This window comes from Helianthus annuus, chromosome 16 (genome assembly GCF_002127325.2).
Source record: "Helianthus annuus cultivar XRQ/B chromosome 16, HanXRQr2.0-SUNRISE, whole genome shotgun sequence".
Classification (NCBI taxonomy): Eukaryota; Viridiplantae; Streptophyta; class Magnoliopsida; order Asterales; family Asteraceae; genus Helianthus; species Helianthus annuus.
Window position 1 is genome coordinate 81,160,734 of NC_035448.2, and position 72,089 is coordinate 81,232,822.

General features: G+C 39.6%; 1 protein-coding gene across 1 annotated transcript; it reads left to right on the plus strand.

Moving 5' to 3' along the window:
- The first annotated feature begins 23,609 nt into the window (after positions 1-23,609).
- LOC110935539 lies at positions 23,610-24,399 on the plus strand. The gene has a single exon (XM_022177922.2). The coding sequence runs from the start codon at positions 23,613-23,615 to the stop codon at positions 24,342-24,344; it is 732 nt and encodes a 243-aa protein (XP_022033614.2). The 5' UTR covers positions 23,610-23,612; the 3' UTR covers positions 24,345-24,399.
- The last annotated feature ends 47,690 nt before the right edge of the window (positions 24,400-72,089 follow it).

The following is a 72,089-nucleotide window of genomic DNA, read 5'->3' on the forward strand; positions in this document are numbered from 1 at the left end:
AAGTAAGGCATTTGGATACGTATAAGGCAATGTCTTTCTTCATACCAGGCCACCAATACTGAATACGAAGATCCTTATACATCTTATCTGAGCCAGGATGAATGGAATAACGAGACTTATGGGCTTCATCCATAAGCAAGGTACGAAGATCATCTTGGCTTGGGACCCACAAACGGTCCATGAAATAGTACGATCCATTGTCTTTCAGTTCAAGAGCAGGTGTTATGTGATAAGGAAATTCCTTATCCATCAAACCTTGTGAAACACAAGATTGTTGAGCCTGAGAAATACGGGCTTGGATATCGGTTTGAATAACAGATTGGACACGTACACAATGAAGCTTAGTACGTTCCTTGCGACTCAATGCATCGGCTACGACATTCGCCTTACCAGGATGGTAGCGAATCTCGCAGTCGTAGTCGTTTAGAAGTTCAACCCAACGCCGTTGTCTCATGTTGAGCTCTTTTTGATTGAAGATATGCTGAAGACTTTTGTGGTCTGTGAAAACCACACATTTTGTACCATACAAGTAGTGTCTCCAGATTTTGAGAGCGAAGACAACTGCACCCAACTCAAGATCATGAGTGGTGTAGTTCTTCTCATGTATCTTCAACTGCCTTGATGCGTATGCTATGACTTTGTTTCTTTGCATTAGGACGCAACCGAGACCTAATTTAGATGCGTCACAATAAACGACGAAATCATCATTGCCCTCAGGCAATGTTAGGACAGGTGCGTCGCAAAGCTTTTGTTTCAAAGTCTGAAACGCTTCCTCTTGTTTGACTCCCCAATCAAATGGCTTGTTCTTCTGAGTTAGAGCAGTTAGAGGAACTGCAATCTTTGAGAAGTTTTCAATGAAGCGGCGGTAATAACCCGCTAGACCAAGGAAAGAACGAACTTCAGTAGGAGTAGTAGGTGTATCCCAATCCTTAATCGCGCTGATCTTGGAGGGATCTACATGAATACCTTGTTCGTTGACAATATGTCCTAAGAATTGAACCTCTTTAAGCCAGAATTCACACTTGGAGAATTTGGCGAAAAGTTGCTCTTTCTTTAGGAGTTCCAACGTAAGACGAAGATGTTCTTCATGGTCGGCTTGCGTCTTAGAATATATCAAAATGTCGTCAATGAAAACGATGATGAACTTATCTAAATAAGGCTTGCAGACCCTATTCATTAAGTCCATGAAAACAGCAGGAGCATTAGTCAACCCGAATGGCATGACTGTGAACTCATAATGTCCATAACGAGTACGGAACGCTGTCTTGGGAATGTCTTCTTCATGTACACGAAGCTGATGATATCCAGATCGTAGATCAATCTTTGAAAAGTAAGATGCGCCTTGTAATTGATCGAAGAGATCATCAATGCGAGGTAGGGGATATCGATTTTTGATGGTGAGCTTGTTAAGCTCACGATAATCGATACACATCCTAAAAGATCCATCCTTCTTCTTTACAAAGAGAACGGGAGCACCCCAAGGTGAAAAGCTAGGACGGATAAAACCTTTGTCGGAGAGTTCCTGCAGCTGTTTAGACAACTCTTGCATCTCGGACGGTGCAAGACGATATGGAGCTCTGGCAACGGGATTTGCACCAGGTACGAGATCAATACGGAACTCGACTTGGCATGCTGGAGGTAGACCAGGTAAGTCTTCAGGGAATACTTCGGAATAATCCCGAACGACAGGAATATCTGAAATAGACTTACCCTTGCCTTTATCTGCTGTAACATGTGCTAAGAAAGCCACATAGTGCTTTCGCAGATACTTCCGTGCTTTAAAACAAGACATGAGTTTGAGACCACCGGCAGGCTTCTCACCACGAACTTGTAGGATCTCGCCTGTCGACAGCGGTATACGAACAATCTTCTCAGAACATACTATCTCTGCGCGATGCTTAGATAACCAATCCATTCCCACAATAACATCGAAGCTTCCAAGTTGCATTGGCGTGAGGTCAATAGGAAAAATATGGTCGTTAAGATTCAACTGGCAGTTGCGTAGAATAGAATTTAGAACAATGGGTTCACCACTGGCAACCTCTACTGTCAAAGGTTTACCTAGTTTTGTTCTAGACACGCGAAGCATTGTCTCAAAAGACAATGACACAAAGCTCTTGTCGGCACCCGAATCAAAAAGAACAGATGCTGGCTGATTATTAATAAAGAACGTACCGTTCACCACCTCGTTGTCTGCTTGTGCTTCTTGTGCATTCATGTTAAAGACTCGACCTCGAGCCGGTGCCGGATTCTGGTTTGCATTCTGGTTCTGGTTGACTAGTCTTGGACACCTATTTCTGTAGTGGGTCAGATCCCCACAATTATAACATGCACCTGGTGGGTAGTTTGGTCATGCAGCCTGACCCTGTTGTTGAGCAATCTGTTGAGCAGGGTTCTGGACTGCGTGATTCTGAGCAAACCGACAAACATCGGCAAGATGACCCGACTTCCCACAGTTAGTACAGAAACGGCACTGATATTGTGGTTGGTGGTGACTGTTGCATCGATTGCACAAAGGTGCATTTCCTGAATAGGGTTTCTTGGCTGGAGGCTGTGCGGCTTGGTTGGGAGCTGCCTGGTTAGCTTGGGCAGTCACAGCAAAATTTTGGGAAGCCTTACGCTTCCTTGACCCCCTTGAGGAACCAGAGTCCTTTCCCTTCTTGTTCTGACCTTTCTTACTGTCCTCCTTGTCTACCGACTACTTCTTGCCCTTGTCACCCTTCCTGTGTAGTTTATTCTTTCGGATCTGCGACTCAGTCAACGTCGCTAATAACTCGATTGCCTGACGGAGTGTGGTAGGGTTGCTACCAGTAAGGATATCTTGTACTGAGTCAGGTAGGCCGTCGATGTATCTTTCGATGGCCTTATCGAGTGGGGTAACCATAGTCGGGCAAAGAAGACTCAGCTCCTCAAACCTATCTGTATAAGCCCTGTGCTCGCCACTATCTTGCTTCAACACATCAAATTCTTTCTCCAACGCTCGTTGCTCATGACGAGGACAAAACTCCCTCATCATAAGAGCTCTCAGTTCAGCCCATGTTTGAGCTAGAGCAACTTCTGCACCTTGATCTCTCATAACCCCATTCCACCATGTAAGAGCCCTCTTCTGAAACACGCTTGAAGAAAACTCGACTTTGCGATTGTCAGGACACTACACATGACGGAAAGTGTTCTCGATGCTCTCGAACCACTGAAGAAGCCCAGTTGCTCCCTCAGAACCACTAAACTTGAGTGGCTTAGCCGAGCTAAAATCCTTGTATTTGCATGTACCATTGTTGTTGTTGGCCTGGTTCCATTGAGCAAAGAGATTCGGAAATTGAGCAGCCATCTGCTGCGCAATAATCTCCGCCAGCTCGGAAGTGGCTATCTGGTTGTCGCGTCGAGGAGGCATTCTAGAAGAGAAAAACATGAAATGAAACGAGTGAGATGATTGGATGAAGAGAATGAGATGAAGCAAAATCAACAAAAGCAAAGATGGCGGTTATGCATCGCAAAGCAAATAAGCGACATGAAATGTTTAGTCAAAGTAAATGGGTCAGGATTAGTGTATCGCGAAGACATGCTCGCCTATAAGTGAACACTCACCCCAAGAGTTCCCAGGTAAGAGTGACTGGTCCGATTATGTGGATTTGTACGAACACTCTAGCCTTAGACAGAAAACTCAGGGTACAGGCATTCACTCTTCCAGTTCGCACGTGTTCACACTATTAACCCAAAACTTTGACGGGATTTTTGAAATCCAAAGAGGTTCAAAACCATATAACAGAGGGTTCAAAACCTTATAACAGAGGGTTCAAAACCTAGTAATCAATCATCCTAGAACAGATGATTAATTTTCAAAGCGGATTCGGAACCGAAGTTCCCGTTGTGGTTATCACCTAAGGATAGGTGATGTGCATGTTTTAAACTCTAAACACAAGATAACTTGTGTTAGGGTCCTAAAGTTATAGTCTAGGTCAAAGCATTACTAATAACCTAATTCCCTATAACCAATGGCTCTGATACCAACTCTTCTGTCACACCCCGGCCGCGTATAACATGCAACCGCGGCGGAAACGCCAGGGAGTGTCGTGGACAGAATTAAATTGTTTCATAACCATGGCATACAAGTTGTATTTTATTTATAAACAAAGGTGTTACATTGTCTTGGAAAGAGAGTACGGAAATCAAAACATAATTAAGCTAGTTCAAACTTCATTTTTAGGCTCTAAGGCACAGGTCCGCCCTAGAATCATGATCATCGTCCTATGGAATAGCTCCTGAAAACACATGTGAAAGTAGGTACGTCAGCATAAAAATGCCTGTGAGATACATAGTTTTTGTGAAAATGGGATTCATGACTTGAGCTTAAAGAAATGTTTAATAACAGTCAGTCATGAACCTTGTAATTTGTTTTGTTTTGTAAACCATTTGAAAAACGATAACATCAAACGATATGTATAGATAAGTGCAAGGTTAAACGAATAACCAAGTAAAATGAGTTGAATAAGATAAGTTGTTTGTGAAAATAATGTTTTGTGAAGAATATGTTATTTATGTAAAATGTAATGTGTCTAAACTGAAATGACTTGGATAACGCCACGATATGTAATATTATACAAACATTTATATATAGGAAGTACCAGCGGCGTATCCACCATGTTTGTATCATATTACATACGCCACGTTACTTAAATCATTTACCCGAACCAATCCACCATGTAAGTTGTTCATGTGTAAACCAAATGTCAAGTGTTATTGTGTAAACCATGTCAAATGTTTATGTTCAAATGTAAACCACCAATGTGTATGTCAATGTCAACGTGTTTATGTTCAATGTAAATCATGTAATGTGTATCCCCAAAATGAATCATGTATGGTAAGCGAAATGTATCAACTTAAACCATATGTAAACTGCACGAAACAAGTCGTTGAAGTAACACGTGGTTTAAATCAACGTTATGTTCTGCGGAAAAATGCATGCTCTATTGATATTAACATTTATGCGGTTTTGTAAACTATGCATACATCCAAGCCTTGAGACTGCGGCGATAAACCCTTAAACAAATTAAAGGTTTATCTAAGTTATGTATATCGAATTCAGTCATTCCTTCCAGTCCTATCAAACCCAGGACTTCAGAAACGGGAGTTGTCAATTCCTATGGTACCACTACCTACTAACGAACGGCGTAGCTAGTGTTAATGAATGTATTGTCCCATGTTAAACAAACCAAATGTCATAACAAAATGAAGGCATGTGATGTAAACAATTGTACTAAGTATGCTAAGTAAACATACGAAGCAGAAATGTTTATGTAAATCAATGTGCCCATATGCTGAGTAAACATATGCAGCAGAAATGTTCATGTAAAACAATGTGTCCATATGCTGGGTAAACATATGCAACAGAAATGTTCATGTAAATCAATGTGTCCATATGCTGAGTAAACATATGCAACAGAAATGTTTATGTAAATCAATGTATTAAGTACGCACACAATGAGCATACATAGCATGAAATGTAATGAAATCGTGTACTATAATGTACTAACAACATAGCAGGCATATGATGTGAAAACATGGAAAGCATGAATGTAACAGATAGGCACATGTGTTTCACCCCAAAACAGTTTGGAAACAGTAAAAGATGGGGTTCTATGTACTCACCTGAGATTGCTTTGAGTTCCTTGTATAGTAACCAAATAGTGCTAAAGATCACGGAATATCAACGGCACCTAATAGGTAGCTTATGTTAATATACCGGACGAATCGGAAGGATCGGACAGTACGCGGGTTCGAAAACCAAACGAGTATGGAGACTCGTGTAGTATGGTTTAACAAAGCCTACATACTAAAATGAAACTTAACCTAAGTGCTTACGGTCCATCACGACCCGTTGAGGTAGCTTATGCCACCCTAACGCGTCGTTCGCGTAGAACGCGTCTGGAACGCCTAACATCGTGACCACAAGGTATAACCTCGGAAGGTTATAGCTATGGTCACCTAATGTGTTTGGTCAGGTCCTAATGACCGACAAAATGGGTCGGGTTCGAAAGCATAAGCGATGGTTTAGATCACTCACCTTACGACCCTATATAAGCACTAAACTAAAAGTGACGAGCTAAGCATGTTAGAACATGCTTAACTAAGTTTGAAAACAGGTTTGACATCAAAACAAACGGCTTTGATGCTCACGAGTAGTTTGGTTACAAAATATGCAAGAATGCATATTTTGGCCGAAACTACGACTCGTCACTGAGCCTAGATAACGTGGTGATCAGTAGGTATGGTCACTATGGACCATAACCATCGTGATCACGCTCACGTTATGAAGTTCCATGAACTTCGCATCGACCATAAGCTGGTCAATGCAGAAAGTCAACAAAACGTTGACTTTCGGACTCGAAAAGCGAATAAAAGAGCGAAAGAAGACTTACGGAGGGTCCCCGAGTGCAAATCAAGATCAAACAGCTCAGGTATGAAACAATGGTTTCAACTTAGAGCTTTAGATCTGATTTTGTGATTTTTACACTAAAGGGGTGGGGTATTTATAGGAAAAGTGGAACCGTTAGGATCGTTTTATCCAATATCGTGCCTTGATCTCGTGCGTACATGTGTCCAGGGGTTAAATACACTGAACTTGGCCCTTGGCCCTTCATTTGGGTGAAAAGGCATCGCCCTTTGATCGAACGAAAGGCCAGATTCTGCATTAAATGCAAAATCTTTCTGTCAGACATCCCCACGCGGCCCGCCTCATATTTGGGCAAAACTCACGCGGGCCGCCTGGCCCTCTCTGATCTGCACCACTTGCAGAATTTACACATTTGGTCCCTGTTGCGTGTTTAAGCTATTTCCAGCCCTTCTAAGACCTGTAAAGCCATCTTTAAGGCCCTAAAATGATGCCTAAACATTGTGGACATGAAACATGCCCAAAAATATGTCGGATGTCGGTTCGTTTGGCCGTACGATCGCGATGTTCGCTTAATTACGACGGAATGCGCATAAGCGTGAAAGACGACCCAAATGACGCGACAAATGGATTTTTCTCATGTCAAACACTAAGGCATAATATAAGGATGCTTACATAAATTTTTGGATGTCCGGATGTATTCAGAACATAAGTTATGCGCGAAAGTGCAAACTTATGCACTTTTCGACACTTTTAGTCCCTGAATGATCCAAAAGTGTGTTTTAGCATACCAAACCTCTCAAAGCCTATTTCTAAGCTATGTAAAGGATATTTATGGTATGTTTAACTTATGGACATGTTCCGGAATGTTCGTTACAGTTCAAGTTGGCATACTTTTACAGTTTGTCAAGTTTAGTCCCTGTAAGCGAATTAACTTGTTTTTGCTATACCAAAGCCTTCAAAACTTATTTCTAAGTTATGTAAAGGTTATTTAAGGTATGTTGAGTATATGTTGATGTTCCGGAGTATTTGTCGCATTAAACTGAGTACGTTTACGCACCAGTTTGCGTATAATTCTCTAGAAAGCGATGTAGAGTTTGAATTTGAACAAAAGTCAAAACATGAAAAATGCAAAACACAACCAAACAAACATTGGGATCAAATAACATTATTTTATTGATAATTGAACTGTTCATGATGATTACAGGCACAAATGTTACACGTTGGAACTCCCGTCGTGGCCAAGAGTATACCTGGGAACGAGAAGATCAAATGGAACTCAAGTATCCCCAGTTATTCGAAAACCGTGCAACCACTACTGAGGCTGAAGCTACTACTACAGAATTTCGGGACGAAATTCCAAATCAACGGCGGGATGATGTGACACCCCAGGAAAACCAGTAAACGATACAACTTACTTAGCTTCCTCAGTAACTACATACTAAATTTCGGGACGAAATTTCTTTCAACTTGGGGATGATGTGACAACCCGTAACTTCGAGGTATAAACCATTCATTTCGCTCTTACAATTAAATATATACTTATCTATTTTCGACAAATTAAATTTGTACTCATTTAGTTATAGTGTGGTTCGTGTAGTCGAAACCAAGTCCATTTGGTGATGAACCGACCTGAGCCGTTTGAACCATGACATGACCGGCATAACCCGAAACTCTTGAGGTTCGAATCATGACATAAGCACTATACATTAGTGATTGTATTGTTATTAATAATTGTGAGCAATTAAGAATGCATGCTTTACTTTTAAAAAAAATATATGTATATAACAATACTATTATAACATACAAATGAGTGGTGTGTGGCCCAAGCTAGAAGCAGGTCCCCACAAATCAACCCATCATGAAACTGTGATATTGATTCTCGGCCCATGCAGCTCCACCGCCCTCGCCTCCAATTTATTAGGTTACGTAACACGTATGTTCACATACTAATTTCCCCCTCCACCGCAAACCCTACGACTTTTGGCAGCAGTTCCTCCACCATCACGTACACCACCTCTCGTCCCTCTCCCTCCCTCGGCAACCGGAGAACATCACCACTCCTCCATCACCAATCGCCGGGCGTGATTGATCAATTGTGAAGAGCGAAGTAAATGATCTGCCGAGCAAACAAAGGTGAGTTCACACTCTTTACCAAGGCATAGGATTCCCGGGGTTGGGAATGGGGTTGAAGGAATAGATTTGTACTTACACTGTTACTAGACTACCTACCATCGTCCTCGGTTGTGCAGGACACATACGTAAAACCTACGTATACTTGTTCTCATCACTGTCCTCAGGTTGCGAAGGACACTCACGTAAAACCTACGTGAACTTATACTCACTACTGCCTCGGTTGTGTCAGGCACTTACGTAAAACCTACGTAAACCCCCGCGTACCCTGTCCTCGGTTGTGAAGGGCACTTACGTAAAACCTACGTAAACTTTGTACGTATTACTGTTCTCAGGTTAAGAAGAACGCTTATGGTTACAAATAGTCTAGTGGATATACAACATGGGAAGCCCCCACCAATAGAATATACTATCGGCCCAGTAGAGCCACATGTTACAAACGAACTTACTATTACGCATTTACTATCTGTGAACTCGCTCAACTAGTTGTTGATCCTCTGTTACATGCCTTGTAGGTCGTTAGGTACTTGGAGCTTGCACAGGGAGGAGCTGGTCGTTGTGGACACGGATCGTGAATGTTTCGCTAAACACTTTATGACATTTCATACTTTATTATCTTGGGTTTTATTTATACGCTTCCGCTAAACAGTGATAACATACTTATGTTTTGGAACACCTTTCATATGGATTGGTTTGGTTTGAATACAATTACTTTTACTATATACATTGTTCTATATGATTGGTGGCTTGATCCTGGTCAGTCACGGTCCCAAGCAGTGATACTCCGCAGGTGGATTTTGGGGGTGTGACAGATGATGTGACACCCCAGGAAAACCAGTAAACGATACAACTTACTTAGCTTCCTCAGTAACTACATGCTAAATTTCGGGACGAAATTTCTTTCAACTTGCGGATGATGTGACAACCCGTAACTTCGAGGTATAAACCATTCGTTTCGCTCTTACAATTAAATATATACTTATCTATTTTCGACAAATTAAATTTGTACTCATTTAGTTATAGTGTGCACACGTGTAGTCGAAACCAAGTCCATTTGGTGATGAACCGACCTGAACCGTTTGAACCATGACATGACCGGCATAACCCGAAACTCTTGAGGTTCGAATCATGACATAAACACTATACATTAGTGATTGTATTGTTATTAATAATTGTTAGCAATTAAGAATGCATGCTTTACTTTTAAAAAAAATATATATGTATATAACAATACTATTATAACATACAAATGAGTGGTGTGTGGCCCAAGCTAGAAGCAGGTCCCCACAAATCAACCCATCATGAAACTGTGACATTGGTTCTCGGCCCATGCAGCTCCACCGCCCTCGCCTCCAATTTATTAGGTTACGTAACATGTATGTTCACATACTAATTTCCCCCTCCACCGCAAACCCTACGACTTTTGGCAGCAGTTCCTCCACCATCACGTACACCACCTCTCGTCCCTCTCCCTCCCTCGGCAACCGGAGAACATCACCACTCCTCCGTCACCAATCGCCGGGCGTGATTGATCAATTGTGAAGAGCGAAGTAAACAATCTGCCGAGCAAACAAAGGTGAGTTCACACTCTTTACCAAGGCATAGGATTCCCGGGGTTGGGAATGGGGTTTAAGGAATAGATTTGTACTTACACTGTTATTAGACTACCTACCATCGTCCTCGGTTGTGCAGGACACATACGTAAAACCTACGTATACTTGTTCTCATCACTGTCCTCAGGTTGCGAAGGACACTCACGTAAAACCTACGTGAACTTATACTCAAAACTGCCTCGGTTGCGTCAGGCACTTACGTAAAACCTACGTAAACCCCCGCGTACCCTGTCCTCGGTTGTGAAGGGCACTTACGTAAAACCTACGTAAACTTTGTACGTATTACTGTTCTCAGATTAAGAAGAATACTTATGGTTACAAATAGTCTAGTGGATATACAACATGGGAAGCCCCCACCAATAGAACATACTATCGGCCCAGTAGAGCCACATGTTACAAACGAACTTACTATTACGCATTTACTATCTGTGAACTCGCTCAACTAGTTGTTGATCCTCTGTTACATGCCTTGTAGGTCGTTAGGTACTTGGAGCTTGCACAGGGAGGAGCTGGTCGTTGTGGACACGGATCGTGAATGTTTCGATAAACACTTTATGACATTTCATACTTTATTATCTTGGGTTTTATTTATACGCTTCCGCTAAACAGTGATAACATACTTATGTTTTGGAACACCTTTCATATGGATTGGTTTGGTTTGAATACAATTACTTTTACTATATACATTGTTCTATATGATTGGTGGCTTGATCCTGGTCAGTCACAGTCCCAAGCGGTGATACTCCGCAGGTGGATTTTGGGGGTGTGACACCTGACCTCGTGACGAGGACAGCATTCCTTCATCATCAGTGCTCGAAGTTCGTCCCATGTTTGAGCCAGTGCCACCTCGGCACCCCTATCTCTCTTCACACCTTTCCACCATGTCAAAGCTCGTTTCTCAAAGACACTTGATGCAAAATCTACCTTTTGCTCGTTTGGACATTGAACATGTCTGAAAGTGCTCTCTAAACTCTCAAACCATTGTAGAAGTGTAGTCGCTCCTTGAGACCCAGAAAACTTTGATGGCTTAGCCGAGTTGAACGTGTTGAAGCTGCAGGGGGCATTATTGTTGTTGAGGGCTTGGTTACATTGGGCAACGATGTTCGGGATTGCAGCAGTTATTTGCTGTGTAATGAAAGCTGCCAGATCTTCAATAGATACCGGATTTTGACGTCGTGGAGGCATTCTAAAAAGGGGAAACAAGAGAGGAAACAAATGAAATGGCATGGGGTAAGAATAGGACGTTGCAATTACCAACCAAAAATCATGGGTGATGGTCATTTGTTTGAACCACGAAGCAAACAAATGACACACAAAGGCTGAATCAAAGCAAATAGATCCTCATAATGCATCACGAAGACATGCTCGCCTATAAGTGGACACTCACCCCAAGAGTTCCCATGTAAGAGTGACTGGTCCGATTATGTGGATTTGTACGAACACTCTAGCCTTAGACAGAAAACTCAGGGTACAGGCATTCACTCTTCCAGTTTGCACGTGTTCACACTATTTAGGACCAAAAACTTTGACGAGAGTTTTGAAAACTCAAAGGGGTTCAAAACCTTATAACAGAGGGTTCAAAACCTTACAACAGAGGGTTCAAAACCTAGTAATCAATCATCCTAGAACAGATGATTAGTTTTCAAAGCGGTTTTGAAATTTATGTTCTTGTTGTGGTCGTCGCCTAAGGATAGGTGACGCTATTGTTTTATGACTAAACGCAAGTAAACTCGCGTTAGGGTCCTAGGAAGGTTATAGACTAGGTCAAAGCATTACTAATAACCTAATTCCCTATAACCATTGGCTCTGATACCAACTTTTCTGTCACACACCGACCACGTGGAACATACAAAACGTGGCGGAAACGTCGGGGAGTGTTGTAACAGAATCAATTGTTTCAAATCCATGGCAAATGAAGTTTCGTTTTATTAATCAAACATGAAAGTTTACATTGTTTTATACAAGAACCAAAGAGTACATTACATAATTTGACTAGTTCTTGTCTCATTTTAAGTCACTAAGGCACAGGTCCGCCTAAGTATGTCTTGATAAGTCCTATGCATCATCTCCTGAAAACACATGTGAAAATAGGTATGTCAGCATAAAAATGCCTGTGAGATACATTGGTTTTGGGAAAACGGGATTCATGACTTATGTTTGAGAAAATGTTTAGTCATGAATCTTGTAATTTGCTTTGTCTTGTAAATCATTTGAAAAACGATAGGATCAGATGATATATATAAATAAGAGAACACTGTATGGTTAAATGGATAACCATGTAAAATGAGTTTGTATAAGATAAGTCGTTTGTAAATCAATGTCTCGTGAAAAGTGTGTTATTTGTATAAAATGTTATATGTCTCAAATCGAAATGATTCAAATAACGCTACGATATGTAATACCATACAAACACTTATATATAGGAAGTACCAGCGGCGTATCCACCATGCTTGTATCATATTACACATGCCTCGTTACTTAGATCACTTACTCAAACCAAACCATCAAGATGAAGTGTTTAACAATTGTAGAAATGTTCATGTATAGTCAAATGTCTATTGCCAAATGTAAATCATGTCAACAGATACAACTGGTTCACACGGTTCAATGGTTACGAATGGTTCATGTAATCAAAGGGGTAAGACGGTTCACATAGTCAAATGGTTACAACGGTTCAAAATGTAGTATAATGTGTTCATATGCTGGATGAGCATATGCAACAGAAATGCAATGTAGAATAATGTACTAAGTATGCACACAATGGGCGTACGTAGCATGAAATTTATTGTAAAGTGATGTACTAAGTATGCACACAATGGGCGTACATAGTATGAAATGTATTGTGAAGTGATGTACTAAGTATGCACACAATGGGCGTATATAGCATGAAATGTATTGTAAAGTGATGTACTAAGTATGCACACAATGGGCATACATAGCATAAAATGTATTGAAATCATGTACTATAATGTACTAACGAATATAGCAGGTACATGATGTAAAAACATGGAAAGCATGAAAGTAACAAGTAGGCACATGCGTTTCACCCCAAAACAGTTTGGAAAACAGTAAAAGATGGGGTTCAATGTACTCACCTGAGATTGCTTTGAAGTTCTTGTACAACAACGAAATAATGCTAGAGATCACGGATATCAAACGGCACCTAATATAGGTAACTACGTTAATATACCGGATCTAAATCGGAGGATCGGATAGTATGCGGGTTCGTAAACCAAACGAGTATGGAGACTCGTGTAATATGGTTTAATAAAGCCTACATACTAAAATGAAACCTAACCTAAGTGCTTACGACCCATTATGACCCGTTTAGGTAGCTTATGCTACCTTAACGCCTCGTTCGCGTAGAACGCGTTTAGAACGCCTAACATCGTGACCATAAGGTATAACCTCGGAAGGTTACAGCTATGGTCACCTAATGTGTTTGGTCAGATCCTAAAGATCGACCAAATGGGTCGGGTTCGAAAGTATAAGCGATTGTTTAGATCGCTTACCTTACGATCCTATATAAGCACTAAACTAAAAGTGACGAGCTAGGCATGTTAGAACATGCTTAACTAAGTTTAGAAAACAGGTTTAGCATCAAAACAAACGGCTTTGATGCTCACGAGTAGTTTGGTTACAAAATACGCAAGAATGCACATTTTGGCCGAAACTACGACTCGTCACTGAGCCTAGATAACGTGGTAATCAGTAGGTATAGTCACTACGGACTATAACCATCGTGATCACGCTCACGTTATGAAGTTCCAACGAACTTCGTGTTGACCATAGGCTGGTCAACACAGAAAGTCAAACAAAACGTTGACTTTCGGACTCGAAAAGCGAATAAATGAACAAAAGAACACTTACGAAGGGTCCCCGAAAGCTATTCTCGATCCAGGAGCTCGGGTTTGAAGCAAAGGCCTCAACTTAGAGCTTTAGATCAGATTTTGTGGGTTTTTAGCCAAAGGGGGGGGTATTTATAGGAAAAGCAAGACCGTTAGGATCGTTTCTTGAATATCGTGTCAAGATCCAAGCCGTACACTTGTCGCAAAGTTGTGGTGGCTCATAATGACCCTTAGCTCCTGAGATTGTGAAAGGGCATTGCCCTTTGGAGTGTTTGAAAGGCCAATCTTCAGCCAAAAAGCAAGTTTCTGCATCTGCAAGGGCCATGCGGCCCGCGTCAGGATATGCACAAAACTCAGGCGGGCCGCCTGGGCATGCCTGATCTGCACAATTTTTCAGAAATGGCAGTTTTGGTCCCTGTTGCATGTTAAAGCCATTTCCGACACTTCTAAGGCCCGTAAAGCCAACTTTAAGGCCCTAAAATGATGCCTAAACATTGTGGACATGAAACATGCTCGAAAATATGTCGGATGTTGGTTCGTTTGGCCGTACGATCGCGATGTTCGGCTAATTACGACGGAATGCACATAAGCGCGAAAAATGATCCAAATTGTGCGACGAAGGGATTTTTCTTATGCCAAACACTAAGGCATAATATAAGGATGATTACATAAATTTTTGGACGTCCGGATGTATTCAGAACGTAAGTTATGCGCGAAAGTGCAAACTTGTGCACTTTTTGACACTCTTAGCCCCTGAATGATCCAAAAGTTTGTTTTAGCATACCAAACCACTCAAAGCCTATTTCTAAGCTATGTAAAGGATATTTATAGTATGTTTAACTTATGGACATGTTCTGGAATGTTCGTTACAGTTCAAATTGGCATACTTTTGCAGTTTGTCAAGTTTAGTCCCTGTAAGCGAATTAACTTGTTTTTGCCATACCAAAGCCTTCAAAACTTATTTATAAGTTATGTAAAGGTTATTTAAGGTATGTTAAGTATATGTTGATGTTCCGGAGTATTTGTCGCATTTAAAGTGAGTACGTTTACGCACCAGTTTGCGTATTCTCCAGAAAGCGATATAAAGTTTGAAATTGAACAAGAATTGTTATGTGCAAAAGATACACATATTTATACAAGGTCCCAAGTATGAAATACAATATTTCATTGGCTTGGTATTTGTTTGATGGTCGTGGTGACACAGGTGTCACATGTTGATCGGAAATGGGACCAGGAAATGACAGATTACGTTTTTGCTAAATGTATTTTTGCTAAATCTGTTTGGTGGCAGATTTGTGTCTGGGTTAAAACCCCCATTTCTACCAAGTTTTAGTCTCTACAAGATCTGCTTATGATGGTTTGGAGCCTGGATACTCAGCATATGAGAACAAAGTTGTCTTATGCTATTTTTCTCATGGCGGTTTGGAAGATTTGACAGTCTGTCATACAGTATGGGTTTTTAGGTAAACGTTTTGTTTGGTGTAGTGTCTTATGAATAGATCTTTAGAAATTTGGTTTTTATTTACTTTTCAAGATTTACGGATGACAATACGAGATGCCCTAAACTCTGCTCTTGACTGTAGATCCTTAATTTTTATGTTATGGGTGAAAAGGTAAAAATATATCTTTCAAAGGGTGCTGGGAGCTCTCTTTCTTTTTCTTATTTCTAATTGATGCTTAATATTTTATAATGTGTAGGTAGGAGAATACTAGGGTGTATACAAGGTAAGGTTTTTATGCTGCTCAGTTCTCTTAGATTCTACACATCAAATAACTAATGGCGGCAAAATGGGTAGGTCAACGAGTTTGGTAACACAGTAGCGGGTCAAAATCAGTAATTTGTTACCGGTTAAAATGGGTTGGGTCGACCAAAACTGATATTCTCTCATTTTTAGCTCTTTTAAAGTATTTATTGTGACAATTGCGCTCTGTAAACACTGTATGATGTAAAACAATATTGATTATCAATGAAACGATGTGTTTTGGTCTCAATGTTTGTGTATTTGTGTTTGACAATTTCAAGTTTTGATTCTAGTTCGATTTCAAGCTTTTAATCGCTTTCTAGAAAGTTATACACAAACTATTACGTAAACGTAATCAGTTTAATGCGACAAACATTCCGGAATAGTGACATATGCTTAACATACCTTAAATAACCTTTACTTAACGTAGAAATAAGTTTTGAAGGGTTGGTGTGTCAAAAACAAATCTATTCGATCACAAGGACTATTTGTGACAAACTGCAAAAGTCTGCCAATTCGTATAGCAACGTACACTCTGGAACATGATCATAAGCTAAACATACCATAAATATCCTTTAAATAGCTTAGAAATAAGTTTTGAGGGGTTCGGTATGCGAAAATACGCTTATTTGATCATAGGGACTAAAAGCGTCAAAACTGCAAAAGTATGCATTTATGTGCATATCTTGCGTTCTGACCATATCCGGACATCTAAAAATTTTTGTAATCACTAGAATAATGTATTTTAGTGATAGGAATGCAAAAATACCATTCGTCGCGCTATTTGGGTCGTTTACGCGTTCGTTACGATTCCGTCGTAATTAACCGAAAACCGTAACCATACAGCCAAACGAACCAAGATCCGTGACATTTTTTAGCAAAATTCTGGTTAAATATACTTTAACTTCATTATGGAGCTTGAAAATGGGCTTGACGGGTGCTAGAAGTGCCAAAACGAGACAAAACAAGCTCAGGGGTTAAAAATGTCAATATTTGAAAGTTCTCTGCCAGCAGCAAGGTCCATACGAACCGTATGGGACCTCTTACAGTCCGTAAAGATGGCCCTGATCAGCAGATTCAATGAATCTGCAAAACAGCCTGCTCATTTGGTTTTAATCCCTGATTTCTTCAATTGGTGGGCTAGTTTGTGTGATTATCAAGTCCCCAAATCCAGTTTCAACAAGTGTGTGGCCATGATCCTTCCTTGATCAACACACAATCAACATGGCAATCATCTAGAGGCGCAAGATTTCCTATAAATAGCAAGGTCTTCTTGCTCATTCTTTGTTCGTCTCCTTCAAATCTGATCTATTGCTCTGATTGAGGCTACCACATTAAGTTGGAGGCTTCATACTTGAGCATTCTAGTTCAATTTTTCAGCCAAGAACACTTGTAAGTGTTCTTTAATGCTTGTTCATTTATTTCAAGCATGAAAGTCAAACAGTGTTTGGCTTTCAGCTTTGACCATGATTTGGTCAAGACCAAGTTCGTTTGAACTTTGCAACGTGAGCGTAATCACGATGGTTATAGTCCCTTGTGACTATACCTACTGATTTCCACGTTGACTAGTCGAAGTGACGAGTAAAAGTTTCGATCAAAATGTACGATTATGTGCATTTTGCGGCGAAACTATTTTCAGGTATCAAAACACTTTGTTTTGTTATCAAATCAGTTTTCTAACTTATTTAAACATGTTTTAACATGTTTAACTCGTCACTTTTAGTTTAGTGATTGTTTAGGTCGTAAGTCAAGCGGTCTAAACAACCGCTTAGACTTTCAAACCCGACCCGTTTGGTCAATCATTAGGATCCGACCAAACATATATCGTGACCATAGTTGTATAGGGAATAACCTTCCGAGGTTATACCTTTAATGTACGATAGGTAGTTTATATGCCTTTGAAAATGACTAAAATGCCCTTTTCATGTATAATTTGAATTTAAGCATATGTAACTTAAATTTTGACACTTAGACTGATTATGCAACATATTTAAACATGTTAGGGCATATAATACTTGTCATAGGACTAGTTAGGCTATTCGTTTGCGCTTTTGCGCAAATGACGCGTTAAAGTAGCGTAGACTACCTTAACAGGCCATAACGGGTCATAAGCACTTAGGATAGGTTCCGAATCAGAATGTAGGCTTTGTTAAACCATATCACATGAGTTTCAATACTCATTTGGTTTACGATACCTCATTCTGCCCGATCTCCCGATTTAGGTGTCGATTTATTAACATAGTGATCCGATACTAGGTGACACTTGATTCCTTGATTGCCCGAGCTTGTTAGTTCAGTTTAATCGAGGATACCTTGCAATCTCAAGTGAGTACATAGTTCCCCTATTTTACTGCTTTCAATTATTTTGGGGTGATTCATTTGTGCTAAACGATTTCGAGTTTTCAAAACAAAACGAATGCTATGGTTTATATTAAACACAACCATTTCAATAATGTGAACGAACTTGTTGGGACGTTATTACATAACACGAATGACATTCATTAGCTTTGGCCGAGCCGACCAGTAGTATGTTATGGTACCACAGGATTTGACAAATCCCGGCATCGGACCATCGCCATGGTTTTGTATGGGGGTAATGTGGGTAACGACAGAAACTGATGATTGTTAACATACCCTTTGGTAGTTTGTTAACACGAGTTGAACGATGGACGAGTCACACAGGTTTAAATGTATTCAACAAGTTGACTAAATGTTAGTTTTCACAATTAAAACACAAACGATTTGAACGATTGAACAATTTGAACGATTGAACGATTTGAATGAGTTAAACAAATTGAATGATTGGTTTTGATAACACGAACGATTGAGAACAAGTACAATTGAACGATTGGTTTTTGGTATGTGAATAGATAACGGGACGGGTGTAATGTGATAAAAGCTTGGTAGATACGCCGCTGGTACTTCTTATATATAAGTGCTTTCATCATATTACATGCCGTGGCGTTTTTTAGTTCACTTGGACGAATGATTTCTAACGATGACACGAAACGATATTTACTAAATGATATAAACCATACAAGTTTTATTACAAGAACGATTTACAATTGGGATTTCAAAGACAAATGTTTTAGTCAAGATTCATGGCAACGAGATTTTATAAACTATAACCAACTTGTTTTAAGCTGGTTAATCATATTACAATACCAAACACTTTTCAATACAAGGTTTTCAAATATCGACTCTAGTAGTTGTACGAGATATTGTAACATGTATACAAGCCATGAATGAATTTGACATACACGCAAAACCTATGCGCTCGCCGACATTTTTATGCTGACTTTATTTTCACATATGTTTCAGGTGGTGTTTGATGATTATGATGCATGCTCACATAGGGTTGGACGAGGCCTTAGTAACTTAAAACAAGAAAGACAATATGTAAACTCGTTTTGTTTTACTTTAAGACAATGATGTACATTTAATAATTCAATAAAACGCAACTTTAATCCATGTGTTGTGAAACAACGATTCTGTTACTCCACTCCCCGATGTTTCCGCCGCGGTTTCGTTGTTTTAACGCGGTCGGGTGTGACATTTATTCAGTGTCTTAAATATGACTATGAAAAGTATATTATTTCAATAGATTTCTGTATTATTGATAAATTGTTTTATGGTCAACATGACCTAAACTGATCTTCTCTCATTTTTAGGTCTTTTCATTCGATTTTAATAAATTATTTTCTTGTATTGATGTGTAAGGTTTTGATTTACAATGGTGGGACTCGGTTTATCGTATGAAAGTCCGTATTAAATCAGCAAGAGCCTATCATTCATTGTTCATATGCATAACATGTAAGTAGAGTGATTAAGGTTTTTTCTCCTTTGGTTTTTATTCACTAACTCTGTTATCTCTGTACATGTTGTCTTCAGCGATGAATATTGTCTAGAGAACCATTGAATGCATCAACTTGCAATATCCTAAGGATGTTTGATGGGCTTCGAACAATTTGGTTAAGAAAGGTGTTAGTCTTTCTCTTTTTTATGATCTTTAGTTTTGACTATTGTTTATTTTGTTATTCATACCTAGAAGTCAAAGCTAGATTATTAGAATATGTTACTTTGAATCTGTATAAATTAAGGGGTGAATGTTGTAATTTGATTTGGAGTTGTTTGGCATAAAGTGACTTATTATGGTTTTAGTTTTATGGATATTAAGGGATGAGATTCAGACAAATAGGTCAATCTATTTTTTAAGTAGCAATAGTCTGTTTGAGTACTAATATCCTAACACTCATAAGTGACTAAAATAGTTTGAGTACTAATATCCAAATGTAACCCTTGTGCAAAATTTCGGGCTTTCAGAAACTTGTTCTTTGAAAGCAATTTGATAACTGATGCTTAAACATAATCCATTTAAACGCAACGTACACACCAAGACGAGGACATAAGCAACACGTACCCTAAATACCCTTTACATAACTTAGGAATAAGCTTTGAAGGGTTAGGGACGACAAAAACAAGTATATTCCATCACTATACTACATGCACTTGCCCTAGCGTGTTGTAGAGAGTAATAGTTTTATATCATGTTTTATAAATTTAAAACTTGATGAATGAGTAAAAAGGTACTAAAATACATTAAAAATCGGTACACTCCGAAACACGTCAATAACCTATATAGAGTGTTTGTACGATACCGGTATCATAAAGGATCAATACCGACCAAAAAAAAACAATGGTACCGGTATGGGTATTCATTTTTATAGGTTTTCAATTGATTTAAAAAACGTGTTAGATGGAAACGATTACTATGGCGAGGGCCAATACAGTACTGGTATTGTAATGAATCGGACCGATAATGCCCAAAGACCCGCAGCAAAGTATTCATGAATAGTAATTTTAATTCTGTAATAATATATAGACTTTTTAATATGTTTAATATTTCATTTCAATATTATAACAAATTTAATTATTGTATTTACTTTTAAACTTAAATATATTAAAAATTATTATTTTTATAACCGCAATACAAGTACCATAACGAATCGAACCAATATCAACCGTATAACCCTAGTACCGGTACGAGAATTCATTTTTATGGATTACAATTGATGTAAACACGAGTTGATTGTTGTACCGGGTGCTGGTACTGTAATCAACCGGACCGATGTTGACTTAAGGACCGCCACAAAGCGCAGAGGAATCAAACTTGTATATATATAATTAGAATTGGAAATTGGAAATATATATAATTGGAAAGTGATCATGAATAGTAATTAAAATGTTTATAATAATATATATGTTGTATTTCTTCATACTTTTATCATTTCATTATGGGAATATATTACAATTATATTTACTTTTAACCTTAAACATATTTCTTTAGTTTTAACTTTTAATGATTTTTTCCATATTATTGATACTGACTGAACAATTTTAGTATCATACCGTATAATATCAGTATAGTTTTTTATTATTAGCATCATCATGTGCTTATTATTATGTACAATTCGATAAAAGTTCTATTTGAACGAGCCATATATAGCTGATTTTTTCTATCATCACAAATCAAATATATATATCAACCAAACAACACTGGTAACAGTACCATATTCGTTTTTATAGTTTTCTCAATGTGGCAGTATACAATTCATTGAACACAAAGTTATATTCGCAATAAAGTATTTTTTTGGTATTGTAAGCTATATGGAGTGTTTATATGATACCGGTTTCATAAGGGACCGATACTGACCGAACAACACCGATACCAATACACATATTTGTTTTTCTTGTTTTCAATTGATTTAAAACACGTGTCGATTGTCAATGATTGTTATGCCGAGTGCCAATATGCTAGTGGTACTATAATGAGCCAGACCGATAATGACCAAACGCCCTCAACCAAACGCCCTCCGTTAGGAACCACTCTTTATTGCGAGAACCGCGAGAACCAGTGTGAACACAAACAGTAATACCTAAAAAAATCTAAAAAACACCCGAATTTTTTTTTACTACTTTTTTTTTGCTACTAAAAGTAGCGATTTGAACATAAAAAATAGTAAAAAAATTAAAAAAAAATTTAGATTTTTTTTATTTTTTTTTATTTTTTTAGATTTTTTAGGTTTTTTGGGGTTTAGTTTTTAGCATTTTAGCTTGGGGGGGGGGGGGTTTAGGTTTTTGGGGGGTAGGGGAGGGGGGTTTAGGTTTTGGGGGGGGGAGGTGGGTGGGGGGGGGTGGGGGGGTTTAGGTTTTTGGGGGGTGGGGGTTAGGTTTTTTTAGGGTTTTTTTAGGTTTTTTAGCTATTTTAGGTTGTGTTCACATTGGTTCTCGCGGTTCTCGCATGAACCTTACCCTATATATATATATAGATATATTTTGTCAAAGAATAACAATGAATACTAATTTCAAATTTATAATAATATATTGTTTTTGATATTTTATTACTTTAATATTATTATACTTTATTATTGTATTTACTTTTAGCATATTTCCCTTTTTTTTTCTTTTTAAACCATATTTCTTATGTCATTTACTTTTGTTTTTCATGATTTTTTATTTTTTTCAATTATATTGCCTTTATCAACTAAGTTGATGAAGGAACATGAATAGTGATTTTAAATTTATAATAATATATAGTTTTTTAATATTTTCATATTATAATTATAATACTTAATTATTATATTTACTTTTAATATATTTTTTTCAATATGTAAACCATGTTCCTTATTTCATTTATTTATTGTTTTATATATATTTTTTCAATTATATTGCCTTTATTAATTAAGTTAATATTTTTTAATAACTTGCATTTATTAATTTTTTTAAAACTCAAGTACACAGTTGTGCTTATTTTTCCCATGGACATTCCCATAATTCAAATAGAGTATTTATTTGGTATCATTTTACAGTACGATAATAAACTAACCCGCTTCAGTTATTATGGCTTTGAAAACCACATGCTTCATTTTCAATTAACGTTTGTTTAATATTATCATTTGTTCCGTTTCATCGCAACATGCGATGTCAACAAACCTAGTATAAATAAAAACAATACATATTCAAATAGTAAAATATTTCAAAATTTACATTCATTATTTGAAAAATGATATCCCTTTTTTAATATAAAGAGACATTGGAATTATGTTGTATTTTTTTAGTCAAACTCTGCTCGAGTTGACCAACTAAGATCCAATTTTGACCAAGGTTGACCGCGATTAATGGATTCCGAGTAATTAGGTGGAGTTGAAGAAAACTGTCTTGGCAGTCTACATTGTAGCGATACTCAGTCTCTAAGACCTGCTTTTACAACATTGGTACTCTTGATATAAAATTAAACAACTTCTAAAAACCAAAATATGGTTTATGTAAAATGAAATTGATTGAAATCGGTATCGACTTAATTGAAAAACATTAAGATTTAACTTAACACAATACGATTCAACTTTCAGTAAAATGTTGTTGGTAACATCTTATATAAAGCAAGCTAATATCAATATCTATTAACTAATTTTGTTTAAGTATATCGTACATCCATATGGGCAAAACAAATGTCTTGTCATAAATTTAGCTAAACATGTGGTGTTAGCTATTAATATATATCAACGATTATAATGTCTTCAAACAATTAGTAATAATATAACCAGTAAAGAAAATTTATTGCCGTAATTAGAATATTTTATTTACACATTTAGCTAGTCCTTAGAAAGAATGCAACAATATTTACATAAATAAGATGAATGATCTATATTTTTTGGTAATTGTATATATGTGTAATTGTGTGTGTATGTATATATATATATATATATATATATATATATATATATATATATATATATATATATATATATATATATATATATATATATATATATATATATATATATATATATATATGTACAGGATTCATATAGTTCAACCAAGTATATCCATGGCTTCTTTACCTTTTTTCCTTTGTGCTCTCCTAACTTTCTCATCAATATCTTTCCAGGGAATCTCCGCTGTGAACTTCGAAGTGATTAACCTGAACCCCCAACACGCAGGCGCCATCAAGTTTGAGAAAATAATTGGTGGGGTTCCGTTCACTAAAAAATTAATGGCTCAGATCAACCAGTATATATGGTCCAACATCTTGAAACAAAACACCGCGGCAGACCAAAAACCGCATACCACTGTAACACTTTTCATCAAGGATTTTATTGGAGGCGAAGCAATCACTTGGGGCGATAATTATAAATATATTAACGTTAGTGCGGTTTATTTACGGGATTACAATGGGCCAATGGAGTTGAAATGGGAATTCATTTCCCTTTTGCACCATGAAATGACCCACGTTTTCCAATGGAATGGAGAGGGTAAGACCCCTATACCTTTGGTTGAAGGGATTGCAGATTATACCATCTTGAAAGCAAATTACTTTCCACCGGCCTTTATGAAGCCTGGTGCAGGAGATAAATGGGACCAGGGGTATGATTACACAGCCCGTTTTCTTGAGTACTGTGACGGGCTCGTTCCAGACTTTGTGGCAAAGCTTAACAAAATGATGAGGAAGACTTACGACGTCTCATTTTTCAAAAATATAACAGGAAAGCCTGTTGAGAAATTGTGGGCAGATTACAAGGCTAAATATGCGAAGAAGGCTTTGGAAGAAATACAAGGGTAAACATATATATGTCATTGCATGGTGTGTATTGTGAACGTCGTGAAATAAATGAAAAATCATGTTTTTAATTCGGTATTAAATTAACAAAGTACGCACGTTTGGAATATAATTTCAACTTTTTAATCAAATAACTGAATTTATATGATAATTATAATAGGTTACAAGAAAGGTAAAGGCGTAAAAAGCAAAACTGAAATAAACAAGATAGAAAGAGCAGAGAAAACTTATTCATTAACAAACGACTCTTGGTACACTTTATATATGTAGACTAATACAATAGGTACCCTAAAGCCCATCAAATGTCCGGATAAAATCCCCCTCATACATCTCAAATTATACACTATCAATGTTAAACTACTGCGTGATGTTGTATTGATTTTTAGGATCGATACTTATTAACTGATACTACAAGATAATTTATATTAGTCCCCTCAACTATTAAGTTATCTCTTAGTATGTGAAATTCAATCTTTTATCACATCTGCTACACTTGATCTTTCATATAGTCTTCTTCGATTTGATAGTTGAATGCAATATTGCCTTCAAATACTATAACTGGGAATCTTTTGATTTACTCTAGTCTGCACCCTTCTTGAATATGTTAAAATCATTAAGCCTCATAAGTGAAAGTGTATTAGGTTTGAGATCGAGCTTCATACGGGTCTGATATATACTGTAACATGGTGGTTGTGAGTTGATATTTCACATGGAACAATCCGATGTCTTGGATCCTATAAAATATCATTTAATTCACTTCGTAACCATGCCTCATTAAAAATCTTACTAGGAAAAGTTAGTGGGACAAACCCATAGCTAAGGAAAAAGAGTGTAATACGTATTTTAACAACATGCTTTTGGGTGATGTTAAATTGTTACTTTAGGACCTATGAGATAAACTGATGTTATTGACAATAGTGTTGCCCCATCAAGAGGCTTGCTAAGAAAACCTAATAGGAAAAAACTAAGTGTAGGAAAAAATTGCAATATTTTATATTTAAATTGTATCTTGCTAATACATTATCTACAACGTAATCCCACATGTCTTTTTATCTACAAAATATGTTACTGCTTCAATCGTCATTAAGTGTGTACTTTTTAAAATTTTTAAATCATTAATAATAAGTTTAGTATAAAAGTTATAATATTCAAAAACTTATAAAAATTTAAAACATAAATTTTTAAAACTAAAAAAAAAAACATGTGATACAACACAAATTAAATTTGTATACTTTATAATGTAGAAAGTTATAAGTTATAATCAGAGTATTAATTTATTTTGTTACAAAACTCACAAACCTGAAAGGGCCTGTTTTGCTATATTTGATAAGTTATATAATGTTATTCAAAAGATTGTACATGGTTGTTTAGTTTGGGGACTGAAATGGGCAAACTGTGAAACTTGAAGCAAATCATCCGCCTTCATCACCGTTTTTCCGATCCCAACAGTTCTGGCGACTTTACACAATTCTGGCGAGCCCCAAAAATAAACGCGTTTGGCAGTTTCTTTCAAACCAGTTGATGTTTCGTCAACATTCCTAATAGAAAAGTCACACAGTGTCAAAATTTGACCAATTAAACCCGTCCACAGTTTTCCGGCAAGCAATCTATTTGGAAATACAATTGCAACCCTTCTGTTTTTACCCTAAACGCAACCATCCTAATCAAAATAACCCGTTTTTAGTGATCCATAAAATGGTAAACATATTAAACCGACGAAGTCAAACCCCACGCACCAGACCAGTTCTCCTTTCATGTAACATTTGCAAAAAAAATTCAACCGTTGAACACTTTCGATCGTTTTCGTATTTAATGAAATTTTATATTTTATATACGAAATACGTAATAATACGATCGAGCGAAATGGTATTCACGACACTTGCGAAACAAAATCCAAGTTACATATCCCTTATACCCTTCATATAGCTTAAAAATCAAGTTAGAAGGGTTAAAAATGGCAAACAAGTGAAAATGCAAGTTCGGGGCCAAAACTGCCAAAAATAGTAACTTATTTATCAGAAGGCCTTACGGACTGTAAGACCTAAAGCCATACGGTCCGTAAGGGGTGCCCAATAGCAGAATTATGCTTGTTCATCAAATTCTGCCATCTATATCCATTTATGCCACCTAGCACCAAATTTTGCCACCATTTCTCTGGTTCAAACACCTCAGTAGACACTTGTAAACATCTAAGAATCAATGCCAACACTTGACATGATCTCATGAACTTGATGCAAGTATAAATAGAGGTGATGTTGAGCCATTTCAACTTGCACCATTCAATCTTTCTTTCTCTCTTCTATTGGAGCTTGCTTCTGCTTATAGAGGCCTCCTACTAAAGTTCTAAGCTTTCCATGAACACAAGTAAATGTTATTCCTTATTCTTTTTCATTTTTGGATAGTTATGATGTCACACCCCAAAAACACCGCATGCGGTAACACCGCGGGATATGTGACATACCAGGATCCAGCTCCCATTCACATTGAACTACAACAAGATATTCAATTCCATTCATTTCATAAAATAGTTTCAAATCATAAGTTAAACCAAAGCAAACGTTCAGCGGAAGCATAATGTAAATAATTATTCAAGTGTTTCAAAACAATGTGCTGTGACACCCCCAAAATACCACCTAGGGAGTGTCCTTGCTACGCGTGTGACAAACCAATAACGAGCCACCAATCATATTGAACTCATGATAAGTTTGTAAATTGTGACAACCCTCGCAATTACAGGTACTTACAAATTAATTAATTTTGATTATGTGCTTAATGACTGTGCGTGACTACAACTGACACCTTAAACTGCTTACTGATTTATGTAACATACATACATGTGCATCACTTTACATACAGTCGCCCCATTTATTTCATACAGACTCTTAGTGACAAACCTGATGCACAAAGCACAACTAGCACAGTGAGCGGATAACTCAGACACATGCTGACAATGCCAGCGCATAGACAAACACTATATTGAGGCTAGTATGAGCCAGGGATAGAGTACTACACCAGTATGGAGTGTAGGGAAGTGAGGACCATAAGACTGTGTCACTAGGTGATAGTTTGAGTGCAGGAAAGTGCCTAAAACTCATTTTAAGTACAGAATTCTGCATTTTCAGAAACAATTCAGCCCTTAACACACTCGTGTTATACAGAGAATTGACTAAATGATCCTGAACGCTTTCCTAAGTGTTGGAATTAAAATTCATTACAAAAAGATGCATAAAAGACACCATGGAGTACAATTAAACGCTTTAACGGAACGATACGTAACCGAACAACCAGACATTACCCGGGACACCAAAATATTGTCAGAAATATTATTTTATCATTCTTAATTATTTACGGTCACAAAAATCCCCACACACTATATAAACATGACATACACCCACTATTATAGAAAATACCCTTAACCTCCTAATTATTTACCTATTAGTTACCAAAATTTTACATTTGACCCCCCCCCAACCGAATTTTCAGCCAAATGATGACCAAATATTTTGTTTAGATTACCTAGATTCTTTTTTGATTATGCTTGATCTAGTTGCCAAAGGATAAGGGTCATGATTACTAAATTGACCAATAGGGTTAGGGATGATCATTACAACTCCACACTCTCTAACATAACTCCATTTAACTCACTCTCTCTCCCTATTTCGGTTCCCCCTAACCGAATTCACCATCACCACCACTTCACAACCATCTTCATCCATTTATCAAGTTCCATTCAAGCTACAAAGGTAATTCAAAGAGTTGCATCTTGTGGAACTTCAAAAGGGCTTTGTTCTTGCTTGTTCATCATCTTTTTCTCATCATCTTCTTCACTTAGATTCATCCCTAGCTTTAAGCTAGTAGTAAGTCCTTGCTAAACCTTTCATCTTCTTGTTTTGTAGTTTGATGTGTAGTATAATGCTATTCACAAGAACATTGAATGGATTAAAACAATAAATAAACATGCTGATTCACATTTTCAGCCGACTTCAACAGGCTGTAACTGGACCATTATAAATTGAAAAACTGATTTTCTGAAGCCTAAATTATGCATTTTTGAACAACCGATCAAATGGCACTGGAATCGTAATTTTTCGAGGTCGTTTACTATTTTTAAAGGACTATTTTTGGACAGCAGTTCAAGCTGTGTTTTTACTGCAGAAAAAGTGTGTTGTATTCAGAGTCATAACTTAAAAACTGAGTAGAAACAACTCATGGAATTTTTACAGTAGATGGTCACCGTTGTCACGATGATCCTCAAACTGGAATTTCGTCAATCGGACTTACAGTTAATTTTTAGTGAATTATTCCGTAACTGCAATCAGAAAGTAACAAATCTGATTGCAGTCGGGTAAATAAATTTCTATAAAATATTGGTAATGAACTGGACCCTGATATTTTTACAAGATAAAATTTGGATCGTATGAGTCATTCTGTAAAAATTTGGGAATGTTTGAAATAGGTTAACTATTTTATAAAAATCCTCGAAAACAGTCCAGTTTTGGGTGATGAAGCTAAAATAAAGTAAGTAATGCTTTGCATGTCTAAATGTCGGGTTGGTTATGTGAGAACGATCTACGGGATATATGTAAAAGAAAATGACATGCTATTAAGCATGGACACCCCCATTTACAAAGGAGACTATGACGAAATTTTCCGAAAATCCTAACACTTAATAAATATTTTTGAGACGGGTGTTTACTAGTATACTTTAGATTTTGTTTTCAAAGATAAAACTCGTCATAATATTTATCACAAAATACAAAGTATCGGAGGTTGGTTTCATACCTGAATATGGTTAAATATATATTCTCTAAAAGGGACTTAAAAATATATTTCCGGCATCCCATCCTTGGGAAGGAAACGCGTATATAAGATACTTTAGAAGTATTGATACTAGAATATGGAATGAACAATTATTCCAACACGACATATGATTAAGTTGAAATATTAATTATTTTGACAAATAATTATCACTCGAAATAATATAAGAAACGTAACTCAAAAACATAAATACTGAGACAAGGCACGACCCGTTCGTCTAATAGACGTTAGACCATTGTAGGTAGTCGTGTTTGCTGAGGAGTTTGGGTTACAAGTACCGAAGACGCAATACAGTGAGTTCATGTCCCCCTTTTCTCTTAACTATTTTCAGTTTTACACCTCGGGGGTGAAATACATGTTACAGACATTTACAGACATTTACAGACATTTACAGACATTACAGACATTTATTTACATGGTATGGTTAGCTTAAGGAGGGTTTTTATTACGCGAACATGTGAGTGGTGGGCATGACACTTAAGGCCATTAATCCTCGTTGTAGGACCGAGGGACATTAGTGATAGATCTATTTGGGTGTAGCGAGCCCCACTCCTAAGTCCGCTGAGTGGACCATGAGATGACTAAGTGCCCGACGCACAAATCCGCTAGGTTTGAGTCTTCCTACATCACTTCACATATAGCATTGGCTTTGCAACCCAATGATGATTTCTTTTTCCTTATTGCTACATACCAGGGATTTTCATACATACAGACACATTACAAAGGTTTATACATACTCACTTACACATGAACTCGCTCAACTTTTGTTGATTTTTCAAACTACATGTATTTCAGGGAATTAGTAAATGGATCTGGCGGGCGTTGGAGTTTTTAAGCTGCGTTGTGAATAAAGATGTCATCCAAGTCATTAGGGCTTAGAGCATTCACATCCAATCCACTAAAAATATACATACATTCCACTAAAAAACAACTCCTATATCAATATATTTTCACTAAAAACAAATACTTTTTCTCTCTCCTTTTCAATATATATTACATTTTCTCTCTCCTCTACTCACAACCACTTTCAAAATATATTAAAAAATTATACAGGGTGAACAGTATCCCCCCAAATATACAGATGAACAGTAACATTTTCTCTCTCCTCCACTCACAACCACTTAAACCACTTTTTATAATTTAAAAACCCATCTCTCAAGATTTGGTGAATAGAATGTGAATGCTCTTAGGAGGCGTATCTTAATCCTGGACGAGATACGTGGTCCTAAACTCGGGGTTGTTTTAAAATCTTTTGTTGAGTCTTTTTGAACTCCTTAAAACATGTTATGGTTGGTAACTTGAATTTGGTCTCGTCATTTCAGACAATTATGTTGTACTACTTTTAAACTTAAATTAATGGATGTACATCTACTGGTTTTATCATATAGTGTTGTTATGATCATATGCAATGGTATTAAGAAGTCACACCAATAATCACGCTTCCGCAAAAGTCAGGGTGTGACAGCTTGGTATCAGAGCCTCGATCATAGCGAACTAGGATTCTTTCTCGAGTCTAGACTATGATCATCAGGGCTCTCACGAAAACATTTTCAAACATATATTTTTTTTGTTTTGTACATTGACACTAAGCTTCCAGATCCAGGGAACAAACTTTTTTTTTTACAAACAAAAGGCACAACTACACATTCCAAAACTTATATTTATAATTCAGTCTTAGAGACTGAGGGAGGATCAGTCTTAGAGACTGAGGGAGGATCAGTCTTAGAGACTGAGGGAGGATCCGTCTTAGAGACTGAGGAAGGATGGGTCTTAGAGACCAGGGAATTGGACTTTGAGTCTGAGAGACTAGGAAAAATTGAGTCTGAGGGACTAGGAGAAAAAATTGAGTCTGAGAGACTGGGAGGCTTAGTCTGAGAGACTAGGAAGGATAGTAGGTTTCATGAAGAATAATGTGAATACATGACTACATGGCAAATTATCTTGTTTGCATAAACTGATTGTTAGTACTTACTATGGATATACATGTTATGACTATTACGTACCGGCGCACGTGTCACACTATTTAGAAGGCGAGTTATTAGACATTGATAACCCTCCGGCCACCGTCGCCGATAATGAGACTGCACTTGCGCCGGAGATATTTACGTCGGGCACTGAGAGTGATCCCGATATGCTGACCAAGGGCAAGGACGACTTACACCAGTCCACGCTACCAGAATTTGGGGATGATTTATCCTTGCTGAAGGCTTCTCTGACAAGAATCCTTCTGTTACTCCTGTTCCAGTCCATGACCACTTCATCACTGGTCATTCCGATAGCGAACACACCATGGTTCCGAACCTCGATAATACGCCCCCTGTGGACATTCCTTCCGAAGGTAGGCTACTCGACGAATAGCCGATGACGTCGACATGACTATTGATGGTCCTCCTGACGACATCCGTGGTGATGGGAATTTAGACGAGAACGTTATTACAAATTTCACATCTGAGACCCCTTTTATCAGGCTATCCTCTGCGCCTAGAATACACTCGATTTCAGACTCCTTTGAGTCTGTGACATTTACAGCCTTATAGATGGCCAGATTCCAACCTTCTACTACTGACACAGACGACGACGCCGTTATAACTGCTGCACTATCACTTGCTCGAGGCACCATGTAACATTTGTGCTTCTAATCATTGTGAATAGTTCAGTTATCAATAAAACATAGTTATTTTATCCCAATGTTTGTTTGGTTGTGTTTTACATTTTTCATATTTTGACTTTTGTTCAATTTCAAACTCTACATTGCTTTCTAGAGAGTTATACGCTAACTGGTGCTTAAACGTGCTCAGTTTAATGCGACAAATACTCTAGAACATCAACATATACTCAACATACCTTAAATAACCTTTACATAACTTAGAAATAAGTTTTGAAGGCTTTGGTATGGCAAAAACAAGTTAATTCGCTTACAGGGACTAAACTTGACAAACTGCGAAAGTATGCCAATTTGAACTGTAACGAACATTCCAGAACATGTCCATAAGTTAAACATACCATAAATATCCTTTACATAGCTTAGAAATAGGCTTTGAGGGGTTTGGTATGCTAAAACAAACTTTTGGATCATTCAGGGGCTAAAAGTGTCAAAAAGTGCACAAGTTTGCACTTTCGCGCATAACTTACGTTCTGAATACATCTGGACATCCAAAAATTTATGTAAGCATCCTTATATTATGCCTTAGTGTTTGGCATGAGAAAAATCCATTCGTCGGGTCATTTGGATCGTTTTTCGCGCTTATGCGCATTCCGTCGTAATTAACCAAACATCGCGATCGTACGGCCAAACGAACCAACATCCAGAACATTTTTGAGCATGTTTCATGTCCACAATGTTTAGGCATCGCCCTATGGCCTTAAAGTTGGCTTTACGGGCCTTAGAAGTGTCGGAAATGGCTTAAATACGCAACAGGGACCAAAACTGCCATTTTTGAAAGTATATGCAGATCAGACAGGCCCAGGCGGCCCGCCTGAGTTTCTGCATATCCTGATGCAGGCCGCATGGCACTTCCAGTAACCAAATTTTTGTCTTTCTTGCAAATCTGGCCTTTCAAACACACCAAAGCGCAATGCCCTTTCACCCAATCAAGAGCCAAGGGCCATTTTCAGTAACCACAACATTTTGACAAGTGGACGCTCAAGATCGTGGCACGATATTCAAGAAACGATCCTAATGGCTCTACTTTTCCTATAAATACCCCCCCCCCTTTGATGTAAAACCCACACAAATCTGATCAAAATGCTCTAAGTTGATGCCATTGCTTCATACCTGAGCTCTTTGACCTAGATTAGCATTCGGGGACCCTCCGTAAGTATTCTTTCGTTCTTTATTCGCTTTTCGAGTCCGAAAGTCAACGTTTTGTTGACTTTCTGCATTGACCAGCTTATGGTCAACACGAAGTTCATGGAACTTCATAACGTGAGCATGATCACGATGGTTAGAGTCCGTAGTGACTATACCTCCTGATTACCACGTTATCTAGGCTCAGTGACGAGTCGTAGTTTCGGCCAAAATGCGCAATCTTGCGTATTTTGTAACCAAACTACTCGTGAGAATCAAAGCCGTTTGTTTTGATGCCAAATCTGTTTTCTAAACTTAGTTACGCATGTTCTAACGTGCTTAGCTCGTCACTTTTAGATTAGTGCTTATATAGGGTCGTAAGGTAAGCGATCTAAACCATCGCTTATACTTTCGAACCCGACCCATTTGGTCGATCATTATGATCCGACCAAACACATTAGGTGACCATAGCTATAATCTTCCGAGGTTATGCCTTGTGGTCACGACGTTAGGCGTTCCAAACGCGTTCTACGCGAACGACGCGTTAAGGTAGGATAAGCTACCTAAACGGGTCGTGATGGGTCACAAGCACTTAGGTTAGGTTTCATTTTAGTATGTAGGCTTTGTTAAACCATATCACACGAGTCTCCATACTCGTTTGGTTTACGAACCCGCATACTATCCGATCCATCTGATTTGGTCCGGTATATTATCATAGCTACCTATTAGGTGCCGTTTGATATCCCGTGATCTTTAGCATTATCTGGTTATTATACAAGGAATTCAAAGCAATCTCAGGTGAGTACATTGAACCCCTCTTTCACTGTTTTCTAAACTGTTTTGGGGTGAAACACATGTGCCTATCTGTTACATTCATTCTTTCCATGTTTTCACATCATATGCCTGCTATGTTGTTAGTACATTATAGTACACGATTTCATTACATTTCATGCTATGTATGCCCATTGTGTGCGTACTTAGTACATTGATTTACATTACATTCTTGTTGCATATGTTTACTCAGCATATGGACACATTGATTTACATGAACATTTCTGTTGCATATGTTTACTCAGCATATGGACACATTGATTTACATGAACATTTCTGCTGCATATGTTTACTCAGCATATGGGCACATTGATTTACATGAACATTTCTGCTGCATATGTTTACTCAGCATATGGGCACATTGATTTACATGAACATTTCTGTTGCATATGTTTACTCAGCATATGGACACATTGATTTACACGAACATTTCTGCTGCATATGTTTACTCAGCATATGGGCACATTGATTTACATGAACATTTCTGCTGCATATGTTTACTCAGCATATGGGCACATTGATTTACATGAACATTTCTGCTTCGTATGTTTACTTAGCATACTTAGTACAATTGTTTACATCACATGCCTTCATTTTGTTATGACAATTGGTTTGTTTAACATGGGACAATGCATTCATTAACATTGATCACGCCGTTCGTTAGTAGGTAGTGGTACCATAGGAATTGACAACTCCCGTTGCTGAAATCCTGGGTTTGATAGGATTGTAAGGAATGACCGAATTCGATATACATAACTTAGATAAACCTTTAATTTGTTTAAGGGTTTATCGCCATAGTCTTAAGGGTTGGATGTATGCATATTTCACAATACCGCATAAATGTTAATATCAATAGAGCATGCATTTTTCCACAGAACATAACGTTGATTTAAGCCACGTTTTACTTCAACGACTTGTTTTGTGCATATTACATATGGTTTAAGTTGATACATTTCGCTTACCGTACATGATACATTTTGGGATACACATTACATGATTTACGTTGAACATAAACACGTTGACATTGACATACACATTTGGTGGTTTACATTGAATATAGACATTTGACATGATTTACACAATAACACATGACAATTGAGTTATACAAGAACAATCTTACATGGTGGATGGTTTGGGTAAATGGTTTGAGTAACGTGAAGTATGTAATATGATGCAAACATGGTGGATACGCCGCTGGTACTTCCTATATATAAATGTTTGTATAATATTACATATCTTAGCGTTATCTAAATCATTTCAGTTTAGAGATATAACATTTTATGCAAATAACATACCTTTCATAAAACATTGTCTTATAAAACAACTTATCTTATTCAACTCATTTTACTAGGTTATTCATTTAACCTTACGTTCATCTATACATATCATCTGATATTATCGTTTTTCAAATGGTTTACAAAGCGAGACAAATTACAAGGTTCATGACTGACTGTTATTAAACATTTCTTTAAAACTCAAGTCATGAATCCCACTTTCACAAAACATATGTATCTCACAGGCATTTTTATGCTGACGTACCTACTTTCACATGTGTTTTCAGGAGCTGTTCCATAAGATGTTGATCACGATACTAGGGCGGACCTGTGCCTTAGAGACTAAAAAAAATGAAGATAGAACTAGTATAACTATGTTTTGAATTCTGTACTTCCTTTTAAGACAATGTAACACCCGTGTTTTATAAATAAAATGTAACTTTAATTTCCATGGTTGTATAACAATTAATTCTGTCCACAACACTCCCCGACGTTTTCCGCCGCGGTTCCATGTTACACGCGGTCGGGGTGTGACAGAAGAGTTGGTATCAGAGCCAATGGTTATAGGGAATTAGGTTATTAATAATGCTTTGACCTAGACTATAACTTTCTAGGACCCTAACACAAGTTATCTTGTGTTTAGAGTTTAAAACATGCACATCACCTATCCTTAGGTGATAACCACAACGAGAACTTCGGTTCCGAATCCACTTAGAAAATTAATCATCTGTTCGAGGATGATTGATTACTAGGTTTTGAACCCTCTGTTATATGGTTTTGAACCTCTTTGGATTTCAAAAATCCCGTCAAAGTTTTGGGTTAATAGTGTGAACACGTGCGAACTGGAAGAGTGAATGCCGGTACCCTGGGTTTTCTGTCTAAGGCTAGAGTGTTCGTACAAATCCACATAATCGGACCAGTCACTCTTACCTGGGAACTCTTGGGGTGAGTGTTCACTTATAGGCGAGCATGTCTTCGCGATACACTAATTCTGACCCATTTACTTTGACTAGACATTTCATGTCGCTTGTTTGCTTTGCGATGCATAACCGCCATCTTTGCTTTTGTTGATTTTGCTTCATCTCATTCTCTTCATCCAATCATCTCACTCGTTTCATTTCATGTTTTTCTCTTCTAGAATGCCTCCTCGACGCGACAACCAAATAGCTACTGCCGAGCTGGCAGAAATTATTGCGCAGCAGATGGCTGCTCAATTCCCAAATCTCTTTGCTCAATGGAACCAGGCCAACAACAACAACAATGGTACATGCAAATACAAGGATTTTAACTCGGCTAAGCCACTCAAGTTTAGTGGTTCTGAGGGAGCAACTGGGCTTCTTCAGTGGTTCGAGAGCATCGAGAACACTTTCCGTCATGTATAGTGTCCTGACAATCGCAAGGTTGAGTTTTCTTCGAGTGTGTTTCAGAAGAGGGCTCTTACGTGGTGGAACGGGGTTATGAGAGATCAAGGTGCAGAAGTTGCTCTAGCTCAGACATGGGCTGAACTGAGAGCTCTTATGATGAGGGAGTTTTGTCCTCGTCATGAACAACGAGCGTTGGAGAAAGAATTTGATGTTTTGAAGCAAGATAGTGGCGAGCACAGGGCTTGTACTGATAGGTTTGAGGAGTTGAGTCTGCTTTGCCCGACTATGGTTACCCCACTCGATAAGGCTATCGAAAGGTACATCGACGGCCTGCCTGACTCGGTACAAGACATCCTTACTGGTAGCAACCCTACCACACTCCGTCAGGCGATCGAGTTATCAGCGACGTTGACTGAGTCGCAGATTCGAAAGAATAAACTACACAGGAAGGGTGACAAGGGCAAGAAACAGTCGGCTGACAAGGAAGTTAGCAAGAAAGGTCAAAACAAGAATGGAAAGGTGTCTAGTTCATCAAAAAGGGCAAAGAAGCGTAAGGCTTCCCAAAACTATGCTGTCACTGCCCAAGCGAACCAGGCAGCTCCCAACCAGCCTCCAGCAAAGAAGCCCTATTCAGGAAGTGCACCTTTGTGCAATCAATGCAACAGTCACCATCAGCCGCAACATCAGTGCCGTTTCTGTACTAACTGTGGGAAGTCGGGTCATCTTGCCGATGTTTGTCGGTTTGCTCAGAATCGCGCAGTTCAGAACCCTGCTCAACAAGTTGCTCAGCAACAGGGTCAGGCTGCACGACCAAACTACCCACCAGGTGCTTGTTATAACTGTGGGGATCTGACCCACTACAGAAATCGGTGTCCAAGACTAGCCAACCAGAACCAGAATGCAAACCAGAATCAGGCTCAGGCTCGAGGTCGAGTCTTCAACATGAATGCACAAGAGGCACAAGCAGACAACGAAGTGGTGAACGGTACGTTCTTTATTAATAATCAGCCTGCATCTGTTCTTTTTGATTCGGGTGCCGACAAGAGTTTGTGTCATTGTGTTTTGAGCCAATACTTCGCGTGTCTAGAACGAAACTAGGTAAACCTTTGACAGTAGAGGTTGCCAGTGGTGAACCCATTGTTCTTAATTCGGTTCTACACAACTGCCAGTTGAACCTTAACGACCATATTTTTCCTATTGACCTCACGCCTATGCAACTTGGAAGCTTCGACGTTATTGTGGGAATGGATTGGTTATCTAAGCATCGCGCAGAGATAGTTTGTTCTGAGAAGATTGTTCATGTGCCGCTGTCGACAGGCGAGATCCTACAGGTTCGTGGTGAGAAGCCTGCCGGTGGTCTCAGACTTATGTCTTGTTTTAAAGCACGGAAGTATCTTCGGAAGAACTATGTGGCTTTCTTAGCACATGTTACAGTAGATAAAGGCAAAGGTAAGTCTATTTCAGATATTCCTGTCGTTCGGGATTATTCTGAAGTTTTCCCTGAAGAGTTACCTGGTCTACCTCCAGCACGCCAAGTCGAGTTCCGTATTGATCTCGTACCTGGTGCAAATCCCATTACCAGAGCTCCATACCGTCTTGCACCGTCTGAGATGCAAGAATTATCTAAACAGCTTCAGGAGCTCTCCGACAAAGGTTTTATCCGTCCTAGCTTTTCACCTTGGGGTACTCCCGTTCTTTTTGTAAAGAAGAAGGATGGATCTTTCAGGATGTGTATCGATTATCGTGAGCTTAACAAACTCACCATCAAGAATCGATATCCCCTACCTCGCATTGATGATCTCTTTGATCAATTGCAAGGCGCTTCTTATTTTTTCAAAGATTGATCTACGATCTGGATATCATCAGCTTCGTGTGCATGAAGAAGACATTCCCAAGACAACGTTCCGCACTCGCTATGGGCATTATGAGTTCACAGTCATGCCATTCGGTTTGACTAATGCTCCTGCTGTTTTCATGGACTTAATGAATAGGGTCTGCAAGCCTTATTTAGATAAGTTCATCATCGTTTTCATTGATGACATCTTAATTTATTCCAAGACGCGAGCTGATCATGAACAACATCTTCGTCTTACCTTAGAACTCCTAAAGAAAGAGCAACTTTTCGCCAAATTCTCCAAGTGTGAATTCTGGCTTAAAGAGGTTCAATTCTTGGGACATATTGTCAACGAACAAGGTATTCATGTAGATCCCTCCAAGATCAGTGCGATCAAGGATTGGGATACGCCTACTACTCCTACTGAAGTTCGTTCTTTTCTTGGTCTGGCGGGTTATTACCGCCGCTTGATAGAGAATTTCTCAAAGATTGCAGTTCCTCTAACTGCTCTAACTCAGAAGAACAAGCCCTTTGATTGGGGAGTCAAACAAGAAGAAGCGTTTCTGACTTTGAAACAAAAGCTTTGCGACGCGCCTGTCCTAACATTACCTGAGGGCAATGATGATTTCGTCGTTTATTGCGATGCATCTAAATTGGGCCTTGGCTACGTCCTGATGCAAAGAAACAAAGTCATAGCATACGCATCAAGGCAGTTGAAGATACATGAGAAAAACTACACCACTCATGATCTTGAGTTGGGTGCAGTTGTCTTCGCTCTTAAGATCTGGAGACACTATTTGTACGGTACAAAATGTGTGGTTTTCACAGACCACAAAAGTCTTCAGCATATATTCAATCAGAAAGAGCTCAACATGAGGCAACGACGTTGGGTTGAACTTCTAAATGACTTCCACTGCGAGATTCGCTACCATCCTGGTAAGGCGAATGTCGTGGCCGATGCTTTGAGTCGCAAGGAACGTACTAAGCTTCATTGTGTTTGTGTCCAATCTGTTATTCAAGCTCAATCTGATATCCAAGCCCGAATTTCTCAGGCTCAACAATCTTGTGCTTCACAAGGTTTTATGGATAGGGAATTTCCCTATCACATCACACCTGCTCTTGAACTGAAAGACAATGGATCATATTACTTCATGGACCGTTTGTGGGTCCCAAGCCAAGATAATCTTCGTACCTTGCTTATGGATGAAGCCCATAAGTCTCGTTATTCTATTCATCCTTGCTCAGATAAGATGTATAAGGATCTTCGTATTCAGTATTGGTGGCCTGCTATGAAGAAAGACATTGCCTTATACGTATCAAAATGCCTTACTTGTCTTAAGGTTAAGGCTGAACATCAGCGTCCTTTTGGTTTATTGGAGCAACCAGAGATCCCAGTTTGGAAGTGGGAAAACATTACCATGGATCTCATTACTAAACTCCCGCGCACAAAGAAAGGTCACGATGCCATCTGGGTAGTCGTTGATAGTCTTACCAAGTCAGCGCATTTCTTGCCAATCCGTGAGGATTTTTCGGCTGACAAACTTGCTCAAATCTACGTGGATGAAATTGTAGCTCGACATGGTGTTCCTTTGAACATCATTTCTGACAGAGATGCTCGTTTCACTTCTCATTTTTGGAGAACCATGCAATCTGCTATGGGGTCCCAACTTAATCTGAGCACAGCCTATCATCCGCAAACGGATGGTCAATCTGAAAGAACAATCCAGACACTGGAGGATATGCTTAGAGCTTGTGTGATCGATTTTGGTGGTAGTTGGGATTCACATCTTCCGTTGATTGAATTCTCCTACAACAACAGTTATCACTCCAGCATCAACATGGCTCCTTTCGAGGCTCTCTATGGTCGAAAATGTCGTTCACCAGTCTGCTGGAATGAGATTGGCGAGGCTCAACTTACTGGACCTGCCCTCATTTTAGAGACAACAGATAAGGTAAAGAAAGTTCGTGATAACCTTCAGACAGCTAGAAGCCGTCAAAAGAGTTACGCGGACCTAAAGCGCATGCCCTTGGATTTTCAAGTCGGTGATCGTGTATTACTTAAGGTCTCACCTTGGAAAGGTGTGATCAGATTTGGAAAGAAAGGAAAACTTGCACCTAGATACGTTGGACCATTCAAGATCGTCGAAAGAATCGGTAAGGTAGCCTACAGACTTGAGTTACCTCCTGAACTTGAAAATGTTCATCCAACCTTTCACGTGTCCAATCTCAAGAGGTGTTTAGCTGATGAAAACCTCCACATACCGCTTGACGAAATTCGTGTTGATAAAACACTGAAATTTGTTGAGAAACCGGTGGAAATCATGGAACGTGAAGTCAAGTGGCTCAAGCACAAGCGCATTCCTTTGGTCAAGGTTCACTGGGAATCTAAACGTGGACCCGAGTTTACTTGGGAATGTGAAGATCAAATGAAGGCAAAATATCCGCATCTTTTTCCACGAGTTTCCTCTAAATAAATTTCGGGACGAAATTTCCACAAGTAGGGGAGACTGTAACATTTGTGCTTGTAATAATTGTGAACAGTTCAGTTATCAATAAAACAATGTTATTTTATCCCAATGTTTGTTTGCTTGTGTTTTACATTTTTCATATTTTGACTTTTGTTCAATTTTAAACTCTACATTGCTTTCTGGAGAGTTATACGCTAACTGGTGCTTAAACATGCTCAGTTTAATGCGACAAATACTCCGGAACATCAACATATACTCAACATACCTTAAATAACCATTACATAACTTAGAAATAAGTTTTGAAGGCTTTGGTATGGCAAAAACAAGTTAATTCGCTTACAGGGACTAAACTTGACAAACTGCGAAAGTATGCCAATTTGAACTGTAACGAACATTCCGGAACATGTCCATAAGTTAAACATACCATAAATATCCTTTACATAGCTTAGAAATAGGCTTTGAGGGGTTTGGTATGCTAAAACAAACTTTTGGATCATTCAGGGGCTAAAAGTGTCAAAAAGTGCACAAGTTTGCACTTCCGCGCATAACTTACGTTCTGAATACATCTGGACATCCAAAAATTTATGTAAGCATCCTTATATTATGCCTTAGTGTTTGGCATGAGAAAAATCCATTCGTCGCGTCATTTGGATCGTTTTTCGCGCTTATGCGCATTCCGTCGTAATTAACTGAACATCGCGATCGTACGGCCAAACGAACCAACATCCGGAACATTTTTGAGCATGTTTCATGTCCACAATGTTTAGGCATCATTTTAGGGCCTTAAAGTTGGCTTTACGGGCCTTAGAAGTGTCGGAAATGGCTTAAATACGCAACAGGGACCAAAACTGCCATTTTTGAAAGTATTTGCAAATCAGACAGGCCCAGCCGGCCCGCCTGAGTTTCTGCATATCCTGATGCGGGCCGCATGGCACTTCCAGTAACCAAATTTTTGTCTTTCTTGCAAATCTGGCCTTTCAAACACACCAAAGGGCAATGCCCTTTCACCCAATCAAGAGCCAAGGGCCATTTTCAGTAACCACAACATTTTGACAAGTGGACGCTCAAGATCGTGGCACGATATTCAAGAAACGATCCTAACGGCTCTACTTTTCCTATAAATCCCCCCCCCCCCCACCTTTGATGTAAAACCCACACAAATCTGATCAAAATGCTCTAAGTTGATGCCATTGCTTCATACCTGAGCTCTTTGATCTAGATTAGCATTCGGGGACCCTCCGTAAGTATTCTTTCGTTCTTTTATTCACTTTTCGAGTCCGAAAGTCAACGTTTTGTTGACTTTCTGCATTGACCAGCTTATGGTCAACACGAAGTTCATGGAACTTCATAACGTGAGCGTGATCACGATGGTTATAGTCTGTAGTGACTATACCTCCTGATTACCACGTTATCTAGGCTCAGTGACGAGTCGTAGTTTCGGCCAAAATGCGCAATCTTGCGTATTTTGTAACCAAACTACTCGTGAGCATCAAAGCCGTTTGTTTTGATGCCAAACCTGTTTTCTAAACTTAGTTAAGCATGTTCTAACGTGCTTAGCTCGTCACTTTTAGTTTAGTGCGTATATAGGGTCGTAAGGTAAGCGATCTAAACCATCGCTTATACTTTCGAACTCGACCCATTTGGTCGATCATTAGGATCCGACCAAACACATTAGGTGACCATAGCTATAACCTTCCGAGGTTATGCCTTGTGCTCACGACGTTAGGCGTTCCAAACGCGTTCTACGCGAACGACGCGTTAAGGTAGCATAAACTACCTAAACGGGTCGTGATGGGTCGCAAGCACTTAGGTTAGGTTTCATTTTAGTATGTTGGCTTTGTTAAACCATATTACACGAGTCTCCATACTCGTTTGGTTTACGAACCCGCATACTATCCGATCCATCCGATTTGGTCCGGTATATTAACATAGCTACCTATTAGGTGCCATTTGATATCCCGTGATCTTTAGCATTATCTGGTTATTATACAAGGAATTCAAAGCAATCTCAGGTGAATACATTGAACCCCTCTTTCACTGTTTTCTAAACTGTTTTGGGGTGAAACACATGTGCCTATCTGTTACATTCATGCTTTCCATGTTTTCACATCATATGCCTGCTATGTTGTTAGTACATTATAGTACATGATTTCATTACATTTCATGCTATGTATGCCCATTGTGTGTGTACTTAGTACATTGATTTACATTACATTCCTGTTGCATATGTTTACTCAGCATATGGACACATTGATTTACATGAACATTTCTGTTGCATATGTTTACTCAGCATATGGACACATTGATTTACATAAACATTTCTGCTGCATATGTTTACTCAGCATATGGGCACATTGATTTACATGAACATTTCTGTTGCATATGTTTACTCAGCATATGGGCACATTGATTTACATGAACATTTCTGTTGCATATGTTTACTCAGCATATGGACACATTGATTTACATGAACATTTCTGCTGCATATGTTTACTCAGCATATGGGCACATTGATTTACATGAACATTTCTGCTGCATATGTTTACTCAGCATATGGGCACATTGATTTACATGAACATTTCCGCTTCGTATGTTTACTTAGCATACTTAGTACAATTGTTTACATCACATGCCTTCATTTTGTTATGACATTTGGTTTGTTTAACATGGGACAATGCATTCATTAACATTGAGCACGCCATTCGTTAGTAGGTAGTGGTACCATAGGAATTGACAACTCCCGTTCCTGAAATCCTGGGTTTGATAGGATTGTAAGGAATGACCGAATTCGATATACATAACTTAGATAAACCTTTAATTTGTTTAAGGGTTTATCGCCACAGTCTCAAGGCTTGGATGTATGCATATTTCACAATACCGCATACTATCCGATCCATCTGATTTGGTCCGGTATATTAACATAGCTACCTATTAGGTGCCGTTTGATATCCCGTGATCTTTAGCATTATCTGGTTATTATACAAGGAATTGAAAGCAATCTAAGGTGAGTACATTGAACCCCTCTTTCACTGTTTTCTAAACTGTTTTGGGGTGAAACACAAGTGCCTATCTGTTACATTCATGCTTTCCATGTTTTCACATCATATGCCTGCTATGTTGTTAGTACATTATAGTACATGATTTCATTACATTTCATGCTATGTATGCCCATTGTGTGCGTACTTAGTACATTGATTTACATTACATTCCTGTTGCATATGTTTACTCAGCATATGGACACATTGATTTACATGAACATTTCTGTTGCATATGTTTACTCAGCATATGGACACATTGATTTACATGAACATTTCTGCTGCATATGTTTACTCAGCATATGGGCACATTGATTTACATGAACATTTCTGCTGCATATGTTTACTCAGCATATGGGCACATTGATTTACATGAACATTTCCGCTTCGTATGTTTACTTAGCATACTTAGTACAATTGTTTACATCACATGCCTTCATTTTGTTATGACATTTGGTTTGTTTAACATGGGACAATGCATTCATTAACATTGATCACGCCATTCGTTAGTAGGTAGTGGTACCATAGGAATTGACAACTCCCGTTCCTGAAATCCTGGGTTTGATAGGATTGTAAGGAATGACCGAATTCGATATACATAACTTAGATAAACCTTTAATTTGTTTAAGGGTTTATCGCCACAGTCTCAAGGCTTGGATGTATGCATATTTCACAATACCGCATAAATGTTAATATCAATAGAGCATGCATTTTTCCACAGAACATAACGTTGATTTAAGCCACGTTTTACTTCAACGACTTGTTTTGTGCATTTTACATATGGTTTAAGTTGATACATTTCGCTTACCGTACATGATACATTTTGGGATACACATTACATGATTTACATTGAACATAAACACGTTGACATTGACATACACATTTGGTGGTTTACATTGAACATAGACATTTGACATGATTTACACAGTAACACTTGACAATTGAGTTATACAAGAACAATCTTACATGGTGGATGGTTTGGGTAAATGGTTTGAGTAACGTGAAGTATGTAATATGATGCAAACATGGTGGATACACCGCTGGTACTTCCTATATATAAATGTTTGTATAATATTACATATCTTAGCGTTATCTAAATCATTTCAGTTTAGACATATAACATTTTATGCAAATAACATACCTTTCATAAAACATTGTCTTACAAAACAACTTATCTTATTCAACTCATTTTACTAGGTTATTCATTTAACCTTACGTTCATCTATACATATCATCTGATATTATCGTTTTTCAAATGGTTTACAAAGCGAGACAAATTACAAGGTTCATGACTGACTGTTATTAAACATTTCTTTAAAACTCAAGTCATGAATCCCACATTCACAAAACCTATGTATCTCACAGGCATTTTTATGCTGACGTACCTACTTTCACATGTGTTTTCAGGAGCTGTTCCATAAGATGTTGATCACGATACTAGGGCGGACCTGTGCCTTAGAGACTAAAAAAATGAAGATAGAACTAGTATAACTATGTTTTGAATTCTGTACTTCCTTTTAAGACAATGTAACACCCGTGTTTGATAAATAAAATGTAACTTTAATTTCCATGGTTGTATAACAATTAATTCTGTCCACAACACTGCCTGACGTTTTCCGCCGCGGTTGCATGTTACACGCGGTCGGGGTGTGACACACCACACCGTTACACGACCCAGGGACAGCCCCTGAGCTAGCCTCTGCACCTTTGTGGGACAGCTTGATGTTGCACCTGCTGGTCCTGCACCCTTGCTTGATTATGACCCTGCTTCTTTCGGTATACCGGACATTACACCTCTTATATCTGACCAAGTACATGCACCTGACAATCCCCTTATTGGTTGAGACGTTTGTTTTTGCACTCGCAACCGATGATGATTGCTCCTTCTCTCCTATGGAGACCGACGTCCATTGCATCAGCATGCCTATCGCTTCCTCTTAGGACTTACCCACACCACAGAAAGGTACTCCAGGACGGCACCCGCCTAACGATCCCTATTGCTGCTGCAACATTTTCTATGACCTCACAGGCCGCACCGTTGCTACTTTCAACCCCACAGCGCTGGACGAGCCATTTCGATGGTCCCTATAATACACTATGCTAATTTTAGACCCTTACCATCCCTCACACTATGGAGGCTACACAGCTACAGTTTGAGGATATGAGTCGCAGAACGTTGGAGCTTGAGCTAACACCACGTCCTCCACCCTGTCTAGTGCCAGTATACTTTGATCCTCCACATTCATCACTGTCTCCTTTGGCGTGACTGACCAGGATCAAGCCACCAATCATATCAAACATGTAATTAATATCAAGTATAATAAATGTAAACCAATCATTCAATACGATAGGTGTTCAAAACATAATCATAGTTTCAAAGTATAGCGGAAGCATAAGTATGAAAACCCAATGTGTAACATAAGTTCAAATGTTTAAATGTCTTAACATGGCATCCACGATCCATGCTCCACAACGACCTGCTCCTCCCTGTGCAAGCTCCATGTATCTAACGACCTGCAAGGCATGTAACAGAGGATCAACAACTAGTTGAGCGAGTTCACAGTTAACAGTTCAGTAATAGTATAGTGTGAGTAGTAGTATGTTCGTTCGTTATGTCATGTATCGTATTAGTTTCCATCGCGGCCTCCCAGGCAGGTATGCGAAGATATTAGGGAATGTTCATCCCGAGTATCCTAGACTAGGTTTATCTGTATCGCGGCCTACCAGGAAGGTGTGCGAAGATTAGTAAATTCAGTTCGCGGCCTTCCAAAGGCAGGTGTGCGAAGTCAGTCATAATATCGCGGCCAACCCTTGGCAGGTGTGCGAAGATGAGTTCAATAAGTGTTACTAGTCTAGTCGTATTCTTATCGTTAGGTTCTATCAACTGAGTATGTACAATAAAGTAATCCAATCCCATTCCCACCCTGGGAACCCCATGCCTTGGCTGTGTGAACTCACCTTGGTTTGCTCGGTATGCTAGGTTATGCACTCACAAGTAATCAGTCAAGTCCTATTGTATGCACGTGTAATAAATCAGTTTTTCGTTCATAACAAATCTTGCACACAAATCTAATGTCACATTGTGTTTGGCAACTATTCATCATGCGGCATTTAAGTAGTCAGTCAAATCCATATAGTTTCATACTTGACAGGATAATCAGGCAGTTAACATGCTCTACCAGGTAAACACATTAAACAGGGTTACAGGCATATCTTAACAGATGAAATCATGAGTTAACATACAATGCATGGCCTCATATTAATCATACACAAAATTGACAGGGCCTTGCCCTTCTTAAAACTCAGACAAGTGTGGGGGGGGCTTCCCCTGTTTACAAGTCGGACAATATATCTCCTCACAAAGCTCGGATAACAGTTATGATATCAAAACTCGGTCATGTTATCACATTAATAAAGCTCGGACATATAACACATTAATAAACTCGGACCTATGAAAACTTTAAAAGTCGGATAGGCTTTAAGCCTTATGAAACTCGGATCCCCTTTAAAATTCGGACCACCCCCCCTTTGTTCACTAACTCGGACATCACATATGATAATGAAACTCGGACCAAGGGTGTGGGATTAAAGGTCGGACCCCACTCCCATGTTTAAAGGTCGGACCTCCTTTGCATCCTTGCCAAAACTCGGACTGGGTATTCCTTTTAAAAGAAATTCAGACTATCCATTGCAAGGTTAAAAGGTCGGACACATTAGCTTTACAAAACTCGGACTACATGTGTGTTCATCGATTAATTCGGACTACATATTATGTATAATATCCGGACCTTTAATCTAGTAAGAAGTTCGGACCATATTCCTTGTTTAGAAGTCGGACTTATGTCCTTCACAAAACTCGGACCTACTGCTTCATCTAAAAAGGTCGGACCAGTTAACAACAATAAGCATACATTCACATTCAGTCTTTCATTGGAACAGTTACGTTACGCAGATTACGATCAAGAAAAACCCTAAGCTCTTGCTTTTGTATTGCAGAAATCAATTAAACAATTAACATCTTCATCATAGCAAGCATGTTGGCATCAGACAATCAATTTCACAACTAATCATCATCATATCACAATAGTCAGGATTCAATTATAATCACAGAACTTAGCATGTGAAGAACTAGGGTTTACATACATCAATCAATCAACAATTAATCACAAACAACGATTAAACAATCACCTTGATTTGATTCTGTGACAACCCTCACAAAACCAGGTATCCGTACGACTTAATTAACTATTAATTGTTGCCTAATTACTGTGCTTAACTGAGATTTCTGATAAACTGCTACTTGATTGTTGATACTTGTACATATCTGCATCATACTTTGATTTTTCCGTCACTACATTATTTACTTACTAAACTCTAGTGACAAACATGATGCACAAAAGCACAGTGGCATTTTGTAACATTTGTGCCTGTAATCATTGTGAACAGTTCAATTATCAATAAAATAATGTTATTTGATCCCAATGTTTGTTTCATTGTGTTTTACATTTTTCATGTTTTGACTTTTGATCAATTTCAAACTCTACATCGCTTTCTTGAGAGTTATACGCTAACTAGTGCGTAAACGTACTCAGTTTAATGCGACAAATACTCCGGAACATCAACATATACTCAACGTACCTTAAATAACCTTTACATAACTTAGAAATAAGTTTTGAAGGCTTTGGTATAGCAAAAACAAGTTAATTCGCTTACAGGGACTAAACTTGACAAACTGCGAAAGTATGCTAATTTGAACTGTAACGAACATTCCGGAACATGTCCATAAGTTAAACATACCATAAATATCCTTTACATAGCTTAGAAATAGGTTTTGAGAGGTTTGGTATGCTAAAACAAACTTTTGGATCATTCAGGGACTAAAAGTGTCAAAAAGTGCATAAGTTTGCACTTTCGCGCATAACTTACGTTCTGAATACATCCGGACATCCAAAAATTTATGTAAGCATCCTTATATTATGCCTTAGTGTTTGGCATGAGAAAAATCCATTCGTCGCGTCATTTGGATCGTCTTTCACGCTTATGCGCGTTTCGTCGTAATTAAGCGAACATCGCGATCGTACGGCCAAACGAACCGACATCCGACATATTTTTGGGCATGTTTCATGTCCACAATGTTTAGGCATCATTTTAGGACCTTAAAGATGGCTTTACAGGTCTTAGAAGGGCTGGAAATAGCTTAAACACGCAACAGGGACCAAAAGTGTAAATTCTGCAAGTGGTGCAGATCAGAGGGGCCAGGCGGCCCGCGTAAGGATTGCCCAAAACATGAGGCGGGCCGCGTGAACATGTCTGACAGAAGATTTTGCATTTAATGCAGAATCTGGCCTTTCGTTCGATCAAGAGGCGATGCCTTTTCACCCAAATGAAGGGCCAAGGGCCAAGTTCAGTGTATTTAACCCCTGGACACATGTACGCACGAGATCAAGGCACGATATTCGATAAAACGATCCTAACGGTTCCACCTTTCCTATAAATACCCCCCCCCCCCCTTTGTTGTAAAAATCACAAAAATCAGATCTTGAAGCTCTAAGTTGAAACCATTGTTTCATACCTGAGCTATTTGGTCTTGATTTGCACTCGGGGACCCTCCGTAAGTCTTCTTTCGCTCTTTTATTCGCTTTTCGAGTCCGAAAGTCAACATTTTGTTGACTTTCTGCATTGACCAGCTTATGGTCGATGCGAAGTTCATGGAACTTCATAACGTGAGCGTGATCACGATGGTTATGGTCCGTAGTAACCATACCTACTGATCACCACGTTATCTAGGCTCAGTGACGAGTCGTAGTTTCGGCCAAAATGTGCATTCTTGCATATTTTGTAACCAAACTACTCGTGGGCATCAAAGCCGTTTGTTTTGATGCCAAACCTGTTTTCAAACTTAGTTAAGCATGTTCTAACATGCTTAGCTCGTCACTTTTAGTTTAGTGCTTATATAGGGTCGTAAGGTAAGCGATCTAAACCATCGCTTATCCTTTCGAACCCGACCCATTTGGTCGGTCATTAGGACCTGACCAAACACATTAGGTGACCATAGCTATAACCTTCCGAGGTTATACCTTGTGGTCACGATGTTAGGCGTTCCGAACGCGTTCTACGCGAACGACGCGTAAGGTGGCATAAGCTACCTAAACGGGTCGTGATGGACCGTAAGCACTTAGGTTAAGTTTCATTTTAGTATGTAGGCTTTGTTGAACCATATTACACGAGTCTCCATACTCGTTTGGTTTACGAACCCGCGTACTATCTGATCTTCCGATTTGGTCCGGTATATTAACATAGCTACCTATTAGGTGCCGTTGATATTCCGTGACCTCTCGCATTACCTGGTTATTTCACAAGAACAACAAAGCAACCTCAGGTGAGTTCATTGAACCCCTCTTTTGCTGTTTTCCAAACTGTTTTGGGGTGAAACACATGTGCCTATCTGTTACTTTCATGCTTTCCATGTTTTCACATCGTATATCTGCTATGCTCATTAGTACATAATAGTACATGATTTCGTTACATTTTATGCTATGTATGCCCATTGTGTGCATACTTAGTACATTGATTTACATTACATTTGCTGTTGCATATGTTTACTCAGCATATGGACACATTGATTTACATGAACATTTCTGTTGCATATGTTTACTCAACATATGGACACATTGATTTACATGAACATTTCTGTTGCATATGTTTACTCAGCATATGGACACATTGATTTATATGAACATTTCTGTTGCATATGTTTACTCAGCATATGGACACATTGATTTACATGCACATTTCTGCTGCATATGTTTACTCAGCATATGGGCACATGCCTTCATTTTGTTATGACATTTGGTTTGTTTAACATGGGACAATACATTCATTAACACTAGCTACGCCGTTCGTTAGTAGGTAGTGGTACCATAGGAATTGACAACTCCCATTCCTGAAGTCCTGGGTTTGATAGGACTGGAAGGAATGACCGAATTCGATATACATAACTTAGATAAACCTTTAATTTGTTTAAGGGTTTATCGCCGCAGTCTCAAGGCTTGGATGTATGCATAGTTTACAATACCACATAAATGTTAATATCAATAGAGCATGCATTTCCCGCAGAACATAACGCTGATTTAAACCACGTTTTACTTCAACGACTTGTTTTGTGCATATGGTTTAAGTTGATACATTTCGCTTACCATACATGATACATTTTGGGATTACACATTACATGATCTACATTGAACATAAACACGTCGACGTTGACATATACATTTGGTGGTTTACACTTGAACATAAACACTTGACATGGATTACAATAACACTTGACATTTGGTTTACACATGAACAATTTACATGGTGGATTGGTTTGGGTAAATGATTTAAGTAACGTGGCGTATGTAATATGATACAAACATGGTGGATACGCCGCTGGTACTTCCTATATATAAATGTTTGTATAATATTACATATCGTGGCGTTATCTAAGTCATTTCAGTTTAGACACATTGCATTTTACATAAATAACATATCCTTCACAAGACAATATTTTCACAAACTACTTATCTTATTCAACTCATTTTACTTGGTTATTCATTTAACCTTGCACTTATTTATACATATCCTTTGATGTTATCGTTTTTCAAATGGTTTACAAAGCAAGACAAATTACAAGGTTCATGACTGACTGTTATTAAACATTCTTTAAACTCAAGTCATGAATCCCATTTTCACAAAACCTATGTATCTCACAGGCATTTTTATGCTGACGTACCTACTTTCACATGTGTTTTCAGGAGCTATTCCATAGGACGATGATCATGATTCTAGGGCGGACCTGTGCCTTAGAGCCTAAAAATGAAGTTTGAACTAGCTTAATTATGTTTTGATTTCCGTATTCTCTTTCCAAGACAATGTAACACCTTTGTTTATAAATAAAATACAACTTGTATGCCATGGTTATGAAACAATTTAATTCTGTCCACAACACTCCCCGGCGTTTCCGCCGCGGTTGCATGTTATACGCGGCCGGGGTGTGACACATTTGGACGGATAACCTATTGAACATGCTGATATAGCCAGCATCAGGCAGACACTGCCTCTAAAGGCCTGAATGAGCCAGAAATATTTTACTGCACCCATAGTGTGTGTAGGGATACAAGGGTTGTTAAACTGCGTCTCTAGGAATAAGATACAGAGATTGGATGTGCCTAAAACGTACTCTAAGCACAAAACACAGCATTTTTATCAACACACTAGCTTCTAGCTAATTAATAAAGTGCCAAAACATGGGGAAATATTCCTGACACTTTGCAGAATAAATTGTGTCGCTAAAAATATTATTTACGACGCTTAAAGGATTACTTAAGCACTTTAACGGATTACTATCCAACCGAACAACCGGACTATACCCGGAACATAAAAATATTGCCAGAAATATTATTAGCCTTTTTCTGAGCCAGTTAGGGTCCCTGATTACCCTAACACCCGCTTTATAACGCGTCATGCAACTAACAGGGTTAATCCCTAAAGTTAACCGACTTAAGGTAACTAAATCCTAACTAAACCATTGAAATCGAACCATGGGACCCCCCCCCCCTTTGGGCCGGTTCCATCCTCATGTAACAAGGAAGTACAATATTGATTATTTTATTTGATTTCGTGGATATCTAGAGAACTTGTAACCAAAGGATTAAGACACCCTAATCTTTCTATAAATACCCCACACACATATTAGAGATAATCATCCATCACAATCACCAAACAACTCTCTCTCCCTCTTGCTCCCTTCTCGGCCGAACACCCACACTTGTCCACCACCATTTTCGAGTTCTTGTCTAGCCATTCCAAGCTTATACAAGGTGTTCGGGTCACGTATAAGGAAGCTTGAAGCAAGCGGAAGTTGAAGGACCTCACCCATTTGCTTTTATCCATGCCATTTTCGCCAAAGATCTTCCCTAGCCCCGATCTGGGAATAGGAATAACCGTGGTGGTAATGGGAACCGCCCACAAGGAAACCAGGGAGGTGATGGGAACCGTGCCAATAATGCTAACCAAGCGGGCGCCATGAATCGGAACCAGGGAAACCATCAAGCTGGAAACAATGGTGGAAACGGGCAGAGGCCCGGATGTTTCAACTGTGGAGATCAAGGGCATTACAAGAGGAATTGCCCAGAATTAAACCAGGCACGTGGAAGAGTTTTTAACATGGAAGCCAGGGAAGCGCGCCAGGATCCCAATGTTGTCACTGGTACGTTCCCTGTAAACCAACGCTATGCATCCGTTTTGTTTGATACTGGTGCCGATTATAGCTTCGTATCGCTAGAATTTAGAAACATGCTTGGTTTAGCCGCTAGTAAGTTAGATATACCATACTCGATCGAATTAGCGAATGGGAAGTTAGTAGAAGCTAACGAGGTGATTCGAGGTTGCGTAATCGAACTGGGAGAGCGTGAGTTTGCTCTCGACCTACTACCAGTCCAGTTGGGAAGCTTCGACGTGGTAGTAGGGATGGATTGGTTATCGAGTAACAAGGCAGAGATAGCTTGTCACGAGAAGGTTATTCGTATCCCGACCGATGATGGTGAGACCATTGTTGTTCATGGGGAGAAGCGTGAGGATGTGTTGCTTTTCTGGCACACATTGTGGATAAAAAGGCAGCTGAGCCGAAGATCGAAGACATCCCTGTCGTGAGGGAATACCCAGAAGTCTTTCTGAAGACTTGCCTGGCTTGCCACCTCAAAGGCAAGTGGAGTTTTGCATCGACTTAGTTCCAGGCGCTGCGCCTGTGGCTAAGGCACCTTACAGACTTGCTCCGTCTGAGATGCAAGAACTGTCGACACAACTTCAAGAGTTGTTAGACAAGGGTTTTATCCGACCAAGCTTCTCGCCTTGGGGAGCTCCAGTTTTGTTTGTGAAGAAAAAGGACGGTAGTTTCCGTATGTGCATTGACTACAGAGAGTTGAACAAGCTGACGATCAAGAATAGGTATCCCCTGCCAAGAATCGATGATCTGTTCGACCAGCTTCAAGGTTCAAGCTTCTATTCAAAGATCGATCTTCGATCTGGGTACCATCAATTAAGGATACAGGAAGAGAGTATTCCGAAGACAGCTTTCATAACTCGATATGGACACTACGAGTTCCTCGTTATGCCGTTTGGATTAACAAACGCACCTGCAGTGTTCATGGATTTGATGAACCGAGTTTGTAAGCCATACCTGGATAAGTTCGTGATTGTATTCATCGACGACATCTTGATTTATTCGAAGACAAAGGCTGAGCACGAGCAGCATCTTAGAGCCATTCTGGAGCTGCTAAAGAAGGAACAGCTGTACGCCAAATTCTCTAAGTTTGAGTTTTGGCTAAGAGAAGTGCAATTCCTTGGGCACGTGGTGAATGGAGATGGAATCCACGTGGATCCCACCAAGATCGAGGCGATCAAAGATTGGGAAACGCCAAAGACGCCAACTGAGATTCGGCAATTCTTGGGTTTGGTTGGCTATTATCGAAGGTTCATCGAGAACTTTTCAAAGATCGCTCAACCGTTGACACTCCTCACGCAAAAGGATAAGAAGTTTGATTGGGGAATCAAACAGGATGAAGCATTTCAGATATTGAAAGATAAGCTTTGCAACGCGCCAATCTTAGCTCTACCAGAAGTGACGATTTCGTGGTATACTGCGACGCATCGCGTCAAGGATTGGGTTGTGTGTTGATGCAACGTCAAAAGGTTATCGCCTACGCATCACGCCAACTGAAAGTGCACGAAAAGAACTATACCACTCATGATCTGGAGCTAGGCGCAGTGGTTTTTGCCTTGAAGATCTGGAGACACTACCTTTACGGTACAAAGTGCACAATCTTCACAGATCACAAGAGCCTCCAGCATATATTCAATCAGAAGGAGTTGAATATGAGGCAAAGGCGATGGGTCGAGTTGTTGAACGATTACGACTGCGAGATCAAGTATCATCCAGGGAAGGCGAATGTGGTCGCTGAAGCCCTAAGTCGTAAAGAGAGAATCAAGCCCATAAGGGTTAGGGCTATGGAAATGATAATTCAAACCGACCTTTCCTCGCGCGTTCGTGCAGCACAGAAGGAAGCTCTCAAGGAGGGAAACCTTGAGGAAGAATATCTCCGTGGGATGGATAAGATATTGGTGCCAAACAGGGAAGGAACGTTGTGTTTTGAGAAAAGGATTTGGGTTCCTCTGTTTGGTGGTTTAAGAGAGGTTATCTCTGATGAAGCTCACAAGTCGCGGTACTCTATCCACCCTGGAGCGGATAAGATGTACCAGGATCTTAAAGATTATTACTGGTGGCCTAGGATGAAAGGCGATGTTGCTATTTACGTGAGCAAATGTTTAACTTGCGCCAAAGTTAAGGCGGAATACCAGAAGCCTTCGGGACTTCTGCAACAACCAAAAATTCCCCAGTGGAAGTGGGAAGAAATCTCCATGGATTTTATTACGAAGTTGCCAAGAACGCCAAAAGGCCATGACACTATCTGGGTGATAGTGGACCGCTTAACGAAGTCAGCACACTTCTTACCTATCCGCGAGAAGGATAACACAAGCAAATTGGCTGAAATCTACATTAGAGAGATTGTTACACGCCATGGAGTACCTCTCTCGATTATTTCTGATAGAGACGGGAGGTTCGTATCGAGGATATGGCAATCCTTCCAGGAAGCTTTTGGCTCAAAGCTGAATATGAGCACTGCTTTTCACCCGCAGACCGACGGACAAAGCGAGCGGACGATTCAGACATTGGAGAACATGCTGAGAGCATGTGTTATGGATTTAGGCGGTAGCTGGGATAAGCATTTACCCCTGGTTGAATTTTCATACAATAACAGCTACCACACCAGTATTGGTGCCGCGCCATTCGAAGCGTTATATGGGTGCAAGTGCAGGTCGCCGCTCTGTTAGTCTGACGCGGGTGATAGACAATTGGTAAGTCCCGATGTAGTTCAGGAAACTACAGATAAGATCGCGCAAATCCGAGATCGCATTAGTGCGGCTCGTGACCGTCAGAAGGCCTACGCAGATCTGAAAAGGAAACCTCAGGAGTTTGAGGTTGGGGATATGGTTTTGTTGAAGGTATCACCCTGGAAGGGTGTGGCACGCTTTGGGAAGCGTGGGAAGTTGAATCCGCGCTACATTGGTCCTTTCAAGGTTTTGGAAAGAATTGGGACCGTAGCATACAAGTTGGATCTACCTGCCGAACTGAATAATGTTCACGATATATTTCATGTATCCAATCTGAAGAGAAGTCCAACTCAAGTTAACGTTGCCATTCCTACCGACGAAATTCATATTGATGACACACTCCATTTCGTTGAAGAACCTGTCGAGGTCACGGATTGGAAAGTGAACAAGACCCGCCGGAGCAGTGTCAAGCTCGTCAAGGTTCGCTGGAATGCTAGACATGGTCCTGAGTTCACCTGGGAGCGTGAAGACCGAATGAAAGAGAAATACCCCCACTTATTTCCTGAGAACCCTGCTTCTACAAGCAGAATTTAAAATTTCGGGATGAAATTTATTTAACGGGGGGAGAATGTGACAACCCTCACAAAACCAGGTATCCGTACGACTTAATTAACTATTAATTGTTGCCTAATTACTGTGCTTAACTGAGATTTCTGATAAACTGCTACTTGATTGTTGATACTTGTACATATCTGCATCATACTTTGATTTTTCCGTCACTACATTATTTACTTACTAAACTCTAGTGACAAACATGATGCACAAAAGCACAGTGGCATTTGGACGGATAACCTATTGAACATGCTGATATAGCCAGCATCAGGCAGACACTGCCTCTAAAGGCCTGAATGAGCCAGAAATATTTTACTGCACCCATAGTGTGTGTAGGGATACAGGGGTTATTAAACTGCGTCTCTAGGAATAAGATACAGAGATTGGATGTGCCTAAAACGTACTCTAAGCACAAAACACAGCATTTTTATCAACACACTAGCTTCTAGCTAATTAATAAAGTGCCAAAACATGGAGAAATATTCCTGACACTTTGCAGAATAAATTGTGTCGCTAAAAATATTATTTACGACGCTTAAAGGATTACTTAAGCACTTTAACGGATTACTATCCAACCGAACAACCGGACTATACCCGGAACATAAAAATATTGCCAGAAATATTATTAGCCTTTTTCTGAGCCAGTTAGGGTCCCTGATTACCCTAACACCCGCTTTATAACGCGACATGCAACTAACGGGGTTAATCCCTAAAGTTAACCGACTTAACGAAACTAAATCCTAACTAAACCATTGAAATCAAACCATGGGACGCCCCCCCCCCCCTTTGGGCCGGTTCCATCCTCATGTAACAAGGAAGTACAATATTGATTATTTTATTTGATTTCGTGGATATCTAGAGAACTTGTAACCAAAGGATTAAGACACCCTAATCTTTCTATAAATACCCCACACACATATTAGAGATAATCATCCATCACAATCACCAAACAACTCTCTCTCCCTCTTGCTCCCTTCTCGGCCGAACACCCACACTTGTCCACCACCATTTTCGAGTTCTTGTCTAGCCATTCCAAGCTTATACAAGGTGTTCGGGTCACGTATAAGGAAGCTTGAAGCAAGCGGAAGTTGAAGGACCTCACCCATTTGCTTTTATCCACGCCATTTTCGCCAAAGATCTTCCCTAGCCCCGAGCTAGAGGTACAACGTTTAAAACTCGCTCTTGATCGTATCTAAAGTGGTTAATATGATTTTTAACGGTTAAAAGTCGGAATCATGCGTTTTGAATCTTTAAAGACTACTAAAACTCGAATATTGTTGGTTAAAAGCTTATAACATGTGTAAAAGTCGTAGCATTCGAATATGTTGATTATTGAGGCCCGATCTACGATGTGGTGGCTCTTATCATCGTTTAACCCGACTTTGTTAAGATCACGAATCTTGACATACGCTTGTTTCTATCGGTACAAGGGTTAAAAGGTGAAACTCCACCACACGAGAAACATGAACTTGTGTAAAAGTATTTTGACTTGTAAAATAGTATTTAAAACGAGCCGATCTACGTATGTACAAGTGGTATATTCGTAGAACCAAGTGTCGAGAAAATCATGTTTTATAAAAGTTGGATGACATGTTAACAAATATGATTTTTACAAACTACAAGTGTATAAACACTTGTGAAACGAAAGATCCGACGAAATAACAATTTTTATAAAAGTTGTCGGGAAGTTGTAAAGGATGATTTGTTCCAAGAACGGGGTTTTAACAAGACTAAACTATTTTATACATAGATCCACTAAATATAAGGTGATCTACATTACGACTTTCGGAAAAATTACAAGTTCATGTAACAACGCGACTTTACATACTAGTCTACAAGATCGATGTGTTAAAACTGGTTTGAAGTATCGGAACTTGATTGGTTGATTAAAGAAATTGTTGAAGTGATTTTGTAAAAGAAAATGATACGCTTGAAAGCGTGGCCACCTCCAGTTACAGGGGAAACTCTGGCGAAATTTTTCTAAAATCTAGCACTTAGAATTATTTACAAGTGTTAGACTATTTGTGATACATTTCCAAATATATTTTGCCATGACTTTAATTATTAAATAATCGGAGGTGGGATTTTTCACAAAACTAAACGTGGTAAATATTTATTCGATAAATATATTTTTCACCACACTGTTTATGATTATTTTGTGAAAATATATAAATATTGTTTTTAGAGTAAAAATAATATTTACAAACTTTGTCGAACCCAAAATAATACCAACGCCTACACGACAAACATATAAGTTACAACGGTAAGTACTATTACCACTAAATTGCCAGAACGTAACTTACGCTTTATACGGAAATATTCATAAATGCGGATATTGTCAACATATTATTTTGGAAAGTATTATGCGAAGAGAAAATATATTATTTTTGAGAAAAATAATTATATTTTGGAATGAGAAATAAAATATATTAAGTGAGACTTAATATCATAAACGCACATGTATTAAATCCCCCATCCTTGGGAAGGAGATTAACTACCAATTATGTACAAGGAACAGTTGTCTAACTGTTTCCCAAAAATTAAACTATAAAGCTAAAGCACGGCCATCCGTCTAATAGAATTAGCACATGTAGGTCGTTGCACAGCTTTCGGACATTTGGAGTGCTTGATTTAGCGACGCACTGACTGTGAGTTCATGTCCCCCTTTTCTCTTAACTGTTTTCAGTTTTCTAAACTGCGGGGGTGAAATACATGTTACAATGATTATGAATATGTTTATACATGGTATGATTAGCGTAAGGAGGTTTGTTACTTAGATCATGTGAGTGGGTAGGCGGAAACTTGAGGCCATTAATCCTCATAGTAGGACCGAGGGACAGGAGCGGTAGATCTATCTGGGTGTAGCGAGCCCAGCCCCAGGTCCAGCTGAACGGACCTCGGGGTGACTTAGTGCCCGACGCATAAATCCGCTAGGTTTGAGTCTTCCTACTTGCACTTCACACATATCAATGGCCTTGCAAACCATTGGTGATCTCTTTTTCCTTATTTGCTACATACCAGGTTTTTGATAAAGATAAAGGTTTGTATACTCACTTTCGCATGAACTCGCTCAACATTATTGTTGATTTTTCAACTTACATGTATTTCAGGAAACTAACGATCTGGCGCGGTATGGCTTGTTTTCCGCTGCATTAGGCCCGAGGTCATCCAGGGTTCAAGACTTGTGACTCTTTCCTGGACAAGTCACAGTCCCTGAACCATGTTTACTTTAAGTTTGCATTTGTAATGTTTAGACAAAGTTATGGTTGTTGGGTGTTAACCCGTTAAGACAATGTTTAATATTTTTATTATCAATGGATGATCTTGCATATTTTTAATTCATATAGCTTGTTATGATTAAGCTATGGTATTAAGAAGTCACACCAAATTAACCACGCTTCCGCAAAGCCAGGGTGTGACAGATTCTAGATGGATTGGTAATCAAACTTGATGCAAAAGAACTTGTGACTCCAAGGATGATGAGGAGATTGTTGTAGAGAGGATTAGAGGAGGTGGAAATACGTGCTTTGATTCTTTGTGAATGATTAGTGAATGATTAGGGTAGGAGATTAGGGTTAAGTATGATTTAGATTTTACTAATAACTCCTTACACCCTTTACTATTATATTTTACAATAGTGCACCATCTCAAACAATTTCACAGTTTCACCACCAAGTTTATGTATTTGACAAGTCTAACACAATTAACACATAACCATGCATAATCACACAATACACCTCATTGTATTTAAAACGCATACAATTCCATAGCAATCAATTGTGCAAATAAACAACTAATCAATACACAAACGTGCAATAAATGCGGAATAGAAATCTTGGAAATTCGAGTTGTCACATTATCCCCAACTTGAAAGAAATTTCGTCCAGAAATTTGGTACGCACTCACTGAGGAAGCTAGGTAAGTTATATCGTTCACTGGTTTTCCTGGGGTGTCACATCATCCCCCCGTTGATTTGGAATTTCGTCCCGAAATTCAGTAGTAGTAGCTTCAGCCTCAATAGTGGTTGCATTGGTTTCGAATAATTGGGGGTACTTTTCTTTCAATTGATCTTCGCGTTCCCAGGTGTACTCTGGGCCACGTCGGGAGTTCCAACGAACTCGAACAAGAGGGATTCTCTTGTGTTTGAGGACCTTTACATCCCGGTCCGAGATTTCTACAGGCTCCTCGACGAACTGCAACCGCTCGTCGATAGTGAGTTCCTTAAAAGGAATGATGAGGGTCTCATCTGACAGGCACTTCTTCAGATTAGACACGTGAAAGACATTGTGAACTGCGCCGAGTTCAGCTGGTAGGTTCAATCTGTAGGCTACTGGGCCTATTCTTTCTATAATCTCGAATGGTCCGACATACCGCGGATTGAGTTTACCCCGTTTGCCAAAACGAACCACACCCTTCCAGGGTGAGACTTTAAGTAATACCCGGTCCCCGACCTGAAATTCCAATGGCTTTCTACGTTTATTCGCGTAGGCTTTCTGACGGTCGCGTGCTGCCGCCATACGTTGTCGTATCTGTGCAATCTTTTCTGTGGCGTCCACTACAATCTCTGGACCCGTAATCTGACTATCCCCCACCTCTGCCCAACAGAGAGGTGACCGGCATTTACGTCCGTACAATGCCTCGAATGGAGCGGCTTGAATGCTGGTGTGGTAACTGTTATTGTACGAAAACTCCACTAAAGGGAGGTGTTTTTCCCAGCCGTTGCCGAAATCAATAACACATGCCCGAAGCATGTCTTCGAGAGTTTGGATTGTTCGCTCAGACTGCCCATTCGTCTGAGGATGATATGCTGTGCTCATGTCTAATCGTGAGCCAAAAGATTTGTGCATCGATTGCCATAGCTCTGACGTGAATCGTGCATCCCGATCCGAAATGATGGAGGTGGGCACCCCGTGCCTCGAAACAACTTCTTTAAGATAGACGTCTGCGAGAGTGGAGAACTTATCCGTTTCCTTAATAGCCAGGAAATGTGCAGACTTGGTGAGTCGATCCACGATTACCCATATCGTATCGTTCCCACGCTGAGATCTGGGTAGGCCTGTAACGAAATCCATGGAAATTTCTTCCCATTTCCATTGAGGTATCTTAGGCTGCTGAAGTAGGCCAGCTGGTTTCTGATATTCCACCTTGACCCTCGCACAAGTCAAGCACTTGCTGACATAGGTCGCGATGAGAGCTTTCATACTTGGCCACCAGTTTGTTGTTTTGATATCGTGGTACATTTTATCCGACCCTGGATGTACCAAATAGCGAGACTTGTGTGCTTCGTCCATCACAAGTTCTCGTAAACCGCCATAGAGTGGGACCCAAATACGCCCCGTTACATAGTAGGCGCCGTCTTCCTTTAGTTCCATTCGTTGCCTTGAGCCGCGTAAGGCTTCAGCCTTGACGTTTTCGGGTTTCAGTGCTTCTATCTGAGCGTTCCGTATCTGAGCAGGAAGACTAGACTGAATGGTAAGCTGTAGCGCTCGCACGCGCTTGGGTAGGGTGTCTTTCCGACTAAGGGCGTCAGCCACAACATTGGTGTGACAACTCGGACTTTAGACTTGCTTTGATGTAACGTTACGTGCTTACGAGAACTGAATTATATGATTTAATGAATGTTTTGGTTTTATGTGTATCATGTGTGCATGTATGTATTGAATCGCACAACACCCTTGGACCGCACAAGCCTATTGGGCTTTACACTTGCTCGCGGACCATTAGAAGTAGCCGAGTGGGCTCGGCCCACTCCCCTTATGCGCAAACAAACAAAACACCCCTTAGGGACTTGTTTTCTCATTAGTTGCAAAACACACACACAAGTCACAAAACCCTAGAAGCTCTTATCCTTTCTCTCGTTTCTCTTGAAGCCGACGGCACCCAAAGGCTCACGAGTTTGGAATTGTTCTTGCATCCTTCACCTTTCGGTTAGTGTTTGGTTATTAAATTGGTTGATGTTATGTGGTTTCACATGTTTTAGAATTGCATGACGATAAACTAGGGCTAATCCGGTTAGTGTTTGATGTTAAGTGCTTGCTAAATGATGCTTCGATTATGGGTTATTGAATGTTTTTAATCGGCTATAATAAGAATCGGTTTGATTAGGTTGCATGATAGTTTATGATTTTTGTAAATCACATGATCCGATTTGATGCTTGATTAAGTGCGAATTCTGCATTCTTGATGATGATGGTATGAACGTGTATGAATGTGTTTGATTTTGGAATGAAACTGTTGTTTGATCTGATTTCCGAAACTGCCTTAGATGTTTGCTAGAATCACAGATAAATCATTGCATGAATTATGGAAATCAGTTACACACTTGGTTGCGACCCAGATTGCGAGTCGGGAACCCACAGTCTCGACTCGAGACCACATCAGCATGAACCGAAACCACGGTTGCGAGTCCTGTTGCGACTCGTAACCAGACCATGACAAGCCGAGATCACCATTGCGACTCGTAACCTCCTGTTGCGACTCGTAATCTCCTGCTGTGACTCGTAATTCCCTGTTGCGACTCGAGATCGCCGGTTGCGACTCGAGACCAAGTATGCACGTGCACTGTTTTGGGCCTACACTGTCACGGGCCCAATCATTCTGGACCAAACCATTTTGGACTTATGCAATTGACTGTCATGCGTTATGTATTTGGGCCGTGTATACCATTGGACCTCTATTGGGCCGATATGTATTTGGTAGTATGTAATTGGGCTGATTGTCTTTTGGGCTTAGACATTGGATCACACAAGTTTAATATATTGGGCCGGGTTATGTTGGGCCGAGATTAGAACGCACAAGTTATACTCTTGACTGCTAAGTGTTACCATGTTCTATAAGTGCTCGAAACATGTTAACTTGTATGTTTTATACGTGCAATACGTGAAGTCAAAACCTGACTTGTATACAAACCGTGATAGGACGTGGTTGACCATTTACTAGCTTATCTATACTCTTTGTGTATCTGCCGAGCAAACCAAGGTGAGTTCACACAGCCAAACGAACATCGCGATCGTACGGCCAAACGAACCGACATCCGACATATTTTTGGGCATGTATCATGTCCCCAATGTTTAGGCATCATTTTAGGGCCTTAAAGATGGCTTTACAGGTCTTAGAAGGGCTGGAAATAGCTTAAACACGCAACAGGGACCAAATGTGTAAATTCTGCAACTGGTGCAGATCAGAGAGGGCCAGGCGGCCCGCGTGAGTTTTGCCCAAATATGAGGCGGGCCGCGTGGGGATGTCTGACAGAAAGATTTTGCATTTAATGCAGAATCTGGCCTTTCGTTCGATCAAGGGGCAATGCCTTTTCACCCAATGAAGAGCCAAGAGTCAAGTTCACTGAACTTATCCACTGGACACATGTACGCACGTGATCAAGGCTCGATATTCGATAAAACGATCCTAACGGTTCCACTTTTCCTATAAATACCCCCCCCCCTTTAGTGTAAAAATCACAAAATCAGATCCTAAAGCTCTAAGTTGAAACCATTGTTTCATACCTGAGCTGTTTGATCTTGATTTGCACTCGGGGACCCTCCGTAAGTCTTCTTTCGCTCTTTTATTCGCTTTTCGAGTCCGAAAGTCAACGTTTTGTTGACTTTCTGCATTGACCAGCTTATGGTCGATGCGAAGTTCATGGAACTTCATAACGTGAGCGTGATCACGATGGTTATGGTCCATAGTGACCATACCTACTGATCACCACGTTATCTAGGCTCAGTGACGAGTCGTAGTTTCAGCCAAAATATGCATTCTTGCATATTTTGTAACCAAACTACTCGTGAGCATCAAAGCCGTTTAAGGGTGCGACTAAATGGTGGCAGTACCTACATCCATAGTTATGGGGAAAAGGGTCGGGTCTTTGAATATGTGAGACGATACCCATATCACACACTTTATGGGAAAAGGTAAGCCATGATGAGTGATGATGTGAAACTGCAACAACATGAACTAGCAACAAAACAAATCATAAATGCATAACATAGTGATAAAAACGTCTGAGTAACGGATGAAAACGACGACAAATAGTAACGTTGAAAGCGTGACAACGGCACAAGCTATTAACGGTACTGATTAAGAGTTGATATTTGCATCGATTGGCGTTAGTACGAACGCCAAGGATACGAAGTGAGAGTAGCACATAAAGTCGTTAATGAGGGAAAACTAAACGTGAAGTCGAATGGCGGAGGAGATGAAGTAGCAGCATTGTTTTACACTCCCACCAGTCGTGTGCTAATTACGATCCGGACAAAAGTAGAAGGGTCCTAAGATAAATTAAGGAAACCATAACTTTGTTAACTTAACTCGCTTTCATTTCGTTTTGTTAACTATTTTTACACTTTACCAACTGTAGCACATTGGTATTTTAAATTGTTCATGTACAAAAGCTCTTGGTTTATTTAGAAAAAAAAATATTTTCGTTATGTTTCAGGAAAATATTTTCGATCTAAAGTGGTGAATTTTACTGAAAATATTTATTATATATTGTTTTATTATTTTTATAAAATCAAATTTTTAAGATCGGAAAAAAAATTTATCGTCACCATGTGCCCTGGACTTGAATTGGTCGAACTATGGGCACATGTTACGACAGTGATTAGGGTTGTGACGTTCAAGTCTTAATGGACAACATATTACCAAAAATCACATCATTAAACTTGTGTTCGAAATTTCAAAACATTCTTTATTTGATTTAATTAGTTCAAAGAAACTCAAAACGTTTCATTCAAAGTAGACTCATCGCATAAAATGTTGTCGTTCTGCTGACCGCATCCTGGTTGTCTTGCAACTGGATGAGTGCTCGTTCGCGTGCCTTCTAGTTATCATGGTCTTCTAGTTCGGTTTGATCGGCTCGATCGTAAGGAACGAGTTGGGTGTCATAAAGTACGGTCGATTGATCCATTAGTTGAGCGTCGGGTTAGATCATAAGGTGGGTGTTTGGTTGGTCAAATGGAGATGTCACGTGTTGTACATTAAATGGTGCCATAGGTGGTTCTGTTTGAGGGTTATAGCGCCTACATATGTCAATTAAGTGACCATAAAGTCCACAATAAGTGCAAAGGCGACACAAAGTGTTGGCTGGGTGATGTTTTTGACAAGTGGGGCATTGTGGAAAATGTTCGCGATAAGGTTTTCTGTCAGGTACAGGATTAAGAGAAACCTGGTTTAGCGGAATAGCTGGTATGGCGTAATCGTGGTTGGTTTCACTCCTTTGGTGGTTATTATCGGGTGAGGACGGTTCAGCTTCAACCTCTTCGATTTGATTCGTGGAGTCGTGAGCGTTGAGCGTCTGTTGAACTTGAACGACGATGGTAGGAATAAGGGTGGCCATTTGTTCAGCTATTAAAGCTGCCATTCGGCGGCTAGAAATCCTCGGTTGATGATGACGACAACGATAAGGCGGCATCTACGAGGGACAACATAAGTAAGATGTACAGCCCATAACAAGAATAGATGGTTAGGTGGTTGGGATTCATAGATTTGTGAAAGCATGGAACTTAGGGAAAATCCCATGATTCAAGAATACAAATCTCATGAAAATATTATGGAGTATAAAAGGGTAACAAAGGTCTAACCCTTTGACAAATTACAATAAGTTCAGGATGATTTGTTTAAAGAAAAATTCATTAGAATCTCGTGGAATATTTTAGGACTTATTCCGGTGGTTTATATGTGAAAAAATATAATAGCCACATGGAATAAGATAAAATAATATAATTCATGATAAAATAATATTTCATCATAATATTATTGAAAATCATAGGTTTGGCACATCATAGGGTTTAGTATGACTTCCGTGCGTCACTTTCGTAATTACGTGTGCACCCACAATTAACACGGACACGTTTGACATATCAAAGTATTGTTAGTTCATGTGACGTTTGGTGTGACATGCTTTGGCCTAATAGGTATTGGTACTCTCATCGATAGTCCCCAGGTAGGCAAACTGGTCCATTAGTTGGATTTATATGAATGCCAGCCTAGACAGGACGTCCCGACTACTTGTACGTAACCCTTCCAGTTACTACATGTCCATCACAAGAACTCACTTTGACGTGAGTGAAATATCAATTGAAATTTGAAAACTCAAAAATGAAATGAAATCAAACTCATGAATAATTGAAATGCATTAAAGAAAATGAATTGATTCAAGAATTTAGATATATAGGAATAAGAATTAGAATGTTGAATATTCGCATATAGTTTAAGGTGCGTGCAACGTAACAAGGAAAAAGAAATAATAAACTATGATTTAATAATAACACACATATTGTCATTTATGGCACATAATACTTAGCATATAACAATTAAATGTGCTCACATGCATATGTGTGTGACATTAGAAAATTTAAATCATGGACACTTTAATTTTTTTTTAGCTAAGACAATCAAACAATTAAGCACATAAGGTACCTAAGGTACCTAATCAACTATAGTCTAAGTCTAATGGTCTAATAACCTAAACCTAATTCCCTATAGTCATTGACTCTGATACCAATCTGTCACACCCCGACCCGCAGCGGAAAGGTACGGGGCATGATGATTGCCCATAGCTCATGACAACTAATTATTGATTCAATAGTTAAAGCATATCCATTTAAATAGTCACATATCATATAATAATCAAAATTGTTCAGATATTGTTCAAAACAAACATATCAAGATTTCAATTTATTTTCCTAAGGCCCATGCTACGTGTCCACATCACTTGATGGTCAACTTTGAAAAACCTGCACCACATTAGAAAAATATATTTTTGGGTCAACAAATAAGTTGGTGAATAATTTCCTCCGTTTTATAGAAAACAGTATTATATTTATTTCTTTTTAAAAAATATTTTTAACATGCACCTCAAGGTTAGTGTGTAAATTGTCACACCCCCAAAATCCACCTGCGGATAACACCCGCTTCGAGGGCGTGACTGACCAGGATCCAGCCACCAATTATACTGAATATTTAAGTTGATAACAAAAGTAATACTTACTAATCAAAAGCTTAGCAAATATTAAGTTCAGAGTTTAAGGTTTTAAGTTCAAAACAGTAATAAGTAGCGGAAGCTTAAGTAAAGAAGTTTAAACATAGTTCATGTTTCAAAATAAGGTAACACCCAACACAAGGGTGAACAGACACTACACGTTCCCAAGCTGCAAGCTCCTTCGTCACTGGTTACCTGCAAAGCATGCAGTAAGGGGTCAACAATAATGCTGAGTGAGTTCACTAGTTGTCCAGTTTTAATTACCAAAAACTTTGTTTCACCGGTTAATTTATCCGTTTATACATGCCCTGGGGAGCTACCCCAAAAATTAGCGACTAAACTGTTTTTCCAATACCGAACACTAGGTAACCGTTGCGTATCCGCAGGATGCCCCGATGTCAATGTTCTATCATCATTGACGAATATCTGAGTACATTAGTTCACGACCGTCCCAAACCAGGGCACGGTGTGAGGCTGGTAAACACCTAAATAGCGCTATCAACTAATAACCCGCTCGCCTGAACCCGGCGACTAATCGGTATTTGTAGTAGGGACTTGAGTGATAGAGTATCGTTTAGTGCCGTTAGTTGCAATCCGTATAAACAGTAATTAACCAAAAGGTTTCCCAATACCCGGGAAGGATAAGTAAGTTTTGTTTCCAATAACTAGGGAAGATATGTAAATGGTATCCCCTTTTACCAGGGGATAGGGTTGTTAGTCTCGTGTCCCAAACCACCGGGACGCATGCTTTTAAGTTGTGAACTCACCTTGGGTTGCTCGGTAGGTTTAGGTTACTTGTCAATCACGTTGGTCACCACGTCCTAACATGGTTACCGGTATAGGTCAGGTTCGGTTTACAAGCATTCACGTAAAACACATACTGGCACGTAACAAGCATATAGGTAAACAGTGGGTTACTGGGCCGGCCTAAGTAATTAAGCAGTCAACAGCAACTCATAATCCAGTCAACAGATAGCCCAAGTTAAACACATATGGGCCCAGTAACCAAAATGAACAGCCCACTCGCAACCAGCCGGTCTCGAGTCGCAACCAGGTGGTTTCGGCTTGTCACGCTGTGGTTGCGAGTCGCAACCGTGGTCTCGAGTCATCACGTTTTGGTTGCGAGTCGCAACGGCGTGGTCTTGAGTCGCAATCTCGTGGTTTCGACTTGTCATGCTTTGGTTGCGAGTCGCAACCGTATGGTTTCGAGTCGTAATGCAGTGGTTGCGAGTCGTAATCTGTCACTTTCATACACACGTGATGATGCAGATATGACAGTCCAAATTGTACATATGAAATCAGGCCCAAAATAGGAAACAACCAATAATATTTCACTAACTCTTTGCCAAATCTGAATATTAGTAAAGATAGATCAAACTTTGCCATTTTACATCTTCAAGTCATATTCAAACAAGTTCATCCTATCTTCATATTTTCTAGGGTTTTTCACCATAACAAATCACACATTTATGAACCAAAAATCACATATTCCTAGCAAGATTATTATGCAAGCACAAGTAAAACATACACTTTATGACTTAGAACATATTTTTGGGTTGATCATAAGCACATTTTAAACCACTATTCTATAGCCATTATGAACATGTTGTCAAGCTTCATACATAGGGGTTTTCACATATAGTTAATCTTCACAAATCATACAAAAAGTCATACATAACAACTTTAACTAACCATTTTCAAACATGTTACCACATATTGTCAACTTTACCAATCAACCTAAGAATCATGCATTTGTTTCTAACCAAGCATCTTCTAGTTCAAACAACAAGCCTAAATCTTGTACACAAAAAAAAAGATAACACTAACCGGTTATGAAAAGGAGGAGCCGAAAACAAAGAGAAGAGAATGAGAGAAGATGAAGTGTCCGAGTGATCCGAGCTTGACCGAGTCCTTGTCCGAGATCCTTGCTTGAACCGAGAATTTGGAAGAGTTTGGATGTTGTTTGAGGGTTTCTAGTGAGAGAGTTTGAGGAGTGTTTGTGGGTGTAAAATGGAAGAAGTGGGGGAAAGGTGGGATATATATACAAGGGGGTTTTCGGGTTGGGCTTGGGGTTTCGGCCCAAGCCGGTTACGGCCCAAAGGCCCACTCGCAACCGGGTGGTTGCGAGTCGTGGTCTCGACTCTCATATATATATATATATATAATACATACATACAACACATATCATGTAAAAATCACGTTTCCATTTAATAATATTTATATACATAAAATATTACAAGGTGATCGTTCGGAAAAACCTCGAGTGTCACATTATCCCCAAGTTTTAAGAACTTTCGTCCCGAAAGTTGAAGCAGCCACTGCCAAGCTAGCGTGTTTCAACGGGGTGTCACATCATCCCCCCGTTAGTTTGGAATTTCGTCCCGAAATTCGGTTGTAGCTTCAGTGCTGGGGTTTTCGTTTGGGAATAACTGGGGATACTTAGACTTCATCTGGTCCTCCCGCTCCCAGGTAAACTCTGGGCCGCGCCGTGAGTTCCAACGAACTCGCACAAGGGGTATCTGGCTACGTTTGAGGGTTTTGATCTCTCGATTCGTGATCTCAATCGGTTCCTCAGTAAAGTGTAGCTGTTCATCAATCGTCAGTTCCTTAAAAGGAATCACAAGTGTTTCATCCGACAAACACTTCTTCAGGTTAGATACGTGAAATACGTTGTGCACAGCACTCAGCTCTGCAGGCAGGTTCAATCTATAAGCTACCTTACCGATTTTCTCGGTAATTTCGAATGGTCCAACATACCGTGGATTCAGCTTGCCTCGTTTGCCAAAACGAACCACACCCTTCCAGGGTGAGACTTTAAGTAGAACCCGGTCCCCGACCTGGAATTCTAACGGTTTCCTACGCTTATCAGCGTAGCTTTTCTGACGGTCACGAGCTGCCGCCATGCGTTGCCTGATCTGTGAAATCTTTTCCGTTGTGTCCACCACCAGTTCTGGGCCTGTGAGTTGACTATCACCGACTTCCGCCCAGCAGAGAGGTGATCGGCATTTACGACCGTACAATGCCTCAAAAGGTGCCGCCTGAATACTAGTGTGATAGCTGTTATTGTAGGAGAATTCCACCAGCGGTAGATGCTTCTCCCAGTTCTTGCCAAAATCGATCACACATGCTCTAAGCATGTCTTCCAGGGTTTGGATGGTGCGCTCAGACTGCCCATCCGTTTGTGGGTGGTACGCGGTGCTCATATCCAAACGTGAGCCAAAGCATTTGTGCATAGCTTGCCACAATTCGGAAGTAAAACGAGCGTCTCTGTCGGAAATAATAGAAGTTGGCACCCCGTGCCTGGAGACTACTTCCTTTAAATAGATTTCTGCTAAGGTTGAGAACTTGTCTGTTTCCTTAATGGCCAGGAAGTGTGCAGACTTAGTCAATCGATCTACTATCACCCAAATAGCATCATTCCCGCGTTGGGATCTAGGTAGTCCTGTAACAAAATCCATGGAAATCTGTTCCCACTTCCACTTCGGGATTTCCGGTTGCTGTAGTAGGCCTGCTGGTTTCTGATACTCGATCTTGACTCTTGCGCAGGTCAAACATTTGCCAACGTAGGCTGCTATGTGGGTTTTCATGCCAGGCCACCAGTATGTGGTTCTTAAGTCATGGTACATCTTATCTGCACCAGGATGTACTGAATAACGGGACTTATGAGCTTCGTCCATCACAAGCTCTCGTAGTTTTCCGTAAAGTGGGACCCAAATGCGCCCTGCCACATAGTAGGCGCCGTCTTCTTTCTGTTCTAGTTGTTGTCTCGATCCTCGCAGGGACTCAGCCCTGATGTTTTCCGGTTTCAGAGCTTCAATCTGAGCATTTCGAATCTGGGTAGGGAGACTAGACTGGATGGTAAGTTGTAATGCTCGCACGCGCTTTGGTACAGTGTCTTTCCGGCTGAGGGCGTCTGCCACAACATTGGCCTTGCCCGGATGATACTTAATGGCGCATTCATAATCATTCAAAAGTTCGACCCATCGGCGTTGTCGCATGTTTAATTCCTTCTGCTTGAAGATATGCTCGAGACTCCTGTGATCGGTGTAAATGGTGCACTTGGTACCGTACAGGTAATGTCTCCATATCTTAAGCGCAAATATCACTGCTCCCAGTTCCAAGTCGTGTGTTGTGTAGTTCCTTTCGTGTGTCTTAAGTTGTCGAGAGGCGTAAGCAATAACTTTCTCGCGTTGCATCAACACGCAACCGAGTCCATGAATAGACGCATCGCAATACACCACAAAGTCGTCCGTTCCTTCAGGTAACGAGAGAATAGGAGCACTGCAGAGGTTATCCTTAAGTCTCTGAAAAGCAGATTCCTGTGCTTCTTTCCACTTGTAGGTGACGCCTTTCTGAGTGAGCGTAGTGAGGGGTTGCGCAATCTTTGAGAATCCCTGAATAAATCTGCGGTAGTAACCTGCCAATCCCAAGAATTGGCGAACTTCAGTCGGAGTCTTAGGGGTAGGCCAATTCTTTATAGAGTCGATCTTTGCAGGGTCGACGTGGATTCCATCCTTGTTAACCACATGCCCAAGGAAATGGACTTCTCGAAGCCAGAAGTCGCATTTCGAGAACTTGGCATACAGTTGCTCATTGCGAAGGAGTTCGAGGATAAGGCGTAGGTGCTGTTCATGCTCTTCCTGACTTTTCGAGTAGATCAAGATGTCGTCTATAAACACAATCACGAACTTGTCGAGGTAGGGTTTGCATACCCGGTTCATGAGATCCATGAACACTGCAGGGGCGTTGGTCATTCCAAAGGGCATGACGAGGAATTCATAATGACCATAACGAGTTCTGAATGCAGTCTTGGAAATGT

Coding starts and splice junctions, on each gene's coding strand:
- LOC110935539 (XM_022177922.2), top strand. CDS start 23,613: ATGGCTTCTTTACCTTTTTTCCTTTGTGCTCTCCTAACTTTCTCATCA.